This window comes from Bidens hawaiensis, unplaced genomic scaffold (genome assembly GCF_021521415.1).
Source record: "Bidens hawaiensis isolate Kalapana, Puna unplaced genomic scaffold, B.hawaiensis_p1.1 tig00014582_1, whole genome shotgun sequence".
Classification (NCBI taxonomy): domain Eukaryota; kingdom Viridiplantae; phylum Streptophyta; class Magnoliopsida; order Asterales; family Asteraceae; genus Bidens; species Bidens hawaiensis.
Window position 1 is genome coordinate 171118 of NW_027492271.1, and position 72089 is coordinate 243206.

Consider the following 72089-nt stretch of genomic DNA (forward strand, 5'->3'; position numbering starts at 1 on the left):
CTGCGGTATCTTAAGGGCAAGCCGAAGCCGGGGTTGTGGTACCCGAGAGGAGGAGACTTGGAGCTAGTCGCTTACACAGATTCTGATTATGGAGGGTGCAATCAGAGTCGGAAGTCAACTACTGAAGGATGTCAGTTTCTAGGAGGCAGATTAGTGTCCTGGCAATGCAAGAAGCAGAAATCAGTCGCCATTTCAACATGTGAGGCAGAATACATGGCAGCATCGAACTGCTGCTCCCAGGTTCTGTGGATTCAACAACAGTTGCGCGACTATGGTCTGAATTTCTCCCTTACTCCTATTTGCATTGATAACACTGCTGCTATCTCAGTAACTAACAATCCCGTGAAGCACAGTAAAACTAAACATATTGACATACGTCATCATTTTATACGGGATTGTGCTGAGAAGAAACTGATTATGCTTGAAAAGGTGGATACGCTTGATAATTTCGCTGATTTATATACTAAAGCGTTTGAGAAATCAAGATTTCAAAACCTTGTTGAGTTGAATGGGATGATCAATCCCGAGTAACCATGCTTTTTGTGCATATTAAAAAAAAAAAAACGTCACTATCGCTTAGAACAATGTCGGTTACCTCAGTTTGATGGACATGTCTTAGGATATGTTTGGTCCTCATTTTTACTTGTAGAATATGAGGATAGCCATTAATCAGACGACTGAAAGTGACCGGGGCGGTTTATGATGAGTTTTCATTCTTTCGCTTAAAATTAGTCGATCATACTTAGTTAGAAGGACACATACTAGTATGTGGTCGGTCCAGCTGATCCATTGGATCTTCGGGATAGCCGTTGACCTGAAGACTTTGATTTGGTCGGGGCGATAGAAGTTAAATTTTTCTTTAAGGGAAATGAAATTATTTTTCAAGTCTACTACTTCGTAAGAAGTTCGTTTGCTATGTTTAACAGAAAATTGATCCAACCTTGGAAAATGATAGATATACTGATTCTGTGTGCTTAACTAGTGAAGTTATTAGGCTTAAAAGGCTTAAGAACAGTCATTGTATGTCATGGTAGCTTTTTATGGTGCGTAAAAGTAGAAGTGATACTAACTAAATCTACTCGATTTTATGTAGAAACTTCTTAAGAGTTCTGCATGTCTTCATATATATCTTTCCAAATGATAGGCAGAAAAGCGATTACCCAGTCATACACGAGCCCGTAAGTGTTCTGATTCCCGTAAAGATAGTGTGTGAAGAAACTGCAGTGATCCAGATTCGGGAATTGCAGTTGTTTACTACTCTGAAGTCTATGTAAATGTTTATCGTAAAAAAAAAACAAAAAAAAAACAACCTTATGAGTTATTGAAACATTCTAGAGCTGACAATGTCAAGACTTCTCAATCATGGAGTAAGAAAGAGAACGGGAAGTAGATGAAGAGTACTTACAAACTTAATCAGACACTATGGGTCGAAGTCAATTCGAGGTGACTTAGGGAAAGCCAAATACGCTTTGAGAATAGATAGGAGGCATCAAAATCTCTGAGTTGTTGCCCACTTAATTTTTGAGCTTAATTGAACTTAACTCGTATCACAGAAACGATGAAAACCATTTAAGTTATTTACATGCTTACAACCTGTTTCTTTATGTCATAATACAGCTAAACACGGATCTATGTGACAGTCACGTAATTAGTATGATTCCTGTTCGGATCTTTTCTAACACGTAGTAGTCCCTGTCGAGACTGAAATTTGATCCCTTGTACTTTAATTTTTAAAAAAGTTTTTCCTATTTATGTAGTTGTTGATTTTATACTTGGTTACTTAGTCTTGATCGTGTCATTTAACTCTTTAAGGAAGTTTTAAAACTAAATTGCAAATTGTTCAAATTATAGGGGTTGATTTTGTAAAATTTGATATATCGGCGAACTTGTGAATAACTTCGCCCTAGGCGAAGTTATCCACAACTTCGCCTGTATAACTCCGCCCCTATATAAAGGACTCTAAAGGTCAAACTGTTCATTAATTTTCAAAACAAGCGAACTTATTCTCTCCGTATTTTCAGCGAACTTATCCGATTAACCAGCGAACTTGTCTTTCGATTTCATCTTTGTTCTTTTTCTCAGTTTCCGTTATCGATTCAAGGTTCGTAGTGTCGTCATAGCTAATAATCTTTGTCATTGGTGTTTTATCAAAGGTCGTTTAGACCGGTTTCATGACCTCGGTCGGTCGGCCATTATTAACCGTTTTTTTCAAACTTGTTTTTACGTGGTTGTGAACAACCTGAACGTCTAGACCATCATAAAATCGAGTTTTACGGAGTCCACAATCGTTAAATCCACCAACTGCACGTCGTTTCGTAAACCTAACAGTCGCCGTTTCAGATTCAGGCGAACTTAAGGATTAGGCGAAGTTATCCGCAACTTCGCCTGAGGTTTAACTTCGCCTGAGGCGATGTTGTGGTGAGGCGAAGTTATCATTAACTTCGCCTAGACCTTTTTACGTATTAGTTATTAGACGAACTTAAAGATGAAGCGAAGTTGTTCCCAACTTCGCCCCACCTTTAACTTCGCCTATACAGATTTTATCACAACTTCGCTCATGGTAACAAGCGAACTTGTGTTATGCTTTAACGTTTATCTAACTTGGTTCGTTTGTTGCAGATATAGCTGCTATTGCTGGAGTTGGTGGTGCAGGCGGTGATGATGGAGGAGATAATCAAAGGCAGTTCTTCCCGGGTCATAATATGTATATTACGTTAGACCCAAATGCGAGTGGTGTGGAGGATTACCGCGAAATCATCACTTTCCTCCTTCGCTCGCGGATATTCCACGCGATCACAACTACTCTGCCGATATCCTTACCCAATATTGAGGATTTTTGGCATACGGTGGAATACGATTGCCGCGTTGAGCCCCTCGGTTATGCGAGCAACCGTCAACAATCAAGAAGTTCAGTTCTCTTCTGAACAAATCCGGGCGGCTTTACGTTTCGGGAATGAGACCAGGGATGACCCGACGGACTTTGTGGCTCCTTTCCGAGATGGAGCGTTTTTACGAATGGGCTATTCGGGCCCGTTGGGCGATACACATAGAAGGAAGGGTTTCCTACTTGATCAGTGGCGCTTCCTCATGCACGTAATGATTGTCTGCATGTCAGGGAGGAAGGCGGGCACTGACGGGATGGGTGCGACCATGCAGTCGGCGATGACTGCTCTGACTTATAACAAACGTTATAGCTTTAGTCAGATGGTCTTCTATGAGATCGATAGACAAAGACGGGCAGTGGCGCGTGAGAGGTTCATTATGTATCCAAGATTCATCCAGATGATCTTGAACCATGTGGCTCCAAATCTACCTCAGCGCCGCCCGATCAGATACGTGGAGAGTGTGAACAAACGTACTTCGCTCAGTGCAGGACATCGAGCGCGAGGAGCAAACCTGAGCTCCGTCCCAGGCATACTCCACTCTTTGGGTATTTAATCAACCCGGAGTATGTTCCTGCCAATGGGGACGAGTTCAGAGACCCTCAACCACAACAGGCAGGAGCACCTCAACATATACCTGCTGCGCCTGTTGTGTCACTAGAGGAGAACATAGACCTTGATGAAGTGTTTGGAGGTCAAGGCTACTTCGATATGGACCGAGTTGATCCTCAAGAAGATGTACAGGTCTCGGTAGCACAAGTTTCGAGGGTGGATGTTACTAGAGCAGCTACGACGGTGGCTGACTCAGATTTTGATGATGTAATGGATGAGGCAAGACGTATGATGGTAACTCGAGAAAGAATGTATGGGAAGAGAAAGAGGACAGATGACGACAGTGAGTCAGAAGAAGAATAAGACATTCATAAGTTGATTAGACGTTCAAGAAGGGACAGGACAGGTGCAGGTATGGGAGCAGGTGAGAGTTCAAGAGTCGTACGTTTCGCTCCACCCGCACTGTCCGGTATGTCAATTGTCCCTACACCATTACAGGTTACAAGTTCAAGCGCCACGGATGTACCCGTGGTGGCTACATCATCATCTGTTGGCCTCCCATCTATCACTACTTTCCAGCTGACGACTCCGGAGATTGTGTCTTTACCACCTCCAACTCTTACTCCTTCAGAGGTGGTTGCACAATATGTTGAGTCGACAGTCGTTGCAACTGCAGGGTTATCAGGTATGATACCACCTGCGGTTACGCCTGCTTCTGATGTCCCGGTTTCATTCGAAATCCCTCCTCAGTATACCCAAGACATATCTCCCAAGACATATCTCACATGAGGTTCGATTTCGATGCAACCCTATCAGACTCGAAAAGAATAGCTGCACTTGAACGGGTCGTGGCAGAACAATCAAGGGTGAATCTTATCCAGACCCAGGCTATTCAGCGCCTAGTAACAGAGAATCAGCTGCAGTCGTCCCTACTGGTTGAACATGGAAAAATTATAGATGCTATGAAGGAGTTCTTGGCATCTCAGGGGGAGACGAGCTGTAAAGGCGACGAGCTCAGGACAAAGAAGAAGAATGACAGAGACGATGATCCCAATGCATCGAAAGGTGCAGGTGGTGAGTTGCCAAGAACTACTCAAGCTCTTGGGACAACCACAGCTCAGGGGGAGTCTGCAGGTTCAGCTGGCGGTTCTGGTGGTGATGAGGTGGTGATGGTAGATGACGAGGAGATGGGAGATGATGTGATCGATGCCTTGAAGGAGTTGGATGATGATATGTTGGATGATGAATTTATGTGTGAAGATGATGTTCTACCAGTCGAAGAGATTGAAAAGATTGATGCAGAAATTGTGATAGAAGATGATGTTGAAGAAGGTGAAATAGTTGAGGAGAATGTTGAACACGAGATCCCTGAAGTTGAAAAGTCAGATGTATGTCAAGATACAGTAGATGATGATACAGAATGGGAGGAGCAGCCTAGATGGAAGGAAGGCTATGCTCATTGGTTTATCAAAACTAAGAAGCCTGCTGTTCCAACCATGTTCAAGAAAAGTTATAATATCAAAGGCTATGCTGAATCAAAGAAAGGAATTATCTGTTGGCTATATGATGAACAGTTAAAAGTGTTCGTGGTGAAAAGATATGATGGGATCCAATACTTTAAGAGGACGTTGAGATCTCTCAATACATTGCCTGAATGTGAGGTGAAGGATTTGGCTAGATTGGGGTTGATTAATAGAAGCGACGACAACATGGCCAGAGTTATTGGGAAGATCATGTGGAAAGAAAGTATTAAAGAAAAGAAGTTTGAGTTATTAAAGCCACAGAAGGGAAAGCTAGTGGAAGATAAGGAAAGAGGAATGAGAGCAGATGGCAAGCCATGGATGGTAATGAAGTACAAACCGATTCGATGCATGAAAGAGGTTCCAATGAAGACTATGCCTCAAGATGTGTTGAAAGATCTTAAATGGTGGTATGTTGATTGCCAGACTGCTGAAGCCGTGATGGAAGACGAAGACGAACAAGAAGTGCTAAGAGTGTATGATCCAATGCATATTGTTAATTTATCGAAAGCTGATCTGCAGGTGTTAAATGAAAAGAAGATATTTTATATTCCTGCTTGGAAAGACGAAGCGAGGAAATATCAGCGAGTAGTCACGGTATGCGTGAGAAAAGGAGTACATGCATGAAGACCAAGAGATTGAAGATTACAAGACACGTGCTTGAAGATCAAGACATGAAGCTACTGCCAAGGGGGGAGTCTGTTGGTGCATAATGTCAGTAGTTCATAGTCTAGTGTCTGTAATCGAGTCTGTAATGATTAATTATGTTTTATATGTCTTAAGCGAAGTTACTAACAAGTTCGCTGTTTAGGCGAACTTGTTAGTCAAGCTAAGTTATGGACAACTTCGTCTGAACATGCCAGGCGAAGTTGTCGTGTATTTATATAGGTTACGGCTTAGCTTAGAAAAGGAGTTCGTGTGATCATTATCAAAGTTACGAGAGCTGTAACGTGAGGACGAGAGTTCGTGTCTGTAATAGTGATATTGTATCACGTGTTTTGGTTATAATATAACGTGTTTGTTTATTGTATCGTGTTTGATCTATTCGTGTCTTCTACGCTCGTAACGACCTACGCAGGGATTCCGCACCTACGTAGATCGAGATATCTCGTGTTGATCCATCCAGGGAACCTACAGAATCTGATTATGAGGAGGAGTTAGATCGGTTGGTTCGTCGATCGAAACGGGTAAGAACAGGTGAAGAATCGGGAGCTGGTGAAAGCTCGAGGGTGGTACGCTTCTCTCCGCCCGCTTTATCTGGTATGACCATGGTTCCTGCATCGCTGACGGTAACAGGACCGATCACCTCAGGTGCCCCCGTGTTGACAACATCATCTTCTTTTGGCATTCCACCTACCACATTTTAGCTTTCGGCGCCAGAAATTGTTTCCTTGCCACCTCCTACACTTACTCCATCGGAGGTGGTTGCTAGATTCGTTGAGTCGATGCTGGTTGCCACTGTAGGATTATCTGTTACAATACCACCTGCGGTTACTTTTCAACCTGTTTCTGATGTCCCGGCTACTTTGGGAATCCCTTCACCATATTCTCAAGACACCTCTCATATGAGTTTTGATTTTGATGCAACCTTATCTGACTCGGACAGAATAGCAGCTCTTGAAAGGGTCGTGGCAGAACAGTCGAGAATAAATCTGATCCAGACTCACGCTATTCAGCGCCTTGTTGCAGAGAATCAGATTCAGTCGTCCCTCCTGATTGAGCACGGTAAACTTTTTGACGCCTTGAAACAGATCTTGGCATCTCAGGGGGAGACGAGCTGCAAAGGGGATGAGTTGAGGACGAAGAAGAGGAATGATCGAGACGATGATCCCAATGCATCGAAAGGTGCAGGTGGTGAGTTGCCAAGAACTGAACAAGCTCTTGGGACTTCCACATCTCAGGGGCAGTCTACTGGTGCAACTGGTGAATCGGGGGGTGATGATGTAGTGGTAGTGGATGATGTGGAAAGTTTGGATGTTGATATTGCAGGTGACGACGATGTGTTACCGATTGAAGAGATTGAAAAGATAGGGGCTGATATTGTAATTGATAGTGAGATTGAAGAGGGAGAGATTGTGGAAGAAAACGTAGAGCATGAAATTCCCGAAGTTGATAAGTCAGATATGGGCCAAGATATGGGAAGTGATGAGACTGAATGGGAAGAGTAGCCGAGATGGAAAGAAGGCTACGCTCAATGGTTCGTAAAGACAAAGAAACCGGCGGTTCCTACTATGTTCAAGAAGAGTTACAACATTAAAGGATATGTTGAATCGAAGAAGGGGATTATATGCTGGTTATATGATGAGCAGTTGAGGCTGTTTGTGATTAAACGTTTTGACGGAGTTCAGTATTTCAAGAGATTGTTGAGATCGTTGAATACCTTGCCGGAGTGTGAGGTGAAGGACTTAGCCAAGTTGGGGTTGATAAACAGGAGTGATGATAATATGGCTAGGATTATTGGGAAGATCGTTTGGAAAGAAAGTATAAAAGATAAAAAGTTCGAGTTATTAAAGCCGCAGAAAGGAAAGCTCGTTGAAGATAAAGGCAGAGGTATGAGAGCTGATGGCAAACCTTGGATGATAATGAAGTATAAGTCGATCCGGTGTTTAAAAGAAGTGCCGATGAAACCAATGCCCAAGGATGTCTTAAAGGAACTGAAATGGTGGTATGTCGATAGTGAAATAGCTGAAGCGGTAATGGAGGATGAAGATGAATAAGAGTTGCTGAGAGTGTATGATCCTATGCACTTGGTGAATTTGTCTCAAGCTGACTTGCAGGTGCTGAACGAGAAAAAGATATTCTATATTCTGGCATGGAAAGAAGAAGCCAAGAAATATCAGAGAGTAGTTTCCGTTTGTGTCAGAGAAGGAGTTCATGCTTGAAGACGGGTGACTTGAGTTTTGGGATTACAAGACACGTGATTGAAGTTAGAGATACGAAGCTACTGCCAAGGGGGAGTCTGTTGGTACATGATGTCAGTAGTTCAGTATCTAGTGTCTGTAATCGCGTTAGTTTGTTTTGGTTTTGGTTTGTAAAGGTTGTCCCACAAGTTCGCCTGTTATAAGTGAACTTGTGGAACAAGCGAAGTTATTGACAACTTCGCCTAGCATGTTAGGCGAAGTTGTCGTAGGGTATATATGTTTAGGCTACGGCCTGTTTAAAAAAGGAGTGGTTCAGTACGTGTAATTGTGATTTTGCTATCACGTGTTAAAGGAGTTGCAATACAACGTGTCTATTGAGTATTGTAACGTGTCTTTGTACTTGGGTTTAACGTATATCGCGTCTAACACTCGTATCGTCTTACGTAGGGATTCCGAACCTACGTAATACGAGATATTTCCGTGTAGATCCGGCTGGGAACCTACAGTGTTAGCTTCAATGTTTGGTAAGCCGAAACGCATGCAATATTAAAGCTAGCGTCGGTTTTACGATTGCAACCATTAAAAGTTTTTTATTATTCTAAAATGAAGCTTATCAAGACGGATTTGTGCAATCGAATGGGTGATGAGTATTTGAACAATGTTTTAATTTGTGCGATCGAAAGAGGCACGTTTGATAAGTGAAAAGAAGAGGTTGTGATGACTCGATCTCAAGCTTTCAAAATCCCAATATGAAAATTCTGCACCCCATGTGTTTAAATTTATTTATTATTGTGTTTCTTTTTTTGTTTATTCTCAGTCCATCCTCTAAAAATATGTAAGAGAATTTTGCAAATTATAGGTAGGGTTGTGAATTGTTGTATGGAAGAGAGAAAAGTTAGTTGTTTTTTTTTTGAATTTGGGGATGGTTTGTTTGCCCTAATTTATTTTTAAATATTTGTTAAAATTGGTTGTAAGTAGAAGAGAGAGAAACTGTAATGATACTGATACAAAAAAGATCTAAGTAATTGAACATAAGAGAAAAAAATAAGTGATTTTTGCTATAATTATAGAGATGAATATGATAGATGGACTAGAAATACTCTTATATTGTAAGAAAGGCGGTAAAAAATAGCTTTGAATTTAAGCTAAACAACGAACATAAAAGAAATACGGTTAACGGGTCATTGGGTTAGTTGGTTTAGGCTTTGAACTTTGGTTGGGCTTTATTTACTTTAAACTTTTAGTTTGGTTGGACTTTAAACAAGTAGGAGTAACATTATATTTTTCCAGAGGTAGCGAAATACAAAAACCAACAAAATAAAATTCTTTTTTGCACTGCCGACGAAAAGTATAGGGACCTATAGGTTCGCCCTTGAAACTATACTAGAGTTTATTCTCACTAGTACGTGGAATGCATCTATGCAAAAAAAATTATAAATATCTATACTAAATATAAATATAGATACATGAGAGGATGATAAATTTAGATACCTTGATTTTAAAGGATTTACAATCTATACAACACGTGATATAAACAAAAAGTCTCACGTGAATTTTCAATTCTTTGAAAATATTTATAATTTTTCACCCTTAACTTTACTAGACTTTTGTTAAATTAAATAATACTTACAAGCTTAGTTCCTCATCTTTCACTATATATTACTAGTTTTAGAGCATAAGTAACACACGTGATTATCCAGATTATAAAATTACAAGTAAAGAAAATAATTACATAACGTGTATAAAAAATGTATTACATCTATGCTTGTATCTATACTATGTGTATATAAACTGATTTTATTTATATCACAAAATGATTTTTTTAAATGAACTTAATAAAAAATGCACGTGCAAAAACGTACCCGGGAACGCTCATCTTATTGAAACTTTCATTATCACTATCATATATATACTTGAAAGAATTCATGAAGAAGACTTCTCATACAATAGTCATACAATAGTAATTCTGACCACTTAGCCTAAATACTGAATGAGCATTACATTTATTGATGTATTTATCAATTTACAACTCATAGAAGGAAGGGAGAACATTAAATTATAATAACGGATGTTCTTCAAGAACTATATTTTTCTGAGCTAAACCATGAAAAAGATTTTGATAAGTTTGACAACATAAAAAGTAACATGTTAACTCATTAAATTTTGTGAATATTTTGCTTCATTTGAGCATAGTTTTGCATGACATGTTTCCCATACAACGTTCTGATCACCATTAATTGAAAAGTTAACACTGACAAATGTTTCAAATTTGATACAAGTTAGAAGCATTGATAGGCCTGGGGGTGGCATGTCGTAAGTGTTCACTATCTATTCTTAAATTTTAATAGTCGAGGGAAAAATAACCAATTTACCAAATCCCGAACCTTTTTATTTTTTCCAAAAATGTCTTTGAAAATAAATTTGAGACCCAAATCATATTCAAAATTCTAAATTTCATATGTTTGACAATTCAAGTCAACACTTTAAACTCGTAACAAATTTAACGATAAATCTATTTGCATTCTCAAATTTTAAAAAACTAAGATTTCTCATTTTTGATCCATAACAAATTTTGACCCAAATGTAGTTAACTTGTACCAAACAACATATTTACCAATTTTTTACTGTAAAAACCAAATTTAAGTTTCACAAAACCCTGAACAATCATTGAAAAAAAATCTAGAAATTAAATATGATAAAATTTTTGTTATATATGAAAGTGATTGGTATATATATTTACTAAATTAACCGAAAAAATAAATTGATATATTTAAAGTATATATTTATAATTTATAAATTTATATGATAATTTACAAATAATACTAATAGATAAATGGATTTTTTTTAATAAAAATGGATCGACTTTTAAGCATAGATTTTTTATTTAATAATTTAAAAATTACTTTGTAAAATGAAAACATGTTTGAGTTTTGTTTTTCTTTATAATTTTCAACAATATACATAATAAAATATGTTAATGATAACATTTGAAATTATATATTTTTTTCAATCTTTAACAAACATTGTTAGTTGTTGAGTTTTGGATTTCACCAAGTATTTTGAAATATATAGTAAAATAATATGTTAATATTTATTTTTATGAAATTAGAAAAATTTATAAATATAATATAAATAAAATGTAAAAGAAAAGTGAATATGGACATGTGTTAGAGTCAATTATAAACTTAGTTTTAGAGGGAAAAAAGTTGTAAGGTTTACTCATAAACTGACACGTGTCATAATTATTTTACTTTATTGGAATATATGTAGATTTTTTTATTTAAATTTTAATCCACTTCCCTCCACGTATTTTAAACGACCATAACTTTTTCATACGCTAATATTTTTTTTCTAGTGTTACACCATAAAACGAATATTTTATTCTCTTTAATTTAAGTATGTATTGTTGTTTTTTTCAATTAAAAAAAATATATGTTGCGTATGGTTTTTCACAACTCGGTTTTGATGATTTTAAGTTAAACATGTGAGGCAAACCGTTAGTTACAACATTTTGTTGACGAAAATCGAAACTAAACTGTTATAACTATAAATTGAAACCAAAAGTTAAAGAAAAAACGAACCGTGAAACTTAATTGATTGTCGGTTTTTAATAATTTTAAAGTTTTAAACCGAACCATGAAGACATATAATTGTTACGTGATTACTAGAGTTTGTATTCAAATACATGCCGCATCTTGCAATGTCGTATCGCACGGGTTCCCATCTAGATCAATGTATAAAAGTTTTGTAACCTTTATATTGACAAGTATTAGAAGATATATTCACCATATTTGATTGCCTTTCATTAATTAATCTTTGACAATTAGTTACAAGGCATCGATAATTATACATAAGATAATGGCATATTAATATGGAAACAATATAATGCAATGAATGACATCGGTATGCACAAGCTATACAAAAGTTTCTCTCATTTAAAGTGATTTTTTATAACAAAAAGTTTACATTTATATATGTGGATGAGTGGATCATATACAAAACTTTTTTAGGCTAAGAGGTTGAAAGCAATGTGTATCTAACTTACAGTAACTAAAAAGTTACTAATAAAAGTTATTAACTTGCATTAGTTGATAGTTATTAATATACAGAAGTAATAAAAAGGGAGTTTGCCATTGCATTAAATTAAAAATGATTAAATCCTAACTCTACCAATTATTTTAAATTAAATAATTTCCTATATTCATTATTTTTATTAAAAGTTATATCTTAAGATCAAGAATTTTGTTCTCTTTTAATATGAGTAACATATTACTATTTTTTAAAATGACATTTATAAACTTATAATGTATTTGTGATATAATTGCAATTATACCATTTACAAAGTGGAGTTATCTCACATTTTTAAATGCCATAGATGTGTATCTAACAAATTACATGGTTGTGCCTTGTGTGGTTGTGCCTTGGAGACCGGCCAGTGAACATTTATTCAATTTATGCATAGTGACTTGTTTGGTTTGGCAACATATTACTATATTAGCACATGGCGCAAAACATCAAATATATGTTTTCTCTTTAAAGGATGTCTTTGAGCTACACAAGTTCATCCCCATTTTTCAAAACAACATAAAGCGAATTTTTCATTCTATTGTGCTTGTTGCATGTTGGTGCATTTGACAAGCTAGAAACAAGGATATCTTTGAGGAAGAAAAGAAGGTGGATGTGTAAAATATTATGGGTCAAATTAAATCTTTTTGTTTTTTTGGTTTAAGGCGAGGAAGTTATGGATAGACCGGAATAAATTGTTGGAGTTTGATGTATAATTTGTTCTGCTTTAGTTTGTTTTAGCCTTGTTAGTTACTAGTGTGTTTTTAGTTGTGTTAATGAAAGTCACCGTTCAAAAAAGCAAAAACAAATTAACATGGTGGAATGTGCGTGAAGATCAGCAAATAGTTTCCGATTAAGCTTTAACAATGTGCAATTATAGCATATTACACGTGCTATAACATGTCATTACCCAATTACGTAAGCATTCGCAAATACCATCACCGTTAAACTACTCTCATTCACTTGTCGCTTCTCATTGTTTCACGTCTTCTTCCTTAGGCCAAATATATTTTTACAAATACCCTCACATATGTATAAACCTTTAAACCCTACAATATTATAATTCAGTACTAATCATTTTCTCCAGCGAATGGAATGCTGATTCCAGCGAAGTTTAAGGGGGTTGGGGAATCTTTTACTTTTGAGGTTATGATTAATGATGAGTGCATATTCTCTGTCACATCCCCCTTACAACTTTATTTTTTCAACTTTAGACTTTCTTTTTAAACACCATATAATTGAATATTATAGCAAAGTTTAAAGTTGATATTAGTACAATCACTTAAAAACCAGTGTGTATTTGAAAATTATACATATAAAAAAAATCAAATGAATAGTAGGAACTTTTTTGTTGTGTTTTATTTTGACAATTATAAGCTTTTCCATTTTTTAATAGTGAAATATGTTTTTTTTTTCAAATAAACAGTAGGAGCTTAGTCACATGATGTGGCAACAACAATTATTTGTGATCATTCAGACTACTTATATCTATTAGAAATGAATTTAAAATAATAGTAATAACTATAGAAATAACAAGCACCAAATGAATATTGCTATTTTACAGCATTTGTGACATAAGAAGTATAACATTTGTTCAATGGTTCGGGAGCATGAACACATGGATCACGCGTCTACATCGATTCCTTTGATTTTTATTTTAAACTCTTTCAAAGTTTTAGTCATGTTTGTCGCGTCTCCTATTTTCATAATGTTGAGAACAACGTTGGCTTACATGTGTTCATGCTCCCAACCATTAATGGATTTGTGAACGCCGTAATTCGTTGTCAAATGTCATTGCTCGCTTTTTCGCGTGCCTCACTCAATTCAGGTACTGACTCACCGAGTCAAATTAACTCACATTTTTGTGTGTTTTCTCTATTTTGTCTCTATTTTATCATATTTAACAAACTATAAAATTGTAAATATATATGTATTAATTTCGATCTTTCTTGAATTTTCAAACATCTTCATATATATTTAAAACATTTTATAACTATTTTATGCAGCTAGTAATACGCACACATTTTAGTCGAAAAGACACTTTTTTGTCATTAAAATAATAATACTTAATAATTGTAGTTGTACTTTCAATTATATTTTGGATATTAATAATTACAATAACACACTAATTTAGGTAGCGTTTGGTATGCAGGAATGAAAGACGGAATAGAATGACTCATTGTGAGGGAATGGAAAATAGTGTGTTTGGTTAACCAAAGGAACTGAATGACCCATTACCCAGTCCATTCAATTCCCTCTAAAATACCCCAATTTCATTACATCCATACCCCATGTTTTTTTTCATTTCATTCCCTCCTTCATCCTACATCACCTCCACCACCCTCCCGACACCAACACCACCACCACCCAACATCAACACCCACCACCACCACCAACCACCGTGCCACCAGCCACCACCATCGCCGTCCACTGTCGCCACCACCCACCTCCACCAACCATCGTCATCGGTGCCAGCCACCCAGCCCCGCTAGCCGCCCGCCACATATATCAACCATCGCCCCACCATCACACATGCCGCCCACCGTCACCGCTTCCCATCACCGCCGCCACTGCCACCAATCACCACCATCGGCGTCCACTGCCGCCACCACCCACCTCCACAAACCATCGCCATTAGTGTCAGCCACCCACCACCTCCACTGTTACCACCACCACCTCCTCCACCGTTACCACCAACGCTCCCACCACTATCATCACTCACTACCATTTTAATTTTATTTTTTTTATTTTTTTATTTTTTTCTTACCTACCAACAATACAAAGCATGATTCATTTCATTCCCATGTAGTAACCAAACATTTCATTGGAATGGTAATAACTCATTTCATTCATTTGTTCATTCCATTACCACGTCCATTCCATTCCGTTGTTCATTCCATTACCCCCATATTGTTTACACCCCAAGTAGGAGTATGGGATTTGTTTAGAGATGCTATTAGACGACGAATCAGCGATTCGGGTGAGGATCTGACCAAACGATGCTAAACACAGTTATTAAAATAATAAAAAAATGCTAATATTTTAAAAGTACCTATATTTTAATTATATGAATGTAACATATTACAAAGTAACAAAAAGAAATAGAAAATTGAGATAATTATCTTATACTTCTATTTTTATTACTATCATAATAGTATTATTTCCTCAAACAAGTTGACGATTTCACACGTTGCGGCGGTTCAAACTTGATTCATAAGGAACTTTAACGCCTCTGCCGGTTACTTCACTGGAAAACCGTAATGATCCAAGCACTCTCTTTGTAGCCGCTTTAAGCTGGCGTGTTGCATCGAAAACTCGGTCGGTATCGGTTTTCGGTTTGATTCGTTACAGTATCGTCAAAAAATATATTATGACCAAAGTTGAAAGTGAAAAGGTGTTGGATTCATTGAACAATTGCCTATAGCGACTCATTTATTTCTGTAATGTTGAGTTTATTTTTTATAAATTTATTGCATTTTCATATTGGTGATGACTTTTACACATTCAATGCATTTTCATATATTGGTGGTCCAAAGGAGGTGGTGATTGTAGTACACTGGTGGGCAGTAGTGGTTGGTAAAGAATTTAAAACAACATTCTTATTAAAGAGATGTTGTCCGCTATGATAGTAAAGACATAACTGGTTAAGGGTTTTGGTCCCGTTATGAATTATTATAGATTTAGAAGTAGGTTTAGATAGTGTTATACTGTTATGAGTTTTCCATTCTAACATAGATAAAAATTTTTGGGAATTCATTACGACAAGCGTATACACTTTACGCGAGTTAGTGATTTATTAAAAAAAATGAAAAAAAAAAAGAAGATTTAAGAGATATTTTATAGGAAGATTGATATAAATAAGGGAAGTCCATAACAAACCCAATTGAAAAAATTGCAACTGGACTAAATATGATGGATTATATCTACAAGCCCAACGTTGAATATCATAGATTCATCATTCATCATCATTCATAGAACAAAAAATAGTTGAAATATTCAGAAAGGAAAATTAAAAAGAATTTTGATATGGTTCTATTCGAGATGAACCAGGTCTCCAAGAAGTAACACAAAGAAGAAGAGAGTGAGATAACTTTTTCTGATGATTTCATTAACGAAAATAAGAGGTAATTTAAATACATCAACTTGGAAATGGAAATAAGGAAATGGAATAATAGTCACCTGAAGAAGGAATGAGCAAAGCCGGGAACATTCCCGCATAAAGGCTGGAGGGGGAAAACTCCCGCCTAAATAAGCCAGTCCGTATAATAATGGAGGATCTTTTGTGTGATACCTGACGAGGTATGGACAAAAGATCTGACCAACGATACGACAGCTCACTGACAGCAGCATGGCATACAACACACCACAGCACTGTGACCAATAGCCGCCGCCTGCTCACCAACTCCTGCCATACCACTTGCCTAGCCTGTAGTTGGTGGAAAAGGAAAAGTGAACAGCACGCCTGGTCACTATCAGCCGCTACCTATCCACCAATTACCAGCAGAGCACGTGCGTAGGCCACAGTTGGCAGAGTACTAGGCCGGCTAAACCTCCTTTGAAACCCACCTTCGGCTATAAAAGACATCAAATGGTATTATCATTTCATCATCTTACATCATCTAATATCTTGTATAATTTACCTGATAACTGCTCTAGTATTATTAATATACTTTTATAATCAAAGAGTAATATAGACTGATTCTCACGCCGGAGGTTGGTCACAAGGAGGAACCCCCCCCCCCTTTCTTAGTGACGAGCTCACGGTGTCTGTTTTGCAGGTTATCGGAAGAACCATCTTGCCGGAATTAACCCCTCGTGGGAAACGTCTCTTGGACCCTCAGGTTACTCGTAATCTGTCGGGGTTCGACTGGTGTTTCTTCAGAAGTCCATAACAAACCCAATTGAAAAAATTGCAACTGGACTAAATATGATGGATTATATCTACAAGCCCAACGTTGAATATCATAGATTCATCATTCATCATCATTCATAGAACAAAAAATAGTTGAAATATTCAGAAAGGAAAATTAAAAAGAATTTTGATATGGTTCTATTCGAGATGAACCAGGTCTCCAAGAAGTAACACAAAGAAGAAGAGAGTGAGATAACTTTTTCTGATGATTTCATTAACGAAAATAAGAGGTAATTTAAATACATCAACTTGGAAATGGAAATAAGGAAATGGAATAATAGTTTCAAAATAAACAAAGGAAATAAACTGATTTGAAGGAGAGCCACATATAAATTAGGGAAGTCCATTGATTTCTTTGCACAATTCTTGCCATGATTTCGTGTCTTCCATTTTTGAGATTTGACTTTGCATATTATAACTTTCTAATCAGTTGAGAAAACGAGTGGGCCTGTAAACGACACGCTTGGGTCGAGACTGCACCGTTGGGCCAGTGTCACTTACATGGGACGTAACATTATCTCTCCCTTTGAAAACGGCCTTGTCCTCAAGGCCGGAATCATCAGTGGACTGCTCTGTAGCTATAAAATCCGGGGGTAAGGGAGTGAATTCTGACTGCAGTCCCCTTTACAAGCACGTAACAACGAAACATGAAAAACCGGGTGGATACGTGAGCCCGGTGGCAACCCCAAACGATATGCGACCTTCCCGATACGACCGATGATCTTGAAAGGACCATAGTAACGACGACTTAACTTTTCGACAACCCGAGAAGCTACAGATTGCTACCTGTACATGCGTAAACGAAGCAACACGAATTCACCGACCGAAAATTCTTTGTCTTGGCGGTGTTTATTAGCCTGATCTGCCATTCTTTGTCGGGTTATTTGCAGCGTAGATTTTAGCAGGTCAAGTACTCTTTGGTGTTTCAGTAAGGTTTCCTCTACCGTGGTGGCTCGATTTTTATCGAGCGTGTAGTGGGGTAAAGAAGGCGGTGGACGCCCGTAAAGTGCTTGGAACGGTGTCATGTCGATGGCACTATGGTGGATCGTGTTATACCAAAATTCCGCTAGGTATAAGTATTTGGTCCAACGGTTTGGTTCATCACATGCGAAGCATCGTAAGTAACTCTCCAATGTACGGTTAACCACTTCGGTTTGGCCATCCGTTTGAGGATGGTATGCACTGGAATGCAAGAGAGTCGTACCAACCGCGTTAAACAATTCTTTCCGAAACTTGCTTAGAAAGATGGGGTCGCGGTCTGAGAGTTAGGGAGACCATGTAACTTATAAACTTGATCAAGGAATATGGTGGCAAGGGAGGTGGCTGTGTAGTTGGGTCGTAACGGAATGAAATGGGCAAACTTGGTGAGCCGGTCAACGATGACCCAAATGGCGATTTTTCCGTTCGACGGGGGTAAGTTGGTAATGAAGTCCATGGATATTTCCTCCCATACTTGATTAGGAATAGGAAGGGGTTGAAGCAAACCATAAGGTTTTTGTGTAGAGTACTTGGTTTGTTGACACACCTTGCAATTGTTTATATACTGTGTGACCTCATCTCTAAGGTTGGACCAATAAAAGGAACATTTAATCCTTTTGATAGTAGCAGTAATTCCTGAGTGTCCCCCTACTTTGCTAGAGTGGAACTCATGTAGTAGCTTGAGACGTAGGGAAGGAAGGATCGGAATAAAAAACTTATTATCACGGTAAATCAACCCATCATGCAACTATTGATTCGGGTATTGGTTCGGAGATTCCGCAATTTTCCGAAGCATATCTCGACCCTCTAGGGTGGTCGTATAGTAGTCTCTGAGTTCATGTAACCACGGAAAATATGGTGCGGATAGTGTGAGTAGTTGTGGATCGGGTATCTAGCTTAATGCGTCTGCCACATGGTTTTCTTTACCCGGTTTGTAATAGACTTCAAAATCATACCCGATCAATTTGCTTGCCCATTTGTGTTTCTCCGGTGTTTGGATAACTTGCGTCAAGAGATGACGTAAGCTATGTTGATCGGTAAAAACACGAAATCGGCGACCCAATAAATAATGTCGCCATTTCTTGATGGCTTCGGTGATAGCATATAACTCACGAATATAAGCCGAAGCTGCTTTCATTTTTGGACTGAGTTTCTTGCTAAAGAAGGCGATAGGCTTGTCTTCTTGAGATAAAACCGCACCGATGCCATAATCTGATGCATCTGTGGTCACATCAAAAACCAAGGCAAAATTAGGTAATGTTAGTGTAGGTAGTTTTATCATTGCCTGTTTGAGTTTCTCGAATGCAAGTTGAGCTGCTTCAGACCACAAAAACTTTTGATTGCCCTTTAGTAGATTAGTAAGTGGGCCCGCGATATGGGAGTAGCTCTTCACGAACCGTCGATAGTATTCCGTCAAACCAAGGAACCCTCAGAGGGTTGTTTGCGACGTAGGCGTTGGCCATTTTGGAATGGCGATATTTTTTTCGGCGTCGGTGGCTACACCCGATTGGGATATGACATGGCCAAGATAATTAATTTTTGTGACTCCAAACACACATTTAGATAATTTAGCATAGAATTGATGGGTAGAAAGGGTTTGGAAAACCTGATGGAGATGTGCCACATGTTCCGATTGTGATTTGCTATAAACAAGTATGTCGTCAAAAAAGACCAATACAAATCTACGAAGAACATCACTAAAAATATCGTTCATTGCAGCTTGGAACGTGGAAGGAGCGTTCGATAACCCGAATGGCATAACAAGGAACTCGTAGTGACCATCGTGGTGCGAAAAGCCGTTTTTTGCGTATCCTCCGGCGCCACTCGAATCTGGTGATACCCCGCTCTCAAATCCAATTTAGAGAATATTTGAGCACCATGTAATTCATCAAGGAGCTCATCCACAGTTGGTATAGGAAATCGTCCTCGGATGGTGAGGGCATTTAGAGCACGATAGTCAACGCAAAAACGCCAAGTGCCATCTTTTTTGCGGACTAATAATACGGGGGATAAATACCGGCTAGTGCTTGGTTTGATGACTCCTTCCGACAACATATCCTTGATGAGGTTAGACATGATCTCCTTTTGGTAGTGAGGGTAACGGTATGGACGGACGTTAACAGGTTGGCTGTTGGGATGTAGGTGTATGTGATGGTCGTGTTGGCGAGGCGGGGGCAGGGTGGATGGGGTCTGGAATATGTGGGAAAAGGTTTGGAGTAAGGTTTGGATGTTTGGGTTTGGGTGTGGAGGGGTGCTCAATGTGGGTTAGTCAGGTTCATGTTGAAAGATTAGGGTGTGCATGGATGCGATGGCATCCTTGTGAATAAGATGGTGGATAGTAGTGGAACTTGCAGGTGATGACATTGGTTCACCAGTGAGTGTAATACTCTCTCCTTGATGTGTAAAGGAGATCAAAGGAACCGAAAAGTCTGCTGTAATTTTACCCACGGAACTCAGCCACGAGATCCCAAAACGATGTCGGCCTCTTCTATGGGAATGACGAATAAAGGAATTGGGAATGAATGTTGGGCTAAAATCAATGTAACTTCGGGGCAATAACCGGCACAGCGTATTAATTCACCATTCCCTATTATTACTGAAAATGGCTGGATAGGATTCACCTCAAGGTTTAGGAAAGATGCAACACGTGGTTGTATAATATTATGAGTGCTCCCTGAATCAATTAAGATAGTCACCAAATGACCTGCAATAAAACCCGTAACCCGTAGCGCCTTTGGCGATGCCACCCTGAGTAGGGCGGCTGGTGACAACGAAAGGAATTGTTTGTGAATTATAGTTTCTGGTTGAGATTGAGCCGGTTGCTCGTTCTGTGAAAGTATATCCTCACCGAAATCAATCAGTGGCGGTTGCTCGTAAGTTTCATCGTTGTCGACTATGAGATGAAATTGAGGAGGGTTGCATTGATGACCACGATACTACTTCTCCGGACAATGAAAACACAACCCGGCGGCTTTTCGTTGTTGAAGGGCTTCATGAGATAACCTGGTTAACGGCAAGGTTTGGTTGGTAACTATGGGTGTCGGTAGTATTGGTGGTGTGGATGTGTTTGTGGTGGCTGGTTTAGAAGTAGTGGTGGGTGGGATTGGTGATAAGGAAACAGTAGGTGTTGTGCCAAAAGGAGGGTTTAGTTTAGGACGATATTGGATGTCATTAAGCTTGTCTTCAACCAATTTTGCTAACCCAACAGCATGGGCAAGAGATTGGGGCTTATGGATGGCCAATTCTTTTTTAATATCTTTGCAGAGGCCCGACAAGAAACAATTAAGAAATGCGTCTGGTGGAAGGTCGATGACACAATTACTTAGCCGTTCAAACTCGGTAATATAAGCTGTGACTGTTGAGGTTTGGCAAAGCTTGAAAAGAGCGGCTTGATGATTTTCATATGAAGATGGACCGAATCGGATTTCAAGTAAACGGGTGAAATCGTTCCACGTGGTCAAGAGACTATCGTTTTGTAGGTATTTATACCAACTGAGTGCCTCTCCCGACGTGCTAAAAGATGCTATCGTTAATCGTTGTGAGGGGTCGGTCTTGTAAAAGGCGAAGTACTGGTCGGCTTGGAACAACCAATCCAGCGGGTTTGTGCCATCGAATGACGACAAGGTCAATTTGGGGGGGTCTTATTTCAAGGGTATTTTCTGGTAGGGATGGTTTCGAAACTGAAGGCTTAGTATCAGTTTTAGTCAGGGCTGCAATCAAGAGGGTTGTTTGCTCAGCTTGAGCTGCGATTTGGGTTGTGAGAGCGTCAATCTTTAGAGAATTTTCTCTGGAACTGGACGAGAGTGCTTCAGCCAAGGCGGCGATGGACTCTTCCATGGTTGGATTTTCACGGCGTAGAGGCATTGTCGTACGTGAATGAAAGCACCAGTGATATGGTTCTATTCGAGATGAACCAGGTCTCCAAGAAGTAACACAGAGAAGAAGAGAGTGAGATAACTTTTTCTGATGATTTCATTAACGAAAATAAGAGGTAATTTAAATACATCAACTTGGAAATGGAAATAAGGAAATGGAATAATACTTTCAAAATAAACAAAGGAAATAAACTGATTTGAAGGAGAGCCACATATAAATTAGGGAAGTCCACTGATTTCTTTGCACAATTCTTGCCATGATTCGTGTCTTCTATTTTTGAGATTTGACTTTGCATATTATAACTTTCTAATCAGTTGAGAAAACGAGTGGGCCTGTTAACGACACGCTTGGGTCGAGACTGCACCGTTGGGCCAGTGTCACTTACATGGAACGTAACAAATTTTAACTTACAAAATCCATAAGTCTAATGTAGTTTAAGACCATTACTAGCTCAAACGAAAGATTTTATGTTTATAATTATTTGATTGAAGTTGTAAAGCTTGTAATAAGTACAATTTCTTTAAATAAAATTTTTTTAAAAAGAAATCGAGGTTTTGCAAGTAATGGAATCACAATCTTATCAAATCAATATATTAATTTTTGAGGTTCTTTCTTTCACTTGTAGTTCCATTAATTGAACTATTTTGAGTCTTGCAAGATTAACTGTCCTTGAAAATCTCTCTTTGCTTATCAACACTAGGTTTCTTCCACTTAGTTGTGACGGCCAACCCTCAAGAGTAGTTTTTTTATAAAGAATTATAATATTATCTATATAATCTTGATTGCCTATTCTTCTTTGCAATGTTTTAAAAACCGGTATTTTAATTGTATCGGATTGGAGTACAAAATGGTATAACCGGTTGAACCGGGTTGTATCGGGAGGTTCAACCGGGTTATGTAGTTTACCTTATAATTTCTTATAAATGCAACTTAAACACAAAAAAAAACCCAAAAAAATACATGTTTACATAATAAAATATCATTAAAAAGTTAATCCATATTCAAAAAACAATACAAGAGCACTTGACTTTAATATAAAGTTCTTTTAAAATAAAGGTGCACAATAGTTATATGCTATCGGAGTGTCATACGCATCGAGTTCATGATCACTTAAAAGATTAAATTTACTATCATCACCATCCTTATCAACAAGAGTATAAGTACTTTTATTTCTTACAATAATAAATAAGAAGTTTTAGTTACCTATAATCATAATATACAAAAATCACATGAAATAAGTAACATATACAAAAAAAATGGGCATGAAACATAAAAAAACTGGTGAGATTTAAAACCGGTTTACCGGTATAAACCGGTTTTCTATGAAAACCTGCCGGTTTGATGTTCTATAAAACTGCTCAAATATACCGGGTACAAAATACCGGGTTGCTCACCGAAATCCGGTTCAACCGGTTTAACCGGCCGGTTTAAACCGGTTTTTAAAACACTGCTTCTTTGTAAGTTGTAAATCAAAGGTCTTTGATTCCATATATCCATTCTGAAAGAACGTTAGCTTAAATAGGACAGTTCTATACAAATTTGACTTCTTAAAAAAATTGCGTCATCTTCGATGAGAGCCAAAAATGCGGCAAGGTTGTTCAAGTTCTTATGTTAAACAAACACGAACTAAACGACTAACTCTTGTTTATATTGATCAGAAATATAACTCAAAAAACTAATTACAAACTCTCAAACCCCAACTTAGTTATTAAGCAACTCATTAATAACCCCTTTTAATTCTTTGGTTGGGTCATATTATCGGGCCAAACAACAATTGAGCCAATAATCACCCCTTCAATTGTTGTACCCGACTCACCCCTTAATTTCCTACTCGAAATAGGCGGGTCTCTAACTTCATGCTTGTCATCATTCTCTTCTTTAGCTTCATGATTGTCATCATTCTCTTGATTCTCCCCATGTTTTTCTTGATCTCTTACAATGTTCTTTGGGCTCCACTTAGCTTAAAGTAATACTTGTTTAATTTGATCATTACACGTCTTCCCTTGGGCTTGAGTATCTTTCTTTGCCTTGCATTTAGTTTCTTAAACACTCTTCTTTGGACTTCGAATTTTGAAATTTGGATCTTTTATTGGAATCCGAATCGTACTCGGCTTGTCTTCTTTCAGTCCAATTCTTTGAAGATCTCGACCTACAAAATTCTTCATTCCAATGGTAAATTGTTTACCGGGACTTGCTATATTGAGGCCAATCTTATACAATCGGTTCTTGGACCTTGTCACATTCATCAAAAGCTTATTTATATCATCCTTAATAGTTAGCAAATCGTGCCGGGCCATATTAAGCAACCTCTTAATAACCTCTTTAAATTTTTGGGATGTGCCATATTATTAGGCCAAACAACAATTAAGCCAACAGTTGTTTGCGTCAATTATTCCTTATCATCCTGATCATGTATGAGGTGCACAAAAAACCTGAACCCATAATCGGGCCCTAAAAAATACTCGGAGCCGGTTTTCATTATACCCTGGTTTTTAAAACCCGTACTCGAACCTACCCGTAAGGTACAGATAGGGTATGCATTTAAGTACCAAAACTCGTACCCGGAACCGGACACGATTCATACCCGATAATACCCGAAAACTGGAACCGGGGTTTTCCAATACCCAAAACCGGGTTTTTCAAATACCCAATCTATACCCGAAATTACCCGAAAAATACCTGAAAATACCCGAAAATACCCCTAAAAAGTGCAACCCCTTAAAAAATCCAATCTATACCCGAAAAAACTCAGGAAAACTCGAAAATAGGGTTTTTTCAATACCTGAAAATAGGGTTTTAGAATACTGGTTTTATACTTGACCCAAACCCGATGCATGGTGTATGGTTTTTATAGACAATACCCGGACCTAGGGGCGAACCCACATAGATCCGATTGGGGTCCCGGGACACCAATGTTTTTTAAAAAGTACTTAGAGGCGGCATATTAAATTTTGTAAGGACCCCATAAAAATTAATACTTGAAACCCATACTATTAAGGCTGAACTGATCTAGTAGAAAGTCTCTTGTTTTTCTTTTGAGAGGTTGCAGGTTCAAGCCTTACCATACTCTTTTTTTTATTGTTTTTTTTTGTTTTTTAGATCCTAGTTAATATTAGTTATATAGTTAGGGTATTTATGTTTTTCGTTAGTTTCTCCTATATAGCCATTATCACCATGCAACATATATATTGCCAACATGGGTTTTGCATATTCTTTTATTATTTATATTCTGTATGTATATTATAATTAATCATTTATTTGTGTTAGAGTTAGTTTTTTATATTTTTGTATGTATGTAAGACCATATATACAGCTTACGTTATGTTTTTCGGGGTTGAATAAAAATGAATTAAAAGTCTATGTGCTATCTAGTTTCTAATCTAGATTCTTTCTACTTACTCGTTTCCAATGACACCATAATTCCGTGTTTCATTATGTTCCTCGCCTCGACCCGACCCGGATAACGAACGACGGGAAAATTTTGTAAACCGAAAAAATTGGGACCCCATTGGCAAAAAAATCCTGGGTCCGCCACTGCCCGGACCCGACCCCGACCCGGATTTTACCAATACCCGATTTTCTTTTACCCGATCATACCCGGAACGAGGTATTTGAAAAACCCGATGTGTACATCTCTAATCGTGTATGATAATTTTAAAAAATATTGATACATTTTACTTGTGTATACCATTTTAGTATAAGTTTTAACAAAATTATCAAAAGTAGACCATTAAAAATAAATGAAATAATTATTTGATAAAATTAGCAATAAAGATAAGAACTAGACTTTCTTTGAATGTTGTCAGTTTGAATCCGAGTCAAAATTACGTTAAAGGGTTTCGACTTTTGTGGCGGTGCAAATTGTCAGGTGGCATCGGTGAGAAGGTTTCGCCAAAAATATGGGGAGGACCTCGAAACCAAAGGTTATGTCATTCGAAAGAAACTCTCTAAGAGTTTATAACAGAAGTCGGCCGCAAACCAACATGTGACCACCCAGAAGTAGTGAAGATTGTGGTCGTTCATAAAAAAATAATTAAGAAAATATAACTTTTAAGCTATTTTCTGAGCCAATTAAAATGGTTTAGATTTGAAATTAGGTTTACAAAGAAAAGCAAAGGGGAAAGAAGAGAAATTGAAATCCATCCAAGAATGGCTGAAACGACGACCAAAGAGATTCCTGCTGATTACGATCTCAATGCCAAGTGGGATGCGTATCTCGATCTGGGTGTTCGTCGATTCGTCTACTCCTCCGCTACCGGTGTTCTTGCTGGCCTCCTCTTGTTCCGTCAGTTCTCAAACCATAATTTGTTTCATTGTTCACTTACTCATACTATACCTTAGCTTAGGTTGGTTATTATTTCTATAGCTGCATTAGGGTGGTTATTGCTTTGAATTTAAGGAATTCAAGATTAGGGTTTTATTGCTAGACATTTGTTTTAGTATTATTCAAGTTTTCTTTGCATGCTTAATCATCATCTTTCAAGGGAAATGAAATGAGACAGAATCAAGAAACATTGTTCTAGTAGGGGTGTTCATGGGATTGGTTTGGTTATGGGCTCGACCCGAACCCAAAAATCGAAATGTTGGTTTTTGAGATTTGGAAAACCTTTCAGTTTCTTTAGTGATTTAGTTTGGATTTGATTTGGTTTGGTTTGGTTTGGTTTGGTTTCGGTTTATCCATTTGTTCTTGAATATTTTGGATTGGCCAAAACTAATGATTTTGGGCTTACATTCTTTTGTTAGTCAATAATTACCTGATTATTATACATTTGGGTTGCATTATATATTAAATTATTATAAATTACTTAAAATTTTGAATTACATGAAAATTTATATGTTTGCTTGGGTTCGGTTTTGTTTTTTCGGTTTTAATTACTTGCAAAACCGAACCTGAACCAAATTTCGGCTTTTACGTATACATACAACCAAATCGGCATCGTTATTATGCACACCCCTAAAACTAAGGATTACATTTGGGTAATTGGGTTAATTTATAAGTATAAATTTTACAGGAGATTGTACTTGTATGGTGTAGTTGTAGAATGTGTGCATACTTGTTTTTTTGATTTTTTATTTAATATGTTCTTTAAGCATTTGGTTTTATTTTTGGGGTTCAACTCTTTTTTTACGTTTCAAGGCTTTCGAGTTAGAAATAAAAATGTCAAATAAAAGAAATTGATTTGGCGTTTGTTTTTTGCAGGTTCGCCTGTGACACGCTGGGCATCAGTTGCTTTTGGCGCAGGAGTCGGTATCGGGTCTGCATACTCGGAGTGCTCTCAGAAGTTTAATGCTGTAGAGACACATGTTTCCAAGGTAGATGATTCATGTTAAGTCATATAGTTTTATAAAAATGGGTTAAACAAGGCAATCCAAGCATGACCTGTTTATCAAACGGGTTAGAAATGAATTGACAAACCAATACCTGATTATTGTTGTTTAACGTTTTGGGTCGCGTCAAGAATTGATACCGCTAGTAGCAGTTATTCTAATGCTCCCATTTTTCTTTAACCAGGATTGATGATACTCGCTGCAATCAGAATCCGACTTTCGACAGATTAATCATATGGTAATCAGACTGGATTGTGATGATAAAAACAAAAAATTAATGTTCAAGATTTTCTGTCTTTTAATTTTGCAACTGAATATGAATTGCAAGAGTAATAATATCCTTACATGCAGCAACTTCATCTGCGATAACTTTTCTGTTCACTTTGTTATATTTGAAAAATATTGTTCTCGCTTTGCACGTCTTTCTTTGGGCTTCTATTAGTATTACTGTATGTATCAACTTATGAGTAAGATGACACTGAGTCACTTTTGAGATAGGTCTTGGTAATTCCGGTTTCATATCCGATTGTAAGACCATTCCCCATATCGACTTGGGCACCCGAGGTTGGCTAGTGAAAGACTGTCGTATTCAGTGCAGCAAGAATATATGTTTATGTTGCTAAACGTTACCTATCGAGGTTTTAATTACTCGAAACTCACATCAAACTAATCTCGAAAACTAACTTGAAATATCAAATACTTACCTATGCTTACAAGTTCTACAATACTATATTTATATAAAAACTAAGCATTTAAACTATAAAAACACCATGTGTATTACATTTTCTAACGTTAAAAAAGACATTAATACATTCAGGTTTGATGCGCCTATACGAGTAAACATAAAGCTCACTATTGTGGGCGACCTGGAGGGCTTTGCCGTCCCCAACACCGTTCCAAGTGGTTTTGGGGGGTGGTAAAGCTGGATCCGACTTTGAGGGGCGGTAAAGCTGAATCCGGAAACCACATATCGGGGCGGCATATTGAGGCCACGGCTGCTTTTCACTCACACACGTATATAATGGGGGCGGTAAGGTGGTTTTAAACCACAACGGAGCTTTATGAAGAGGGGCTTTAAAACCCCGCTAACTACGTGACGATAACATGGAGGGACATATTTGGGCAAAATCAATTTGGTACTCGTCTTTGCTAAACAAGTTTGTTTTTATATAGATATCGAGTACCATGGTATTTATAAATTTTTAATGGGACGACTCGTCTCCGCAAAACAAGTTTTTTTTATATAGATATCAAGTACCATGGTATAATCTATTACAATGCCCGTCCCGTTTAAAATTTTTAAATACCATGGTACTCGATGTCTATATAAAATAAACTTGTTTAGCAGAGAAGAGTACCAAATTGATTTTTCCCAAACCGATTCATTTTCGTTTGGAAACAATTCCGATTTGAATCGGCAAAAGTCAAAAGCGTTTGACTTGGAACCTGTACGGTTTTGAAAACGGTTTTTTTTACACTTCTAAATGTAGAGTCTAGTGAAAAGGTTGAAAAAAGAAACCCACCAAATTACTAGAAACAAAATATGATGTTTATAAACACTTGAATTCTAAATGTATGATTTTAGTGAATTTCCTTGAATTCCTCCACATTTTGAAAGGATTTGAAATCTTTGTATTTAAATGAATTTGAAGGAATTGAATTCCAATTCCAATTCCAATTCCAATTCTTTGAACCAAACACACCAAAATGGAATTAAGATTCCAATTCTAACGAAACAAACACACCATGCCATGGGATTTTAATTCCAATTCCTTTGAATTCTCACGAATTATGTGAAACGAACACGCCCTAATTGTCATAATTTCACCAGTCATCAAAACAAATCCATAATCTTTTATAAAAAGCGGTATTAGTTTAATCACCGGAGCACCAAGTTCAACTACTGATTCAAACCAACCGGCCGAATCTGGGGTCCACCATGTCCAAACCGGTCCGATTTTCTGCCCACTCCTAACTGCAGTTGTGTATTGACTAACTTCACCTTTTCAAACACTTGCCACATAAAGCAACTTGTGTATGAGCATGCACAAAAAGACAACTGTAAGAATCTAAATCTATCTACAAAACATAAAACAGTTACATAACTACCAAACTTCACCATCTTCAGCTACCCTCTGATCATCACGCCTATGATCTCGTTTGTGTCTCTTATGTCGGCTCTCATGTTCACCCGAGGCAGATGATTGTTGCTCACCCTATAACACAACAAATAACTTCATTATGTTAAACAAACTAAAAACCACTAAGTTCAAACAAAATTATAATAAACTAGTATTTCATCCGGCGCAACTAGTATTTCATCCAGCGCGTTGCGCCAGGATAGGTCGGTAAAACTCGAGCGGTGGTAAAACCCAAGAGTTGTCGGTCCCCAGACATTGAGGCGGTAAGTTGACACGAATTCGGTCGGTTTCGGTTACATGCGTTATGATATCGGAACTAAAACTCGGGCGTCGGTAAAACTTGAACGTTGTCAATCCTGGGTGTTGAGACGGTGAGTCTACGCAAATTCGGTCGGCCACATTTACATGTTACGGTATCAGAACTAAAACAAAATAAATACAAAAACAAATTTGGCATTCGATTGGTTTTTGTTACATTCGTTAAGGTACCATAACTAAAACAAAATGCAGTGTGTTAAGTGAATTCAGTCGGTTTCCTTCACATTCGGTATGGTACCGGAACTAAAACAAAAAAGAAAAACAAAATTGGCATTTGATCGATTTACGTTATGTTCATTATGGTGCCAAAACTAAAAACAAAAGGTGACGTCGACCACCAAGGTGCCGTCAAGTGGCCCAATCGGGGACTTGCGGCACCAAAGTTTTATTTTGTTATATATATAATAATACCTGTTTTGTCCTTTTGTGTTCGGTACTATGTCTGTGAGAATCCCTACCCTCGTCCCTTCGTCGCTTATCACTTTTACCTTTACCATCTTTGTCCCTTCTTGATTTTTCTGTTCTCCTATCTCTATCTTTAGCCTGTATATTTCTCTCACATTAAGAAAACAATAACAACAACAACAATAATAATAATAATACAACAAATATTTGATATTGTACTTATTTTGTACCTTATCTTCCCTGTGCTTACGCTCATCTCTTGCTTTCTTTAGTTCTGTTATGTGTTTGTCAAACATATCCTTAAAGAAGCTTTCATCCACACAAAACCTATATAACAACCAATGATTAAGCTATAGAATATATATATATCAACAAAAATAATATTAATGTATAGAAACGAAATAAAGAAAATACCAGTTTTCTAGCCTGTTTTCAAAGAGAGGCTTAACGTCCTCCCACCGAGAAGATGAAGTTATCTCCTGCAACAAGACGATACTTGACTAAATAAAAAAAAGCACATATTTTATATAAGTAGTTAAAGATGTAGTCAAACCTTAGAAGTGGTCAAAGACGTATAAAAGTCGTCCGCAACACGTTTACGCTTTTTGGCTTCTTTCTCCTCCCTCTCTCGAACTCTCTCTAGCAACTCATCAAATACAAGCTGCAAAATAGTAAAATATGTTTTATATTTTTTTATAGAAAGAATATAGTCTGAAATAATATATAATTATATATGTCAAAGCTTGCCTTTAAATTAACATCTGAAACAGGGTGTGAGTTCAGATCTTCAGCAACTGCATTTTTGAAGTCTTCAAGTGTCCATGTAGATAAAATGGAAACCTTTTTCATCTTCACTATTTCTTTTATATGATCCCTGTCTTCAGTATACTGCGATATACAACATAATACAGATTGAAATTGTAAATAATAAAAAACTATATATGATCGGGCAAGGTTTACCTGTTTCTCTAGCTCCTCTATTACATCTTCAAACAAATCTTTTGGGGTGGCGCCAGAACTGTTTGATGAGACAGCTAAATATGCAGGCAAATCTTTAACCTATAATGCAAAACAATATATATACAAGTAAGATGTGTTTCCATTAGAGGTGGCAAATGGGTTGGGTTGGGTTGAACAAGTTATGGGTTGAAATGAGTCATGGGTCAAAACGAGTTTGGGTCATAATGAGTTTGAGTCAGAACGGGTCAATTAAAAAAAAGATTGTTTTGGTTTGGGTCGGAATAGGTTAGGGTCGGACCGTGGTTTTTTTTTTTTTTTTTTTTTTTTGTGAACGAGAATAACGGCAGAAACATTTTAGTTTTTTTAGATTTTTTGATTTTTATTTATATTTTAAGTTATGATTTTTTTATTATTTTTTTAGGGGTTTTCTATTAAGATAAAAAAACCCTCAAAAAAATATTCAAAAATAATAAAAAAAATTATAATTCAAAATATAAATCATAAACAAAAAAAATGAAAACACTAAAATGTTTCCTACGTTGTCCTCGTTCCATAAAAAAGAACCACCGAGAATTGAACCGAAACGGAAAAAATCGACGAAAATGAAACAAAAAGCCAAAACCGGACCACATCAATCGAAATCGAAAAAATCAATCAAAACGAAACTAAAAGAATTCATACTGAACAAAAACGAAATTAGAAAAACGGACAAAAACGGGTCCGGAATAGACCAAAAAGAAACAAAAGAAACCAAAACCCAACCCGTCACGGGTGAAAACTCGTGTTGGCTTGAAACCTGAACCGAACCCGTTCCAATCTGAAACCCGTTTCGTGCCGAAACCTACCTAGTACGAAAACCCGTTCTGATTCTAAACCTGTCACATTTCCTTAGGACACTAACCCACATCGACCCATTTCTTTGAACTTGTCGACCCATTTTGACCCGAAAATAAAAGGATATAATTTCAAATGACTCATTTTGACCCATTTAGTTAGAACCTTTTACCCAAACCAACTCATTTAATTTTTAAAACAACTTAAATTGACCCATTTGAAAGGGTTTGGGTCAAGATTGCCACCCCTAGTTTCCATGTTCTAATATGAGAATTGGGTAATTACAAGATGAAAACTATATTTGCTTACTTTAATGCAATAGTCACGCCAGTGACTTTTTGAAGTAAGCGTCCCAGAAGCAATATGTCCATCCATTAATTTGCGGAATTCGTCCCGATTTTTACGCTCTGTTTTTCTTAACTCTTCCTGTATAAACGAAATATAAATAAGAGTAAAAGTAAATTACAACTGTCAATTTAATTTATATATTTAAGGTACCGTCCGTAGTTTCCTCTGCTCTTCCTCATCCTTCTCTAAATCACGTATGTATTCCTGAGACAAAACGTTATTTAGTTGACAAATAAAATTAGAAATTAATGCAAATTTAACATACAACACAAACATATAATAGGGTTTGGATCTCTTCTGAACTCCATATTTGAGGGTATTTTTGTCATTTTTTTGTGTAGTAACCAGACTACATATATGTGTAATAACCAATTTACATATAATGAATTGACAAAACTACCCTCAAAAGTATATTAAATAGATAAAAAGTTCGGTTGTTCAGATTTCTTAAAATATTTGGGAGGTCCAAAACGGCCATGATCCTATATTTGTATACACACACACACAATTAAAATTCAAAAAAAACTTGAATGAAAGTACTTGGAAAATTTCTAAGCGATCAATTTTTTCAAGGCGAAGGCAACGTTCATCAGCTTCTAAGCGATCTTGCACTTTCCGCCACTGACTGCTTGCCTGTATATAGATGTTAATTTGTCAAATAGATGGAAATAAACTGACATTGGAAATAATAAAATAAGTGAAAAACATTAACTATTTTTCCTTAAAAGTGCTAGAGATAGGTACCGTAAGAAAGTCGCAAGATTTTAAAAACTCAATGTACTCCTTTTTGTTTTTCTTTTGCTCCTCTAAATACTTGGACCGCTCCTGATAACAATTTAACCAAATAATAATAAGGTCACATATAACTTTCAAAAGATCTCTAGGAAACAATGAGCACTTATATAACCCATAATAAATAAATCTTCAAGGAATTGACCTTTTTCTCACGTTCCATTATATAATCGTCATAAATATCCTCACGGTCTTTAAGCCGCTCAACAGCTTTGAAACGATCATCATCTTCAAATATAGCAACCGCTTTGCTATATACAATAATATTATACAAATATACTTATTATTAACAGTTAAGTAAACAAATATATACAAGAAAATAATAACTTTCCAAAGTACAGACAGACCTCCATTTAGTGGACACTGTGAGCTCCTTCGACTCCTGTGAAGAAAGTCAAATACGATAAAAAAACAGTTGCATCAAATTAGGTGTGAAGAAAATGAAAATTAGAACTTACTTCCAGCATTTTCTTGAACTCTTCTCGTGCCTTTTTTTGTTTAGCCCGCCTCTGTTCGGCTTCATGTTTTTTCTTTTGTACTAGAAACTAAGACATAAGAATACAAATATACAGTTTAGTATATATGTATGCATGTTATAAATGGTCACACATAAATCATAAAGTGGCAAACATTCAGTTAATGATTACCTCATTGAAAGCTTGCTTCCGTTCTGCCATTGTTCTAAGAGCACCATATCTTCGGTCATTAATAATTACTTGCATTGTCTGATTCAGAGAATTACAGATGTCAAGATATCTAAATGCTAAATCAACTTATAAAATAACAGTCTGCAAATAATTACTCTCATTGCATGATAAAACTATAGATGTCAAAATATCTGAATGCCAGATCTACTTATAAAAAACAGTCTGCAAATTACCTGATCCCAAGTCCAATCAGAAGCAACATTTACACTTTCTAAAAGAGCCTTAAATGCATTTTTAGCCTCCTGAATCATATGGCAAATAAATATATAATTAGAAGATTAAAGTAAATGAATAAATGTAAAATAGTATTTACGTATAAGATTTGATAAATACCTGTTTAGTCTCATAAACTACGGTTTCATGATCAACCGTTTTTTCTTCTAAAGCAGCAGCATTGGTGTTATCATTAGTTACAGTGCCTCTATTGGATTCCTATACTTCGGGTAATTAGATTTAAAATATGCTTACAGCTTAAATGCAACAATTGTGAAAAAAGAAAGAGAGGGTGGGATGGGGGGTTACCTCAATGTTACCATTTTCTGAACGTACAGCATTTATTGCTGAAACATTCTCCAATGTTTCAAGCATTGGTGTATTTTCAGCAGCATTTGTTGTGACTTTAGAACACTCAATGGAAGCTTTTGACTCAGAAGTCAGCACAGATCCTGATGGCACAAGCGGAATAAGGTTAGCCACTGTGGCAGGGCTCGAACCTGGTTCATGAGGCTGAGAAGACGGGCTATCTGAACCAGGAGTCACTGATGGAACCACGGTTTCATTATCAGGATCCTTTGCTGACTGCTGTTCATTGGTGTTACATTTGGTTATCCATTGTTCACGAGCCAACTGCATATATTTGTTCATAAATTGAATTAGTTTAAAAGCTAAGTAAATGCAGAATTAACGGACTGATGTTAAAAAAAGACCTTGAGTTCATCCGGTATTTTCCACTTTGATTGCTTAGCAACCTTGTTATAGTAATACCTAAACAGAAGTTAGTACTTATTATGCATTTGTGAAAGTTAAACATAAGATAGCATAGAATGTTTTAGAATACACACTTTCTTCCATCAGGAGCAGGGCATTCCTTCCAGTTTGTAGATGCATCAGCCCTCTGTTTAATGGACATTGATTTACAAACTTAAACATTTAACTTAATGACAGTAATTAACTTTTAAATACACACCTCAGTTAGGCTCATCAACTCGAGAGGCTTCTCCCAGCTGGATATTTTTGTCTTTTTGTTGTAATAGTACCTGAAACAATGATAGAGTACCGTTTATAAAATGCAAAGCACAACAGAAGGAATTATGTTATTATGATATGAATTAAAAAATCTGGTGTTTTAGATGCCTAACAACAGACATGAACTCTAGAGTGACATTAAAAAAAATGATACGGTGAATCAAATGGTTAATTTCACCAAAATCAATAACATTTATTCACCAGTTGATACGTAAAGCACGCTCTAAAGTAAATTTAATAATATGATAGGTATAAAGTTACACTCAAATTAAGTATAAACAAAAAACAAAGAACACAAAAACTTCTATTCCTCTTCTCCGTCCTCAATTTTGTAACAAATATAATCATCACTTGAACATTCTTATTCCACATGTTGTGGGGCACATAGCGTACTAATGCCCTCGCTACAACTACCTTAATTATATCGTGGTAAACATATGTATTAGATTACCAGGTCTTTACTTCAAACTAGTTATAATAGGTCCCAATTAACAAATGTTTACTTCATTCCAGTTTCCACTTGCATATTTTGTTATTTTTAGGTATGACATTTAGAACAAATAATAAAGCACATGCTTTGTATGTCAATTGAGAAAAATGCTGCATATAAAATTTTAAAGCATAACATCTTAAGAGAAAATAGATAACAGATAAAAAAAGTGAGGCATGCACACATACATAAACAAACACATTGCATACATGCATATATGTCTATATAAACAAAGAAATAAATACATACATGTCTATATACACACACAGACAAATATACATGTATATGCATAACATATGTATGCAAGAATACATGCGTAACATAAAGTGCACACATGTATCCTTGACAATAAATACAGAGCATACACATCAGAACACAATAATAGAAGATACAAGAATAAGGTAAAAAAACATGCCTTTTTCCTTTGTGAGAAGTATGTTCAATCCAATCCGATGCAGCCTTTTCCACAGCTTTTGGTAGGTCAGCTGTTACCTAATAATTCAATGTCATGTGTGATGTCATATATACCATTTCATATATGGTAAATTATTAAACAACTGTAAAACTTGAAACAAATGTGCATCACAACAAATAAGAAAAGAATCATTGATCCTTACTTGACCGGAAGATGCAACTAATGTCTGTTCAGTAGGCTGCAAAATAGTAGGTCCACCTTGAGGAAAACTTGGCAAATTTATTGATGATATTGGCTGGTATTGACTGGTTGCTTCTGCATTCACATGTACTTGTGCGGCAGCTGCTGTTGGTAACTGCTAAAACAAATTTAACATAAATAAAAAATGCAATTGATTAAATTGCACACAGTTTAAATCCACTTAGTAACTTACATTGTACGTTAAAGATAGACCAGGCCCATAGTTATTAGGTACCGGAACCGCTTGTTGGGCCTGCGGTTGAACATCAGGCACTAAAAAATCTTGGGCGGCAGGCAGCGGTGGTGGAGGCGGCGGCACCATGCCATGTGTTAGTGGTGGACCTGGTAGTCCAGGTCTAGGAGGTAAATGTTGCATTGGCTGAGACACCATATTTGGCCTCCCGACAGCTAGAAACTGTTGAGATACAATAGGCATATATGGTGTTGGCGGCCGTAGTGGTCCAGCGGGACGGAACTAAATAATTTCCAATATTAGAACAGTTGCTTCAGATTCAAAATGATTAGAATTACAGAAAAAAAGTTAGAAAAAAATAAAAAGCTTACTTGAATTGCCACTGGTGGATAACTGTTTGGAGGTGGTCCCATGGCGGCACCATGCGGTCGAGGCGGCGGTTGTATGCCAGGATACTGAGAATTATTGGCCATTGAAGAAATAGAGAATATCTGACAGCGCATTATAGTAGCACATTAATGGTAGGAAAATGAAATAGAGTATTAAATGTGATACAGTAAACGAAGGAAATCAAAATAGAGTTAAAAACAATCCCTAATGCCAAAATTATAACTTTGTGGCGTTGGTGAAAACTATAACTTAATGAATATACTCACTTGCGAATGTTTGAATCAACAGCTTTAACTTCAACAATTATGTAAAAAGTGTATCTTTACGCATTCTAGAAAATTCTGCAAGCTGTAAATATAGAAGTTTGAAGCAAAAGTATATGCTAAGCTCTTTCTTAAACACATAATTACATAGTCTCATTTAAACAAGCAGCATCAATGGCTTCAAGAAACAAAAGATGTTGTTTTTTAGTATAGAAACAACGCTAATACGGAAAGTGGCAATTATATAGCGGTATAAGCATGCCGTACCAGATTCAAAATATATACATTATAAACGCATGTGTGGAGCGGATACGCAGCAACAACAATCATCACAAATAAAATCTAATTCAGAAGCATAACTAACAGATAAAAGACAGACTTACAACCGGTATAAATATATAACAAATCAACCATTTTGTAAAACCCAAGAAAAGTAATCCGATCATTTAGATGTCTCATTTTCTCTTAAATTAAAACTATACATACATAATTAAACCTGCAATTAGCAAATTATAACTCAAAATTGAAGCTAAAACCCTATGATCGGACGCCAAACCTTAAATTTCAGACATCGTGAATGATAGCATTGATAATCAAACAGCAATTTCAACAGAATTTGAAAATTGAAGAAGATTGGCGATACGTTCAACCGATGAATGCAGGATTAATTAAACCTAACTAACGAATTGTAATATAGAGAGATCGAACCGGTGAATTGGAAGTGTGTAGCAGAAAGAAGACTGACTCCAGCAAGCAAACAGAAGCAGCAAAAGGTGTTTATGTCGGGCAACGGGGCGAAGAAAAGGGTAAAGGACCGTCTGCTTTTCTTGTTTCTGCCCTATTTATTATTTCTTATTATTCAATTATTATTTATTTCACTTCGGTAGATATTTTTTATTACTGTCTTTCTAAAGCAAAAGATATTTTTCTTATTATTACATTAATTATTTTTCTTATTATCATTGGGATAATTAATGTCTCACGGGCGGAAATGAATGGATTCCAAGTTATGACGGGTCATGTGTTGTTCGGGTGCTCGGTTGTTGTAATTGTGTAGGACTTTGTAAATCTATAGTGTAAGGTTCGGTAGATATACACTTATTTGGTTAGAGATTTGCTGGAATCAAGCCATTTTGTGGGGTTGGTAGGGCGACGGAAGGAGGTGTTTGATGGTATGTTGCTAGTTGTTTGTTGGAGATCTTTCAAAACCAGAAATGAGAAGATATTTGAAGGAAAAAAAAAGCCAAGATTGAAGACAATTTCGACGATATAAAGTCTTTGGAGTTTCTTTGGCTTAAAAACATGTCGAAATGTAAATCGATAGATTGGTCGGATTTGTGTAATGTAAATTTAAAGTGTAGTTTGTTTTTTGGGGCGTCTCTCCTTCGAGTTGTGGAGGGGCTGCTTGTGGTTTTGGTTTATCTATAAACTTTTACAATTCAAAAAAAAAAAGATAAACTTTTTCTTTAGCAGTAATATGTGCCACTTCAACGGAATAGGTTGTGTTTTGTTATTATCTTGTCAGGTATTAATTAGGTTTGTAAGGTTTACAATTCAAGGTAACAAATTAAGATTTTAATGGTTATATAAGAATCGAAAGAAAGAGATTGATAAAAATCTTAAGTAAGACTATATCGTCTCATTAGGAATTTTGAATTGAAAATTTGAAATTATGGTAATATCACGTAATTGTTTCTGATATCAAGATAGCAAATGGTTCATAACGTAGTGGTTGGAATTTTTGAACTCAAGTATTTGGCATTCTTAATATAATTCAAGTCTTAGCCGCTCTTAATGTAGTTAAAGTCGTAGAGCATTCACATCTAACTCCACTCCATGTCTCTAAATCCAAAATTACACTAAAAATCACTATATTTTCTATATCTTTTCAATTAAATAATACTTTTTAATACCTTTATCATAACATTTCTCTTTCCTTTACTAACACCTACTTTTAAAATATATTAAAAAATTATATGGTATGAACTGTAATTTTTAAAAGATAAATCTGCAATGTGCCTCCCTGGAAAATATCGTCGCGAGATGGATTACCACTGAAAAAGAATTTGCGCATGTTGTACCATTGGATTTCTCAGGCGGGTTTTTTTGACTCCTACCGTCAGTTGACTGACGGATGCCAAGGGCATTTTGGTCTTCATCTCTTAACAATAATAATAATAACAATAATAATAATAATAATAACAATAATAATCTCTTTCATCATCATCATCATCTTTCACCTTGTTCTCAATCTCTTTCTCTATTTGTGCATACATATATGTGCGACTGTGTGTTAGTTTGTGAATGCAAATATTATAATAATAACAATAATAATAACCCCACCACCCACCTTGTTCTCAAACCCCCTCTCTCTCTCTCTCTCTCTCTCTCTCTTTCTCTCTACGTACATATATGTATGAATGTGTGTTTGTTTATGAATTCAAATGTTACAAATAATAATAATAATAATCCCACCCACATTGTTCTCAATCTCTCTCTCTATACATACATATATGTGTGACTGTGTGTTTGTTTATGAATGCAAATGTTATGATGATGATGATTGGAGATGGCGATGATATAAATATCTGTCTGATCTTCATATTACAGATCTGAGCCATGGCGGTGACCGTACCCAGACTTTTTGGTCCCGGACTTTTTCGTCGGTGCCAGAGCCATTGGGTGGGTCGTCGGAACTTCCGGCGATGGTGGTTGATATGTGGTTTGTTGATTTGGGGTTTCGTGAAAAAATGGGTTGTCAGAAGTCGGCGGCAGCGGTGTGGTTGAGTTTGTCGAAAAATGGGTGGTGGAGGATTCTCCGGTACGTGGTGGGTGTGACGGATAGGGCGAGTATGGTGAAGGTGACTAAGAAAGACTACATGATGCTTGTTTGATGATTAATTGTTGTAATCCATGATATTGGAAAACCTGTAACTTTTTAGGGTTCTTTGGGTTTTTGGGTTGTTGATTAGAGTTGTGTTTTAGGTTGTTGATTGAAGACGATGAAGAAGTTCATCATTTTCTGGGTTAAATGATGAAGATGAAGAAAGGAGTTCATCAATTTCTGGGTTACATGAAAGTCAACTGACGGTAGGAGTTAAAAAACCCCGCCCGAGAAATCCAATGATACAACATGCGTAAATTCTTTTTTAGTGGCCAATCCAGCTCCCGCCGATATTACCCAGGGAGGCAAAATGCAGATATCTCTTTTTAAAATATACAGAAAAATCACTGCATTTTCTAAAATAAAAAAACTCTACAGTGATAACACCCTAAATCACTCTCTAAATTATAAAAACTCATCCCCACATAAAATAGGGGGTTGGATGAGAATGCTCTTAGGGGTTGTTTGATAGTCTTTTAATGGTTATTAAGAGACTGCCTCTTAATGGTTCATAACCTTTTAATGGTTAAAAGGTAGTCTTAAGTCTGAATGGTTGTCCTAATGAATGTTAAAGCCTAAATGCCACTAAGACAACCTAATTTACCAAAACCTTGAATTGTCATGATCGCACAAAGGGGTGAGACGTAGCGATCTAAATCAAGGTTTTCAGCTTCTAGGGTTTTAATCCAATCAATCGACTAATTCCAGTCGTGACACTATTAAATAACACCCGAAATATAAAGACAGCGAGTGCACAAGTTTTTTTGTCTCAAATAAACAAAAAGTTTACACATTGACGATGTAATTAAATAAACCCACAACCAAAACTAACAAGTAACAAATGTGTGACGACCATAAAAATAGGGCTGAGAAAATAATAACACATCACAAGAGATAGATAATCAATCGCATTAGACACGCAATCACTTATGGAACAAGTTAGACATTATTAACGGGTTTAACACGTAAAACCATGTGGAGATCGGCTCATTTGTTTCTTATAAACTCGATGGGTTAGACCAAATACACTAAATCCGAATTAGAATAATACTAGTTGTTTGACCCGCCGCGATGAGGCGAAGTATGGTGTATTTTTTTAATATTTCTTTGTGTATTAAGGTTCGCAACACAAATTAAACCACCATAAGCACTTGGGACATTGGAGACTATAGACAACAATTTTTATTATTAAGCAGCCTACATCAATTCTAATTTGTTGTTTCTCCTCGTTCAATAAACTCAAACGTTTGTCAAATTAAATGGTCAAAGAAATGCAATAAAAGATTAAGATATAATTGAGCCATGAATCAAAGAGAAAAGAACTATATATACTCAAATAATGGCTAACTTTAGGACCATCAACCACAAAAGCTAACCATCCTTTCCAACTTATTTAAACCTTTGTTTTCTTAGTCTTTGCAATTCTTTGACCATTTGCCACTGTTCTTGTCCTAGCTCACCCCATTAGCCTCCCCATAGCAAGACATCTACAAATCACAATCATATCATCACTTAAATATGCTAGACTGCTAGTACACCTATAAATTCATATATATTAAATACAAACCAGTTTAAACCTAGTGTACGTGTTCGTGTTCGTTAAAAGTTAAATGAGTGAACAGGAACATGCCCTTGTTCATGTTAGTCCAGTTCATTTATAGGAAAAAGGTCATGAATGATAGAGAACGGAGTACCAATAAGTTATTTGTCAATCACTCTTCACTCTACATGTTAGGTAATAGAGATTTTTGCAGTATTATGAATAACGGGTGTGGTTGGTTCATGTTTTGGGTACATCGGTCATAATAAGCCAACACATTTTAGGTATATCAGTCATAAAAATGCAAATGGTCCAATGTTATTATTGTTATTTATGGAAGTAATAAAAGGTTATATGTAACAATAAATTCAAAAACTTTGTGACTCCTTGTAAAACAGAAAATGGGCCGTTTGGGTGTTTCGGTTTAGTTTTATGTCGGGACCAACAAAACCCCTTTCTACCCGGTAGAGAACAAAAAATTCGTATAGGCTAAAACAAAAACGTTGATTCATTCTGAAAACGCAGACGGGTTGATTCAGGTTCAGTTTTATTCCTGAACCGACTACATCCGTTTTGATCTCGTAAAAACACGAAGGTGTTCATCTAAACCAAAACCAAAACCATTTTCACCCATTACAAAAAAATAGAACATATCACTTTCGATTAAATTTATGACCAGACAAAAAAACGCTTTGATCCATTATGAGATAACATACGGGTCAAAATGCATCAACCCGTTCTTAATAAGCAAACATATTGATTTGGGTTCAGTTTGTTAGGTTCGGAGTCACACACAAACACGAATACAATAGTAAAACCGAAAGAATAAACGAAAGAGACACAAGGATTTAAGTGGTTCGGTCACGGTGTATGACCTACGTCCACTGTCGATAACTAGGGTTTTCTTATTATTGAGTGATACAAACTTACAAGTACAGGAGAGAATATATAGACTAGACAATTAGGGTTTAACCCTTTAACTAAACTGGGCCTGATTAGAGCTTTTGGGCTTGGCCAAAACTCAAACAGCTTAAACTCCTAATTCTGTCTATTCGTCTAAACCGGACCCGACCCATGATGGATCGGAGACCACAACATAACAATCTCCCACTTGGGCTTCGAGACATCTTCTCTAAACCACCACTTGGATGCATCAAACATTTCAACCTACTCCCATTTGGAGACGTAAAATGTCTTCACCTGCATTGCCTTGTACATGTAAAATAAAACCCATCTGGTTTTGCACCTCCTAGTTACCATTCGCCTTCTCAACGTTATTCCTGAAGGCCTGCTGAAGCTCTGCACAGCTTCAGCTTATCCAGTATCGCTGGCTTGGTGAACATATCTGCTGGATTCTTAGCACCTGAGATATTTTTCAAACTGAAAACACCATCACTGATCAAATCTCTGACAAAGTGATATCTCCTCCCAATGTGCTTAGTCTTCGAATGATAGACTGGATTCTTCGCAAGTTTCACTGCACTCTCATTGTCACAATATAAGAAGAACTCTGCCTGTTTCTTTCCCAACTCTTCAAGAAAAGTTCTCAACCATACTAATTCTTTACTTGCTTCGGCTGCTGCCATATATTCTGCCTCAGTGGTTGATAAAGCAACACTTTTCTGAAGTCTGGACATCCAACATACTGCTGTTCCCCCAACTGTGAAAACATAACCAGTAGTGCTTTTAAACGTCTTCTTACATCCACCCAGATCAGCATCTGAATAACCCCTGAGAATTGTATCCTTCCCCTTAAAACATAACCCCAAACTGGAAGTACCCTTTAAGTATCTGAGTAACCATTTCACCGCTTCCCAATGTTCCTTTCTAGGATCCGACATAAAACGACTAACTACCCCGACAGCATGAGCAATGTCTGGCCGTGTACAAACCATGGCGTACATGAGACTGCCAACAGCAGATGCATACGGAACTTTAGCCATCTCTGTTCTTTCTTCCTCTGTTCTGGGAGACTGGTCTTTGGTAAGTTTGAAATAACTTCCCAAAGGTGTGTTTCTCGGTTTAGTCTTCTCATCATTCATCCTGAATCTTTCTAACACTTTCCCTATGTATTTCTCTTGGGATAGTGTTATGGAGCCATCTTTCTTTCTGGATATACTCATCCCCAAAATCTGTTTGGCTGGACCAAGATCTTTCATCTCAAATTCATCAAACAACTGTTTCTTCAACTTGCGAATCTCCTTCATATCAGATCCTGCAATTAACATATCATCTACATAAAGAAGTAGAATGATATATGAGCCTTTAAACTTCTTTAAGTAGCAGCAATGGTCGGCCTCGCATTTCTTGTACCCAGTTCTCACCATAAAATCATCAAACTTTAGGTACCATTGCCTAGGTGCCTGCTTCAGACCATACAAGCTTTTCTTCAATTTGCAGACCCATTTTTCTTTCCCGGCAACCTGAAATCCCTCAGGTTGTGCCATATAGATCTCCTCGTCAAGATCACCATGTAAAAATGATGTCTTAACATCTAATTGCTCTAGATGTAAATTTTCTGCAGCAACAATACTTAAGATCAATCCGATGGTGGTCATCTTCACAACTGGAGAGAATATTTCATTATAATCAATTCCCTTCTTTTGCTGGAAACCCTTGACCACTAAACGAGCTTTGTATCGTTTAGACCCATCATGTTCTTCCTTGACTCTATAGACCCATTTATTCTGTAGAACTCTTTTATCTGGTGGAAACTTGGTTAAAACCCATGTCTGGTTTTTACTCAAAGAGTTCATCTCCTCCTTCATAGCATGCTCCCACTGGAGCGAATCTTTCAACTTAAGTGCTTCATAATAACTCTCTGGCTCACCATTTTCAGTTAAAAGGAGATAATTAACTGAAGGTTTGTAACGTACCGGCTGTTTAGAAACTCTGGTGGACCTCCTAACCCAGTGCTGAGGCGGGTCAGGTTCTTGTGGAGACTGTTCATCCTCAGACTCTGAACTCCCACTGTCAGAGACTCCCTCTGACTCTTCATTTCCACCAATATCATCATCTTCAAATTCAGGAACTGTGGTTTTTTCAGTTTCTGTCTCGGGTTCGGTAGCTGACTCAACTGTCTTTTTCTGAGCATCAATTTCATATTCAACCTGCTTTTTCTGATTCCTTGATTTTGAAGTGTTTCTATCTTTGTATAACTCAGCCTCATTAAAAGTTGCATGCTTGCTTCTGACTACTTTTCTGCTTTCTAAATCCCAAAGCCTGTAGCCCATTTCGTTTGACCCATATCCAATGAAAACATATTTTTTAGCTTTAGCATCAAGCTTGTCATTTTTCACTAGATCATAAGCGCTACACCCAAAGACTTTCAAATGCTTATAATCTGCAGCTTTACCTTTCCACTCTTCTTCTGGTGTCTTGAAACCCAGCGGTACTGACAATCCCCGGTTAATTAAATAAGCTGCAGTGTTAACTGCATCTGCCCAGAACGTCTTTGGAAGCCCGGCATTAAGTCTCATGCTTCTTGCCCTTTCATTTAACGTCCTGTTCATTCGTTCTGCCACTCCATTTTGTTGAGGAGTGCCAGGGACTGTAAAGATCATCCGAATACCGTACTCTTCACAATAATCATGGAATTCTTTGCTAACGTATTCACCACCGTTATCCGACTTCAAGCATTTCACCTTCAAATCAGTTTCCAATTCAACAGCAGTTTTCCATTTCTTAAAAGTATCAAAAACATCAGATTTATTTTTAAGAAAGTAAACCCATACCTTGCGTGTCGAATCATCAATGAAGGTGACATAATAGTGCGATCCTCCCAAAGAAGAGACTGAAGTTGGTCCATAGACATCAGAGTGAATAAGCTCCAATTTCTGAGCTTTCGGTTGTTTTCCGGTCTTCACAAAAGATACTTTCTTCTTTTTACCGAAAACACATGGTTCACAAAATTCAGATTCAACCTTCTTCAGTTCTGGAATTTTTCCTCTAGCAACGAGCATTTTCATCCCTTTTTCACTCATGTGGCCGAGTCGTTGGTGCCACAAACTAGACTGACTCGGTCCACTGGTCACTGCATTTACCCCATCAACTGGAATTTCAACCATGTATAAAGTGCCCTTCTTTTTACCTCTGGCGATCACAAGATTCCCTTTTACAACTTTCCATTGACCCCCACCAAACATAACATCATATCCTTGGTCATCTAACTGCCCAACAGAAATTAGCTTTCTTCTAAGGCTAGGAACGACCCGAACATCCTTTAGAGTCCATGAGGTGCCCAATGAAGTTTTTAGTTCAATATCCCCCATCCCCGTGATATCAACAGCATAATTATTAGCCAAACGAACTTTACCAAAATTACCTGTTCGGAGATTCTTCATCTTCTTCGTGCTATAAGTGGCATGAAAAGATGCACCAGAATCCATAATCCATGAATCTGTTGATTCTTCAACACAGCAGATAAGAGTCTCTTCTGAACCTTCTGAATCATCTGAACCGGTGGCCAGATTAACTTCCTTCTTAGATTCTTTCTTTTCTTTTGAAATTGAGGGGTTAGGGCATTGGTTTCTGAAATGCCCCATTTCTTTGCAATTCCAACACTCAATGTCTTTTCTGGGCTTTGACTGACTTCTTCTTCTAGACTTTGACCTACCCCTGCCATTACATTTCTCTCTTCTCCTACCTCTCCCTTCGGTGCTCAATATAGAACTAGACGTCTCACCAGAATTCCTTCTTCTTATGTCCTCCCCTAAAATCAAATCCCGGACTCCTTCAAAAGTAAGCTTAGTATTCCCAGAAGAACTACTAACTGCAGTAACAGTCCCTGACCAACTTTCGGGTAACGAGGATAACAAGAGTAACGCTTGAACTTCATCATCAAACTTGATATCAACAGAAGACAAACGAGAAATAATAGTGTTGAAGTCATTAACATGAGAGGTAACAGATGCCCCTTCCTTCATTCTGGTGTTAACTAGCTGTCTAATCAGAAATACCTTGTTTGATGCAGAAGGCTTTTCATACATATTTGACAAGGCTTTCATAAGACCATATGTGGTAGTTTCATTTACAATATTGAATGCCACATTCTTAGCTAGTGAGAGTCTAATAACAGCTATGGCTTTTCTGTCAAGTACCTTCCACTCATCATCTTTCATACTTTCCGGTTTCCTCTCTTCTAGTGCTTCCATTAAGTCTTTCTGACATAGCAAATCCTCAATTTGCATTTTCCACCATCCAAAATCCTGACCATCAAACTTCTCAATCTTGATCTTTCCGTCCTCAGCCATTATCCAAACTGAGTTTTGATTACAGCAAACAACCAAACTACCCAAGGAATAAAAGGACTGGAAACTGATCAGAAAAAACGAACCAGCAGTTGCGGAACCCTAATCAGCGGCGGCGGAATTGTAGCAGCGGCGGCGGTACTGTAGCGGCGGCGCGATACTGTAGCGGCGGCGGCGGTACTGTAGCGGCGGCGGCGGTACTGTAGCAGCAGCGGCGGTACTGTAGCAGCGGAGCAGCGGCGGCGGAACTGTGTGTATAATCGAGAACCAGGCTCTGATGCCAATTGTTAGGTTCGGAGTCACACACAAACACGAATACAATAGTAAAACCGAAAGAATAAACGAAAGAGACACAAGGATTTAAGTGGTTCGGTCACGGTGTATGACCTACGTCCACTGTCGATAACTAGGGTTTTCTTATTATTGAGTGATACAAACTTACAAGTACAGGAGAGAATATATAGACTAGACAATTAGGGTTTAACCCTTTAACTAAACTGGGCCTGATTAGAGCTTTTGGGCTTGGCCAAAACTAAAACAGCTTAAACTCCTAATTCTGTCTATTCGTCTAAACCGGACCCGACCCATGATGGATCGGAGACCACAACATAACACAGTTTTACTCTTAAACCAACCACACCCATATCCACCTGATAGTTATTCAAGTATGTGAAGTGCCTAGCCCATAGCTAAAACACATGTAAACATAAAAACAAATCTAGAATGCAATAGACCAAATAAAGCAATAAAGAACAGAAGGTATCTAACCTCAACATCAGCTCTTAGCAAATTAAGTTGCCCTAGATGTCATGAAATAAAGAAGGAAAATATAAACAGTCAAATTAACGAAGCAAATAAAAATGTGCAGCAAAAAAATGAAGAATAATGTATATCTAGTTGTTTGTTTTCATAAGAAGGTATTTTGAACTGCTTTTATGCTTCCAAGAAGTAATGTAGGCTAATGTAACGGATCATACGTCTATTGTAAATTAAAAAATCTTGTTTGTTTAAGGGTTTTCTTTGGATGCAAATTAAGTGAGCAGTTAAGTATTTTATTGACGGCTACATGATTTATAATTTCAATTTGGGGATTTTAAAATTCATCAGGAGTATGCAGATTTTATTAAATATAACTGTTTTTCAGTTTGGGAGTACGCATCTAAGAGAGCCCTATTCTTATCAGCAAAAGGCTATTTCAAAGCACGAAATAAAGTTGGAAATCACAAATTTTATAAGTCTACCTTTCGAATTGTTTCAATGTCAACATATTCTTCTTTAAATTCCTTCTCAGAGTACTCGAATCCATAATTGTCCATACTTGAGTCAGAATGATAAAAGGGAAATCAGTGCTAACATTAAATAACCAATGCAATTATCAAGAAGTAATATTATGGTGTGGTATAGAGCTGCTAACATTACATTATACTAAACAGAAACCTAAAAAATAGCCCTAATTTCAAACTAAGACATTGACAGGTGGTGGTAGCTTACCACTCGTTGGAGCTTTGTGAATTCGGAGGGTTGATGCATTCTGGATGAAGGTGTTATCTGGTTATAATATTAACACCTCCACTCCACAAATCCCATGCTAACTCTGACCAAAAAATGAGAAATATTAACAAATTCCATCATAATCACTCACATTAACAGATATCAATTACGAACATAACTCAAATAAACATAAAAAAATCAAACCGTTGAATACAAAATTGATACAACTGAGTGTAAGAACCTTACATAATGAGCACGTGAAACCTATTTTTAGCCGCTATGGTCTCCGTGGTGGTAGACAATAGGTGCGGCGTATCGTGGTCGACGTTGATGAATTCTTAATGTCGTATTACGGCGCCGATGTCTTGGGTATAACGCTCATCCTTTGAGCAATTGACCAAGGGGGGGAAATTGTAGATGAAGAGGACGAGCCACATGCAGGGAAACTTATGATGTCGCCATTGATGTTTTATGACGGTGGCTGGATGTTAAACCAGAATAGAAAACAATAATCTGGAGCAGATCATACGTGGAAGGCTAGACAGATGTGTGTAAGAAAGCAATTGGAAGGTGAAGCGATGAGTGGATTACAGTTTTAACTGCATAATGTACCTCTCATGATGCAGAAAGTCACTTGAAATTGTAATATTATAAATTTTCCCAATACACGAAGCCCAATTAGTTTAACTTAGCCCTAATCACGCTTAGGTATAATTAATTGGGTTTGACCCGACTGCTGGTAACCCGATATATATATATATATTTAGGGGGTGTTTAGCCTAGCCTTTTTAGCAAAGCTTATAGTTTTTTTAGCTTTGTTTATAAAATAAGCTTCATTTGGTGTTTGGTTTAGCTTTTTTAGCTTAGGCTTATAAGCTTATATAAGCTAATTTGTAGAAGCTTATTTGAATATGGTTATTTTAACTTATTTGAAGAAGCTTATTTGTTTAAGGGGGTAAATTACTCATTTGCCTTCAAATGGTGATGGATTAATAATATTGAAGTAACTTATTACCATAACAAATTAAAAAGGATGGATTTAACAACTTATTAAGATGTATAATCAACTAGTAGAATATAAACTAATCCAAACACTTAAAAAGGGTTTATTAAATGATATAAAATAAGCTATAAGCTTCAAAAAGATATAAGCATAAGCACAAAAATATAAGCTAGGCCAAACACCCCCTTAGACTCGACCTAATAATTACCAAACTTAGATTTATAGACCTGGCCAAATTTTGTTAACAAAGCCCACTACAAAAATTTGTAACACGGCCTGTGAAATTCGTCGTTTTTCGGTTTTGATTTTGTATTCTTTTTATCTTAACCTGAACCTGGTTTTTTAACCAAAATATTCCGAGATTAATAAAAGTTGGAGTTTTATGTTATTCAATGTTTATATGTAGTTATATATTCAACCTGCATTTTATCTCGCTTGAAATCGACTCGAAAGAACCTTAAAAAACCATAGTGACCATTATTGCCAAAATTGAAACTAGCTGCTCAAACCCTAGCGTCGCGCGGTGTGACGTGAGTCTTTTCAAGCTGGTCGCGTAGCGTACAAGTGCAGACTGTTTGCTGGTTTTGTTCGTTTAAGCTCATTTAAGGCTTGAACCAAGTTTTGGATCAAAACCAAGTAAAATCGAACACTCGTCTTAACGAGCTAGTCAGCGTTCAACCTATCTTTTTAGTTATGTTTTACTGTATATTACTCATATTACTTAGAAATGTGGAAGTGTTGGAACAGATCTTGGCTTGAACCAAGTTTCGGATAAAAACCGAGTACAAATAGAACTTCTCGTTTTAAAGAGCTAGTCACAGTCCAAACTACCAAAAATCATCCTAACTTCTTAGCTTATGTTTCATTTTATATTATTAATTTATATTTCTTATGATTATGGTGTGTTGGAACCAAACTTGGTCTTATACCAATATCTGGCCGATTTACACCAAACACTAGCTTAAACCCGAGTTTGGGACTTTAATTGATAAAAATTCTCAAACTTGTTTAAGTTACTGATTTTATTGAAGTAATTCATATATTTTAATATTATGGTAAGTTGGATTTGTATTTGGTACTTTATCAAGTCCCGAACCGACTAAACTAAACAAACCATTAAAAGTCGGATCTTAATGCGTAAATTAGTGGGATCGTGCACACTTGCACTAAACCAACTCACCTATGTAAAACTTAACAAAAGTTGAGTAAAACTAAACATTAAAGACCCGGTTTCCTGTAAATCTCATTTCATTTTATCTTTACTTTGTTTAACCATGTTTTGTAAAATATAACTTAAAATCTCGAAAACGTACCCAATCCTTGTTATTATGAACCATTATACCATATATATTTCGTACTCAAAGACTCAATATTAACTCAAGGACTTACTTTCAATCTAGGACACACGCGTTAAGCCGAACCGTCAGGCTTGCTTACTTGAGGATTTATTCTATGATTTTTTCTTCATCAACGTCACCTTTTCCAAGTGAGCAATTCATTTTCGTTTTCTCTTCTATACTTTGGGGGTAGCTGCATACTTATTCAAACAGAAACAATTGAAGACCTAGATCCTCAAACCACAAACTCTAGGTTATGTGTTGCTTAGAATAATTGCCCAATTGTGTGTTATACGCCTCATATGATTAATTGCTAAATGTTTATTGCTTTTGTTGGTTAACCTCATCCTCATCCTCAATAAGTATGATATTACCCTCCTCCTTGTAATTTGGTAGTTTTACTTAATAGACGGAGCCTCATTTACTTATGATTAATATACCTTAATTGTCATTTTTATATATAGTTTCACATATGAATTGTGGATTTTTGCGTCATATTATATATACAAATTTGTGGAATTGCTCACTAACATACGCGTTGAAAAAATATATCCTATGCAATGCTACAAATTTGATAATTGGTTGATGTTATCTTATTTTGAACCGTTTAGGTTATTAGTTAAATTAACTATTTATTTTCCTTGTACTTTGTTTCATTTGTATGAACAAGTTGTGTTGTTATATGATGTTGAATGAAATCATTGAGTTATTTAAATATTGTCACATTAATAGTGTCATGTGCATTTGAACAATCTTATTAGTGCCCCGGCATGTTCCGCCGCTTTGGTCAGGGTGTGACACAAGCAGAGGAGGACCGAGGCTTTGATGATGGTGGGCATCCGACCCCCTTAAATTTTTTTCTTTAGTGTAATAGCTATGTGACAATCTCGAGCGCCCCAATGATATTTTGTAATCACCTTCCTTAAGCTTTGAAAGCCAACCCCATAAAATGAGCTGCAACTAAAAATAAAAGTAAAGAAGAAACATGAAGCACTAAAGAGTTTTTAGATCATGGTAACTCTTTTATACAAATTGAGTGAAGAAGGAGACTAAAGTGACAATAATAAAAGAAATAATAATAAAGGCAAGTGATTGGACCTATGTAAAAACGTACTATTTATCCTAAATCTAATATTCTATTATATTATATGTTTACTTTTCTCCAAAAACATGTAAATTATTTGACAATACACTTTCTTTTTTAATTTTAGTTGTTTTTTTTTTGTTTAGTAAGTGTGATACTATGATAGCATGAGAGAGTGCTTGTACTTGTACCAAGTTGTTTTTGATTTATTATTACTAAATATAGCATTTATTATCTTTTGTTTATATGATCTGAAGCACATTAAATGTTATTATATGGCCAAAAACAAATGACTCCAATAAACTTTCGCCCCCATGAAAACTTTTTTTTGGGTCCGTCACTGGACACAAGTTCATATTAATATAGATTAAACAAGCAATCATATTAAAGCCCGCGTATTACATTATGAACGTAATGCAGTCATATACTGAATTATTATAAATCACCTTTATTAGTAACACATTACATTATTGGTTTTTAAAAATATAGCAATATATAAACATAATCAAAATATTAACCTTTTTAACAAAAACAAAACCCCACCCACAACACCTCAAACCGAATTTTATCACAAACACACACACAAGCGTTTATCTATCTCATGTCCAAGTGTAGCACACATACCTAAAGATTTGTTGCATTTAATATCATTGGCTCTCAGATGATCAAAAAGTAGCCTTGCCTCCTTCTTTCACTCTAACTGAAAACCTCCACCTCCATCTCTCATTCTCCATCAAACATAAAACCTCCCCCTCCCTCCATTTGGTCATTTCCATCCTCCAACCGAAAGACATGCAACATGCCTCAACATATAAGAATCCAACAATATGTTCATCCTATTTTCATCAAAAAGTCGATTCCCATTCAATTCTTCATCATTTTCGGTTTTGATAAAGTAGAAGTGAAGAACACCAAGCTTTTTCCATCCAAATCCTTGTTTGCAACTAAATTCATTTCATTTCTTAAGGTAAAACCCGATTCCTATTTTCTTAACAGGTAACCCTTATTTTCATTACACTAACCTTCGGTTATTCTTCAAGAAACATGTGAGCATCATCCATCAACTTTCCTAGCACATGTCACATCCAAGGTACAAGAAGGCTAGAAGAATTGTTATCAATTCGGCTCTACACCCACATACACGCGCATGAAACCTTTATGTTTCTCACTTAAAGTATATCTGCTACACTTGAATAATCATGATTCTTAAGTGATAAACATATTAAAAATCGATTTTATACATGTGTAACTAATTGAGCTTCAAAGATTTTGATTTCTAAACAAACATAAAAGAGTAAAGTTTCATGATAGATATCTTTATAAACTAATATGTTTTCAACATATAAAATGGGATAAAACCCGTGGGTAATTCATACACGTAGGGTGAAGCCATAGCTGTTTTTATTATGAAAGTTATTTTCAAAAACCCAATCTTAAAAATGAAAAACAACTTATTTCCCTTGTAATGTTTTCATAACTGGATCGTTCATCGAACCGGCCGCCCTATGGTTCACTAGTCGGACCGGTCAGGCCGGATTCAAGAACTAGATGACATCACAATTAATTAAAAAAATAAAAAAAATATAATAACTTTTAAAACAATTTTAAGTTTATGTTTTAATGCTTTAAGGTTAAAAGTAAAAAAGAATATATGATAAGGAATATTTATAAGTTTTACAGTTTACTAATCTTTTAATTATATCTCGTGAATTATAATATATAATGATCATCAAAACAACACAAAAATTAGGTAGGTGGAGTTGCTGAGTTCCATTGTTCAAATTTTTGGAGCACACACAAGTTCGAAACTCATATCATCATTTTATATTCTTAATGATTTTCATTTGAATTTTGTTTTTCCTACCAGTTCAACCGAACCGAACGGTTCACTGGTTCAACCGAAAATCATCATAATAGGCTGGTTTGAGTTTTGTTTTGCCTACTCGTTCAACCGAACCGAACCAAACTGTTCACTGGTTCAGCCAAAAATCATTATAATTCGCCTGGTTTGAGTTTTATTTTGTCTATCGGTTCAACCGAACCGAACGGTTCAATGGTTAAGTGGGAAATCGTTATAACCTGCCGGTTAAATTGAGAACGTTTTGAAGGTAGTAAATCGGACTGTTGTTATGGTTGATTCCTGGTTCGACCCATTAGACTGCCGGTCTGGTTCGAGTTTAAAAACATTGCATGTACTTCACTAAATCTCATCAACGTACGATCTCCCAGTCAACACCGCGTTGATCAGAAAGAGAAGTTGTTGTACTTGTCACACTTTCTTCGTTTGATCTTTTGTTATGTGTAACATCTTACTTTTGATAATAATAAATAAAAGGAATTGTTTACTTAAGGGTGTGTTAATATTTAGTTAAGTTAATAAAATAATTGAGTGAAGCTTGGTCCATAAAAGATGGAAAATGGGATGGTGATGAGCCTTAGGTCCATGGGCTTAAGGGCATATAAACCCCTTAAACCTCCCTAAAACCCTAAAACCCTAATTTCTATCTTCTAGCCTCCCTACACACTAAAAAACACACACAAACACTCCTCTTCATTTCGGATTAGATTTGAATCCGAACCAAGAAGGGTTTTTGCTAGATCTTCATCATACAAACAAGGAAAAGTCCATAATAACGTATCGAGCCAAACCGTAGCTAGAAGTAAACCCATAAAGGTACGTTTTAGATTAAATGTTACGTTTTTAAGGTCGGTTTGCCTTAAAATTTGATACTAAGGCAAATCGGGCATTTTTATGCAAGAAAAATATGAACTTGGATGTTAACGAGGTGTTTTAGAATGAAACGGGACAAACGGGTAACGTTTGGACCGATTTATTGGAAGAAAATGATGTCATTGGATACCAAGGCCCGTTTCTTATGCAAGATGGATAAAACGAGTCGAATTTAAAGGTTGGAAAGTGTTAGAGAATGGAAATCATAAATAAATCGAGTCCTTAAGAAACCTTATTCAATAAGAAAGCGAATCGAGTTGATAAGTAATCGAATCGAATGGGTCAAAAAGTAATCGAATTGACAGAAAAGTAATCGAATTGAATAGTAAAGTAATCGAATCGAATGGGCCAAAAAGTAATTGAATCAAATGACAAAGTAATCGAATTGAATGGTCATTCGATTAGAATTTCCATTCGATTAGATTAGTCCATACTTAAGTTTTCTGATGAATTTTAGTAAAGGACTGTAAATGAAAATAAAATTTTCCAAGCTAACCTGGCAACTCGACCCCAGCCAGGGGCTCTTCTCCTTGGACCATGCTAGGGTTTGTTGCCCCTAGACTCCACTTCCAGGGGCGCTGCCCTCGGACCCCCGTTAGCTAGGGGTTACACTAACTTAGAAGTGTTATAATATCCGAGGATGGAGGGCACCAAACCCTAATAATATCCGAGGATGAAGGGCACCAGACCCTAATAATATCAGAGGATGAAGGGTGCCGAACCCTAATAATATCCGAGGTATATAGGGCGAAATGTTCTTAATAATGTAAGGATAGTTATGAATGTACTGTGTATGTTAAAGAAAGAAAACATGAAAGAATGAAAGTATGCATATATGGAAGAATGATAAATATGTTAAGTATGTAATATGTACATCGGGTACGTATATGTGAATGTAAAGTATGTTACGTGATTAACTAGAACTCACTCAGCGTAACGCAGGTAAATAGACTAAGGTAGCTAGCTTGAATGAAGACACATGATATTGGACTGAAGAGGCTGACATCTTTAGAAGAATGTTATGATGTTTTAGTATGACTTTTTTTATTATGTTTAAAGACAAAATGTATGATTAAATCAAAAAGTCACGAATCGATCTTAATTTAATTTCTTTAAATGTATTATTTGTATACAAATCATTGCATAATCTCTATAGTATTGCATTTGTTGATCTGCGCTGGTAGCCTGTATTGCATTTGTTGATCTGCGCTGGTAGCCTGTATGCAAAAGACTTTGAGTTATTGCTTATTGTTTTCTCAAATTTTCGAAGTTTTCTTGATTAAATTGATCATGTAAATGTATACTTTAAAAGGAAGAAGATACATATCATAAAAATAATAATAAAAAAAATAATCAGCAAATGGGTATGGTTTGTTGAATTTTATGGCTATCTACAAGGCCAATATATTATAAATGAGTGTAAAATATCCCATTCCCAATTAAAAAGAATACACTCTCTGTAAGGATCGGTGGTAAAAACAAAGAGACGGTGGTAGAGAGACAAAAAAAGAATATGGCGAGTTTGTGGTGACGTCACCATGTTATTCAATTAAACTTTTTATTTCAGTTAACATTATTTTCCTAATTTTTCTACTCATGCGTTGCTCTTTTTCGTTATAATTGTTCAATTGTTCTTCTCAAATTTACATCCTAACATGTTAAATAACATTATACTATATATAAATAGGAAAAAAGGTTCAAATAAAAAACCATTGTTTTGTGAGAAGTGTGAGAAGACTTTAAAATCAAGCACACCACTAAAATAGGACACTATACCATGTAAATAGAAAACTATACAGTATTTAAAAACTACTAATCTCAACCACTAGATCCTAGATCCAAGGGCTAATATCTATTCTTATTCTTCTCACAAAAATATGGTTTTTTACGTTAACCCTACCCTATAAAGAGAAACCTAATGTTACAATGTTTTTAGTGAAGGTCCAACACCTGGCTGCCATATGTTAGCCAATGAATTTTTTTATATTTTCGATATTACTTTTTTATTTATTGATTTGAGACTATAGCTTAACACAAAATGAAAGCTGGTCTTGTGGTTTAATTGTGGTGTTTTAATCCATAGGTCTTGAGTTTGAACCTTTCCTTGGTCGAGTTTTAGGACCTTTTGTTTTAAAGGTCTACGTATTTTTGTAATCCGATTTTTAGGACTTTTTTTCTTTTAAAGGTCGTTGTATTCAAGATATTCATGAAAAACTACAATCAAGAGTTATTAGTTGTTTAAACACTTATATACTTATATACTAATATTTGACTAGTTGATAAAAAAATTGTTAATCATAAAACTTCAACTTTTTGTATATATATTTTTTTTCAACAAATCTTAGGAATTAAATACTAAAGCATTGGTAATATAATATTACTTTTCAATTGATAATATTATACATTATATCAATTTGAATCACACAATTTAAATCACAATTCCTAACAGAGAATGCATAGTTGATTCACAATTTCTAACAGAAAATGCGTAATAGATGAGGTTGACTAATCAACAATTTTAGAGTATATCTAAAAAATGAAGATCAACTTTATTGGGATATAATATCACTTTTTCGGTGTTGTTTTTTATTAAAATATTAGATATTGATAACTATAATAATATATAGTTAACAAAAATATTATATTCCATGATATTTTAACAGTTTTGAATAAAGTTGGGAAAAAGCATATTTAAAAAAGGAATATTAGATTTTAATAATCTCTATTAAATGGTATTGGCCGATAATAATCCCTATTCGTTTTATCATCGGTGGCGGTCCCAAATTCAAAAAAGTTGCCCCCCCCAATGGTCCCCCGTTAAAAATGACTTAACGACGTTATAGTTTTTTCTGAATTTCAAACCAATTTTTTAGGGCTTTTGATCGTTAGGAGGATACGAGTCGATTGGTGTAAAACTTAGTTCGAAATAGTGCTTCAAAGTGACGAAACAATGCTTCAATTCGGGTGTTTGAACTTACAATTAACCAAAATCAAGTCTTTTGGATCATTGTTTCGAGCTAAGTTTTACACCAATCGACTCGTATCTTCCTAACGATCAAAAGCCCTAAAACGTTGGTTTGAAATTCAGAAAAAACTATAACGTCGTTAAGTCATTTTTAACGGAGGACCATTTGGAGCCAACTTTTTTGAATTTGGGACCACCTCCAGCGATAAAACGAATAGGGATTATTATCGGCCAATACCATTTAGTAGGGATTATTAAAATCCAATATTCCTTTAAAAAATGACTTTACCATAATTATTCAAGATAACTATGGAAAGCTACGATCAAGGATTATTAGTTTAAATACTTATTTAGTAAATCAATTTTTTTAAATTGTAACAACTTACTAAAATTTTGACTAATCACACGGGATTATAATTCAAATTTTAAACATTCCATATATACTATTGGATTCAACTATTACATATAATCATAGTTGTCAAAAGCGATTGTAGCGGGCGCTATACCGCGCTACGTAGCGATGCGGATATGGTCTGCTAGATATCGACATAATAGCGGTGGGTAGCGGATGTACGGATTTTGTTTTTTTTTAATTCAAGTTTTTATAAAGAGTACTTTTAGACTTTTTAGGGTTTTTTATTCAAAACCTTCTCTCTCCCTATTTCACCTACCGTCGCACCGTATACTCCCCCAACGTTCACAATTGGTCTTCAATATCAGGTTTTCTTCTTCAATTTAAGGTTTTATTCTTCTTAAATCTCCATCAATTAAGTATTCAACACCTCAATTTCAAGTTTTTTGTTTCTTTAATAAACTATTTGAGGGTCGTTGCTGATCAGTCATCTTTGGGTTGGTTGGGTGTTTATTTAAGACCATATCAAATTATCATCAGTTTGTTTAAGAGGATATTATTATAAGAATAGTTATTATAACAATCAAATTGTTTAAGAGGAAGTTATTATAAGAATAGTAATTATAACAAGTAAAAATAGGTAATTATTTGAGTGTTTATTTGCTGAACTATTTAGTGAACTATTTAATGAACCAGCTGCTAATCAGTCATCGTCATCAGAATGAGAGATCCTGATCCCGAGTGGAATTACGGGACTAAGGCAGACGGATCAAAAAAGTCAGTTAGATGCAATTTTTGTCATTCTGTTTCAAGTTGTGGGATTACAAGGCACAAACATCACCTTGCATGCGACTCCCCGGACGTGGCAAAATATACCAAAGTTTACGCCGAAGTGAAAAACTTATTTAAAGAGATGTTTGAGAAGAAGAAACAAGCAAAAGAAGCAATGAGTGAAATACCACATTTTGATGATGTGGTTGATTTAGAAGAAGATGAAGATGAAGATGAAATTGAACTCCTTAGTAAATCAAAGGGAAAGAGGCTCGCTTCATCAACCGATGCGACCAATACTTCTAATAAAAAAGCAAAAGGCCCGTTATATTCGGTGTTCAAGCCATCTACCACAACAGGGAAGAAAGGGGAGGGGGGGGGGGGGGGAACTTAGTTGGAAGTGTAGAATATAAAAATGCCCAAAAGAAGCTTAGGCTTGATGCGGTGCAAAGGTTTTGTCGTTGGATGTATGAGGCGTCTATTTCTTACAATGCGTTGAAGTATGATAGTCTAGGGCCCGCAATTGATGCATTAGGCTAATACGGTGGTGGTATGAAACCCCCTATCTATCATGAGGTACACGTTACGATGTTGAAGCTAGAGAAAGAGCATACGAAAAAACTTATGCTAGAAAATGAGGCAGAGAAGTCAACTTATGGGTGCTCGTTGATGGCCGATGGATGGAGGGACCGAAGAGGAAGGTCGTTAATAAACTTTCTAGTTAACACTCCTCGCGGTAGTAGTTTATTGAGTCGGTCGATGCCTCTAGCTATTCTCACACGGGTGAGAACATGTTCAAATTGTTTGACCGATTTATCAAGAAGATTGGGCCGGAAAATGTTATTCAAGTTGTGACGGATAGCGCAAGTAATAATGTTAGTGCCGGTAAGTTTATAACAAAATACTTTTTATTTTAAAATTCTTGTGTCACCCAAAGTCCTAAGTCTAACACTTTTTTCCCATATTTAGGCAAACTTATTAAAGAAAAATATAAGCACATGTATTGGACTCCTTGCGCGGCCCATTGCATTGACTTGATGTTTGAAGACATATTTAAATTGCCCCATTTAAAAAGAACTATTGAAAGGGCAATTGCAGTGAACACATATATATACAACCGCACATTGCTACTAAACATGATGAGAGAGTTCACGGGGCAAAAAGACATGGTTAGGTTCGCAAAGACTCGATTTGCCACTGCTTTTATCACCCTTAATTGTTTCAAAGCAAACAAAAGGAAGTTAAGAGAAATGTTCACTTCTTCGGCGTGTTCCAAAAGCAAGTTTGCAAAGGAGGCGGGAGGTAGGCCAATCGCCACTACTATTTTATTACCTAGCTTTTGGAACAATGTAAATCTTACTGTGAAAGTTGGTTATCCTGTTAGGAGTGCTTCGTTTAGTTGATGGAGAGAGAAAGCCTCTGATGGGTTATATTTATGAGGCTATGGATAGGGAAAAGGATATTATTGCCGCCTCTTTTAAGAACAAAGAAGAAAAATATAAAGAAATTTTCAAAATAATTGATAAAAGGTGGAATAATCAGTTACATCGACCATTGCGTGTAGCGGGTTATTACTTGAATCCAAGTTTGTACTACAACAATCTATAAGTGGAAATGATAGTGAGGTTGTAGGTGGATTATATTCATGCATTGATAAGTTGGCATTGACCGAAGAAGTAAAGTAAAAAATTCACCTTGAGATCCCGTTATATTGACACGTTGAAGGGATTTTTGGAACTCCATTTACCAAGAAAATGAGAGAAACTCTTGCGCTGGGTATGCTTTTTATATATATAGTTATATATATGTATATATTAAATATAAAAAGTTATAAGTTTTAACTCATTTTTTTTGTAAAATATTATTAAATTAGCGGAGTGGCGGATGCAATACGGAGCATCGGCACCGACACATAAAAGGTTTGCCATAAGAGTTCTTAGTTTAACGTGTAGTTCGTCAGGGTGCGAACACAATTGGAGCATATTTGAACATGTAAGAAGCTCTTTGTTTGATATTAAATATATATAAATTTACTTATTAACTAATTATATTTTCATTTATATAGCTCCATTCCAAAAAAAAGAAGTCGACTTGATCAACAAAAACTTAGTGATCTTGTGTACATTAAGTATAATCGGGTGCTAAAAAGAAGGTATGATATGCGTGATACGATTGACCCGATTATCTTAGATGATGGAAATTTAGAAGATCCGTATGAGTGGTTGATGGAAGCTTTAGAGGAGTTAGAGGAGAATGAAGAAAATGCTCCAATGTTCGAGGGTGAAGATTTGACATATGGTCATGTTGCAACGGCTATCGGGGCGGATGAGGCAACTTATGAGACAAGAAGAAGTAAAAGGACCAAGACTTCCACATCGAGCTCAAGGCCTAGAGAAAGAGGTTTAGTAGATGAACCCGATTATGATTTTGATGTGGTTGATGATGAAGAAGAAATTGATGTTGAGGCTTTTAAATATTTTGAAGATGATGTGGATCGCTATGATGATGATGATGATGACGACGGCGAGGAGGAGGGTCCGGAATATGAAGATTTAAGTGATTAGTGATTTTGGTTATTAGCTATTTTGGTGAAAACTGCAAACCGTGAAGGTTTTTTGGGTTGATTACTTGATCATAATTTGCTAACTAGTAGTAGGGCTGTTCAAAAATCGTGGCTCGCTCGAAAATAGCTCGACTCAAAAAAGCTCGACTTTAAATGAGCTCGGCTCGACTTGGCTCGATTTCTAAACGAGCCGAGCTCGAGCCAGGGTCAGCTCGACTCGTGGCTCGGTTTTGGCTCGACTCGTTAGCTCGGCCCGTTGGCTCGTTTAGATTAAACCCTAAATTTTAATATCTATATATAATAATATCATACTTATACATATATTATGTCACTTGATACCTTAAACCTTATAAAAAAATAACGAAAATAAAACATATAAAGTTATAAATTCTCTAATTTATGTTAAATTATAATTTTTGTCTTTTATATATCAAAATTTGTAAAATAAAAATAAAAAAAATAAAAATCTAAAATTTTAAAAATTTTAAAAAATTAAAGGAGACTGGCTCGACGAGCTCGAGCCGACGAGCCGAGCTCGAGCTCGATTTTTTAGCTCGATAAAGAAAACGAGCCGAGCTCGATTAAGTTCGAGCTCGAGCTCGAGCACACTCTGGATCGGCTCGACTCGGCTCGTTTACAGCCCTAACTAGTAGGTATTGTAGCTATTTTGGTGGATTGGATGTTTTTTTGTTGATTGTAATTGCCAAAATAGTTGACTTGATGTATTTCTAAATTTTTATAAAAAGTTATACTACTTTATTGCTAAACACGAAATAGCGTTCGCTATTTACCGCTATTTGCTACGTAGCATATAGGTGACCCTTCGCTATTTACCGCTATTCACTATTGACAACTGTGCATATAATACACTATGTTCTTAGAATTATCCACTGCCACTTCTGGTATCTTAGGAACTCAGAGTTTATCACTACTACTCTAAGCAATGACAAGCATGTTAGTATGTGTTTTTCGTGTTCCTGGCAATTACATTAATATGTTATTAAACAAATCATTCTACCTTCTTTGATTTGACGGTTTTATATTTTGCTTGCTAATAAACAGATCGGTTGGTGACAACAAATTTATAATGCTCAATCAACTTCCAAATTCTAAGGACTCGAATGATGACTCTATCATCAAAGTTCTTGTAATCCGGTTTTGGGATAATCATTTTGGGATAATCCTGAGCAAATAATCTCAAAGAATATGATATTAATTGATCGAAAGGTATGATATGTTATGTGTGTTTATAAATATATTAATTTCATTTTATCTTCATTTATATAGCCTTTTTTAAACATTTTTATTCTTTTTATATGCCAGGGAAACATGGTTCATGAGAGCATATTACAAAAATATATATACATTTTTGAGAGATATATTTGAAATAGTGTTACATTATAAAGAATGTTTCTGTTGGTGACTACAATACTTCAACAAATATGTGGATAAGAACAAAAAAGTAAATCTATTTATGAATTCAAATGTTACACCCTATGAGGATTTTGGTGGTGATCTACACGGATTCAAGTTTCACAACATTGATGCGTATATTGACAAGATTACTAAAACAAACACCATTTTTGGTAAGTATTATATTACATCAATAATAAAATTACTTGACTGATTGATAAAAAAATTTATCAATCATAAAATTTCAAGTTTTTATTTATATATTTTTTCAACAACTTTTAGGATTTAAATACTAAAATATCGGGATTTAAAGTATACAATTTTATTGAAATTCAATAACAAAATAAAAATATATCTTTTTACGATATAAGTATGATGAAATCAGTGTTTATGTTATATCATTGTTTATTTAGTTATTTCGTAATAAGCCGGATCGGATCGTTTGAGCTACTTGAAAAATTCCCTTCCATACCCTTACACTTAGCCCCGTTACAACTCGTTTTAAGTCCTCTTGATTTGCACTCGTGCCAAAGTATTTATGTGGGTGGAGATTTGACTTGCTTCCAAGCTTATTACTTCGTGTTCATACTTGGTATAGAGGGAAGAGAGATACTAGCACATTTTTTGTTGGTCCAGATACTAAACAGAGATGAGAGTTATTATATTATGAGGGGTATGAGAATGCGTGCCTTAACCGGAAACAAAGTATACTCGTCTGGGTGGCTCTATTGTTTTTATTATATCATTTAACCTTATTTGTGGGATGTCAATCTAGAAAGTGTCAGTCTGGGAAACTGGGTATGACCTTAAACCTTACTAGTATTAATGGTGATAATTTACATACATATGATGAAGATTGATGTTTGCTTTAGAGTTTGCTTGAGGGCAAGCAAAAGATAAGTGTGGGGATGTGATGGTTGGTTAATTTGTTTGCGTTTTAGTTCGTTTATTTAATAGTTTTAATCGTTTATTGTAGGAACTTCGATACTTCATACGTGTCTGTTGTATTTCAGGTCATTTGCGTTAAAGCAGCTAATTTGGACCTGTTGAGACACGGGATGAAGACCCGGGACGTCCAACACGCAAAACGAGAAAGATTAAAGAATTGCTGGTGACAAGCCCCATCGCGATACGAGATGGGCATGCTTGAAGACCCATCGCGTATCGCGATGGGTAGATTATTGAAGTTTGACTTTGGGTCCATCTAGACACGCGATGGACCAGTGAGGAACCCATCGCGTATCGCGATGGGTGGCTCAGACGGGAAAACTAGGGTTTTATATCAATTTCACTTTGGACGACCCTATCTCATCATACTTCGAACGAGGCGATTTCCAGAGCTCAAGGAGGCCGATTCCACTATACCAGATCATACCGAGACCACGTACATGCTCTATTTGATCATTATTGAAGATCCCACGATGCCGAGATGCGGCTAAACTCATTGAATCTCACCCGGGAATGTAAAGTTTATAACGATTTCAGTTTTCTCATGTAACTAAGAGCGTAAAAGTATCCAATTCAATAAAAAAATAACCAACATACATGTTTATATATTGTTGTAGTGGTCACTTACAGTGTACATTCTTTAAAAATTTCTGAAGCACGATTACTATTCGGGTCCAAATCCAAAAATTCGGATATCCAGATTTGGATCGATTCAGATTCATATTTTTTGAACACCCCTACACATGACGCCTCTTTCTTTTTCGATCTTCACACCCATGAGATTCAATGGATCCGAGCTAATATATTAGTTACAAGTTACAACTTACAATTATAACGTAAGGGTAAATATATGAATCTGATATCTATTAGTTACAAATTATAACTTACAATAGTTACAAGCAGGTGTGGACTAAAGATTCTGATTCTTAATAAACAAGGTAATCTGACTCATACAACCACAAATGTAGTATACAATGAAATTTTTTCTTATTTGTAAAATACTCGCGTAATGTTTCTTTTGTAATTGCTGTAATTTTAATGTAAGTTGTAGTTATATTAACATTATATGATAATTGTGTTATTGATTGTATTTTGCTTAATGTTTAAGTATTATATTTTTTTATTAATTCCCCGTGTAATACACGGGTCTCAAACTAGTCATATATAAAAACATACATCTTCCGAATGATTAGAAGCTGAAAATCTTCATGCATCTTTCATGATCGCCGGTCATAGTATAATGGGTATCCCAGACAATCCAAAACCCAAAGAGACGACCCTTCTTTCATCCCAATTCCCAACACTCTACTCTCAAAGTTACGGGTCATCTACATGTCTAGTGATGGGCTTAATGTCATCATATGTATATTTATGTGTATTAAACTAGACGGACATAAATGATAACAAAAATGAGAAGTGTGAGAAGTCATAAGAAATTGACACGTGTCAAGTAAAGAGCAAATGAAAAAGGGTATAAAAGTAACCGGTACACATTTTCTCTCTCCATATGCAAGTCACATGTTAATTACCCAATCATTTTTAAACGTCTATAACGTTTTCATATGTTATTTTTTTTTAAAAAAGTTAACCATAATAACAAGCGCTTTTTTATCTTTAATATGAGTATGATTATGTTATATAAGAATAAAAAAATTATGCCATTGTGTCTTTTTGCTTACCATTGTTTCTTTTTTCGTTATTGTGTTTTTTCGCCCTTGTGTCTTTTAACTCATCATTATGTTTTTTAAATACTAATAACACCGTTGTGTAATAATAATAATAATAATATGTAAATGTAATGAAAAATACTAACAAATTATCTAATACTAAACACAATTACACGTTAACCTAAAACGTAAAACACAATAATGAATACATATAACACAATGACCTGAAACGTAAGACACAATGGTAAAATACATATAACATAATGACCTTAAACGTAAAACACAATGGAAACTACATATTACACAATGAGTTGAACGTAATACACATTGCACATAACACTATTTTTCTCAAATTAAGTGAATGTTGAAGACAACGACTAAAACACAATGATAAGTAGAAAGACAAATGTTGAGCACAAAGACACAATGACGTAATCGTTGTTTTGATTTTTATCTTTAATATGAGTAACAATTGAAAAACACAATGACCAAAATCTATAACACAATGCATATAGACTCAATTAAAAAACACAATGGACAACCAACTAACACAATACAAAAAAACCCACCATTTTTTTATATAACAATATGATATTCATATTAAAGATAAAAAAACGTTTGTTATTATGATAAAAAAAATTTCTAAAAAAAATGACGCATGAAAAAGTTATAGACGTTTTAAAATCATAGAGGAATTGACATGTGCTTTGCATGTAGAGAGAGTAATCATAAGTGAGTTATAACCTTCATACCCTTTTTCATCAATTTTTATTAATAAATAATCTCAACTGTTAGGGCATGAATTTTATGCTGAGGATCCATTATCCTTAACTATCTTGTGGATAGATTATTCTTAAGATATGTATTAGGTTATGAAGGATCCATGATCCTCGGTACTATTTGTTTACTAATGATTGCATTTTTAATGGTGATGTGTTAGCCAGGTATAACAACTTTATGATCAAGTCTACCGTCTATCTCACTACAAGGCACCTGTAGCACATGGTCATGATTGAAGACTAAGCTAAAAAGAGAAGTAGCAGAATAATAAGACCAATTACTGAGTACTAAGGACAAGATATGTTATTCTTGAAGACGTGCTTGGATCAATTATCCTCATGGAGAATTCTCTAGCTGAAGTCTGGATCCAAGATCCTTAGTCAACATAGCTATTAATGGATGATTTTCGTATGAAGACTGATGTTTAAATAACAACAACGGCTCTTAGACTTAGTCTACCACTTATTTCGTCACTAAACGTTTATTAGCACGTGGTCAAAGAGCACGATGAAGAAGAGTGGAAGACTAGCGAGTTTATATGACTTATTTGTTAGTTAGTTATTTTTTCTTTTCTTTATATATATTGAGTTGTGATCGACATTAGGGACACACACATACTCTAGCTGCTAAGTTATCTGTAATCACACACATAGCATTCATTGTATCTGTTGATCAACAACTCCACCCATTGTAACCCATTTTTTGATTAATAAATTGGCGATCGACGAGTTGCCATCACCCGGGGTTTTTTTCTTTTGATCTGAACAAGATCAAAGGGTTTTCCTCGCAACAAATCACGGTGTTCACTCCATTTTCATTCATATAATCGTTGTTATTAGCATAGCACTAGACTCACATTTACGGATTTGGATACATTATCCTTAGCTGATTTTTATTCAAAACAATTTGGCGCCCACCGTGGGGCAATTGGTGCTATAATCCATATTACTCCTATCAATTTTCGATTTTTCCATACCCATATCACTATCAAGGGCCTCTCAATCAACCTCTGCTTCATCAACCATGCCCTCATCGGTTCCTCTCTCATCAAGGACTTTGCCACCGATGCCTCCCCCAATCACGGGAGCACAACGGCCTGCTGCTGCTGGAAGCAAGACGCAACTACCAGTCTTCCAGAGCTCAAAAGCCGATGGTTAATACTAACAATGATGTTTCATATATGTTTTCGCAGGTTAAAGCATATATGGAGCAGCGGAACAAGACCAATCAGAGGATCCTTCGTGAGAAAGAAGATCTCAAGAAGACTAAGAGGCTAGCAGAGGATCACACTCCTCTGATGCCAGGATGCTGGATTTCACCAGTCCAGGATCCATGGCTCAGTTCTTGCAAGGATCATCTATCCTTCAATAGGGGTCCATGGGTCCACAGGCTCAAGGATCCTCACTATCTCAGTCAGGATCATCTATCCTTCAACAAGGGTCCTTGGGTCAACAAACTCAAGGATCCTCACATTTCCAACAAGGATCACCCATCCTTCAGCCAGGATCCTCTGGGTTATATCTTCAAGGATCCTATAATTCCCAACCTCAAGGATCATTCTATCAGAATCAAGGATCCTCAGGAGTCCAACATCAACAATCCTCCAAAGTCCATGAAGGAGACTTCATTCCAATGCAGACTATCACGTCGGGTTGTCCAACTCCTATCGCGGATTCTTCTTATCCCAGATACTCATCCGAGATGCCAACCTTCGCCCAACAAAGAGGTAATTTGTATGATCCTTTATTGTTAGTGCACGGTTTTGCGTCTCGAGTCTTTGTAATTATCATTAATGTTTATTTTATATTTAAATGTAATATTTAAATGTTTATTTATCTAATTCGTTATGTTTGAGTCTAGTTCGCTAAGAATGTTAGCGAATTAAGACTAGTTCGTTAAGGTTAAGTCTAGTTCGCTAGGGATGTTAGCGAACTAGGACATTATAATGTATTCCCTCCTGATTCGTTAGGGGATGTTAATGAATCAGGGGGAGGTTCGTTAAGTTAACGAAGGGGATGCTAGTTCGCTAGGGGATGTTAGCGAACCAGATCATCTTCTATAAATAGTGAACCACTGTTCACTTGTAAGGGTTGAAGTTTTGAGAGAATTAATATTATTCAGAAAGATTTAAAGTATTCTCTCTCTATCTCTCAAGCTTCACAATAAACATACTGATAATATATACTACATACTAATAGCAATCAAACTAACGTATTAGAGAGCTAGATCCGGATAATTAATATTAACATATAGATCTGGATTAGATTTAAGTTATTATATATATTGATTAGAACGATTTTAAAAGGGATCAAACAAGTGGTATCAGAGCTTTCGGGGCTCAATTCGCTTGGTTTGATTGTTATTGTTATAGTTTTTGTGTTTATTTTCTGTTTGGATTGAGTTTGAATCTATTTGAGTTGATTTGGATTGAATCTGGATGGATTAGAGTGAATCTGGTTTAGTTAAGGTATTATTGATGTTCAATTGAGTGGAATTGGATTGTGGATTGGATTTGTGATGTTTATTGTGTTTTCGGTTTGAGTCCGTAAACAGGGGATTAGTTTTGGTTGAAATTGATTCGTGTATTGTGATAATCGGTTACGAGATGTGTTGGGTTGAATTCGCGTTGTGATTACGAAGATTTTGGTATATTATTTGTTAAGTTTGGTTAAGAATTGAGTGAGTATTACGAATCTGGAATTGATAAGTTTCTGGGTTTGATCTTCATATTTCTGGAAAATTGTTCTTGAATGTTTGAAGATTTGAAGATGAATGCGATTCGTTATAAAGTTTCAAACGATTCGCTATGTCTTTAACTTGATTCGCTATTAGTTCTTGCCATTCGCTAATCAGTTCGCTAACTGATTTTTGTGAGTTAATCAATTCGTGCCATCTAGTTCGTTAACTAGATAACTGATTCGTTTGACACGTGTTTGTCTTGGAATTTGTGCTCTAACAACTTTTTGCCACGTGGCAGAAAGGAATCAAGTTTGTTACAAACGGTTGTTACAACCTGATTCGTTATAGTATAATTCGCTATAGTGTTGATTCGCTATCAACTGTAGCTGATTCGTTATTTTAATTCGCTAAGCACTTCTTAGTAATTCGTTAAGTTGACTTGGTCAATTCGTGTGATCAATTCGTTAAGTTGACTTGGTCAATTCGTGTGATCAATTCGTTAAGTTGACTTGGTCAATTCGTTTGGTTGACTTGTGATTCGTTAAACTTTCATCACATTCGTTATCTGTTTCGCCTTTTGGGTGATTCGTTAACTTTATTTGTGATTCGTTAAGTTGACTCGCTAGGTTGACTTTTGATTCGCTAACACACTCACCTCATTCGTTAAGACTTGATTCGTTAAGACTCAATTCGCTACACAATTCACAGTTCGCTCAACCTTGTTCATTGATTCGTTAAACACAGTGTGTAGTTCGCTATAACTGTACACTTGTTTATTTTCAAATATGGCTGGTATGTATGCATTGGCGTCTCAAAATATGTTGATGCAACAGATGTTGCAACTTGATACCGAGATAGGATCACATTCTAAATGTCCAAGATTGATGAAGTTCAGTGACTTTGCCAAATGAGAACCTCGGTTTCGTGCACATTTGGGATCTGTTCATCGTGACTGCTCATATTGTCTTGATGAGGTTTATGTTGCACCAATGATTGGTGATGATACTATTGGGTATACTCCTAAAGCTGTTTCTCAATACTCACAAGAAGAGAAGAAAGCTTTAGAAATCGAGATAAAAGCAAGTTCTACTTTGACTATGGCTTTACCAGAGAATATTTTTCATCAAGTTGGAAGTATCAAGAGATGTGCATCTTTGTTTCAACATCTTCGGATGAGAAGCATGGGTAACACAGCTGAGAGTAAGAAAGTGATGCTCAAGTTTCAATTTCGAAACTTTAATTTATTGAAAGAAGAAACAGTTGAAGAGATGACTACAAGATTTAGTCACTTAATTGCTAAAATGGACAATATGAAAATGGAAATTTCTGAAAGAGATAAAATTGACACTATCAAGAGTGTGCTTCCTAGTTCCTATTCAACATTTCTCATGGTTTTGAAAGAAAATGATTATTTTCTGAATGAAGATTTGACAGCACTTGAATTTCTACAAAAGATCGAAGCTAGAGAATATGATCTTAAGTGTCAAAAATCTTCCAAAAAAAATCAAGATCCGGCTTTCTACGGTGAAATTATGCCTCTCAGTTCAACAATCTCACCAATCACTGCTTTTCTAACTCATGCCGCAAGTGAAAAAGAATCTGCTATATTTAATGATCCAAAAGTTTGTTTCTAATCTGCTGGTAATTCAGGTGGTTCTGGAAGTTCTACTAGTACCAATCCATTTGCTGCACCACCTAGTATGAATAAGAAGGAAGCTGAGCAAAACTTTGCTTTTCTGACGGCATTTATGTCTTCATATGAAAACTTGGTGAGTAGTAAAATTGCCACATGTGAGTTAACTGATGAGGATTATGATCAGATAGATCCGGATGATCTAGAGATCATGGATTTGAAATGGAATATGGCCATGATTGTTTGTAAAGTTAAAAGATTCATGCAGAGAACTGGAAAAGATCTTCCAGCGTTAAACAAGAAGTTGGGTTTTGACAAATTAAAGGTGAAGTGTTATAATTGTCAAGAATTCGGGCATTTCGCAAAGGAATGTGACAAACCAAGAAAAGAATACACTGGACCTCGTGGTCAAAGTCAAAATGCTTCTTCACCACGAGGAAGTGATGCTGAAAAGAAACCATCTTCTTCTACAACACAAGCAATGTTAGCAGACGAAACTGATTGGTCACAACGGCTACTTTGCAATGATGTTAAAGCAAATTTAGCTATGTTTGGGTTACATGAAGATTGTCAAGATGCTACTGGTAGTGTGATGTCTTCAGATAATGATTCTGGATCTGATTCTGACGATTCTTTCGACAAGACTTCTAAATCAATGTTTGCTTGCATGGCTAAGATCAATGAGGGTTCATCCAAGACCATTTCTGGTGAAAACTGGATCATGGATAGCGGATGTTCTCGTCATATTACCGGAAATCTCGACCTATTAACCAACGTAAGAAATATTCAAGGGCGTTATGTAGCGTTTGCTGGGAATTCTGGGGGCATGATCACACAAGAGGGTGATGTTTCAAATGGTCATATTACATTTGAAAAAGTAAATTATTGTGACAAGGTTGATCATAACTTATTGAGTGTATCGCAGATTTGTGATAAAAAGTACACTACAATATTTACTGACAAAGAGTGTCTTATCTTGAAACCGGGTTTTATTATTCCCGAGGATATGGTTGTCATGCGATCACCACGATCAAATGATATTTATGTCTTAAACATGAGTTCTAAGATATCAACATCGATCGAAACATGTTTTGTCTCGAAAGCAACTGAGAAAGACTCGATTCTATAGCATCGAAGAATGGGTCACATTCATGTTAGAAAGATGAATTATTTAATGGCAAATAATTTAGTTGAGGGTGTTTCGTTAAAGAACTTTAAGTTATCTGATCATTGTGTTGCATGCAAAAAGGGCAAGCAGAAGAAGAAGACATATCCTTCTAAGTTATTGAATTCCATTAATACTCCTCTAGAACGACTTCATATGGATTTGTTTGGTCCAGTGAATCGTGCGAGTATTTCTGGAGACTGGTATTGTCTGGTTGTGACAGATGATTATTAAAGATATTCATGGGTGTTATTTATGAGTTCAAAAGATCAAACACCTGTTTTGGTACAAAACCTTATTACTAAGATAGAATCACTGTATAAACAAAAGGTGAGGAGAATCCGAAGTGATAATGGTACTGATTCAAAAACACTATTTTGGATTTCTTTTGTATTCAAAAGGGAATTCACCGAGAATATATTGCACCTTATGTACCACAACAAAATGGTGTTGCTGAAAGAAAAAATAGAACTCTGATTGAAGCTGCACGTACAATGCTTGCTGATTCAAAGCTTCCTATTCAATTTTGGAATGAAGCAGTGAACACAGCTTGTTATACACTTAATCGGGTTCTAACAATAAAGCGACTCAAGAAGACAAGCTATGAAATATTAAATAATAGAAAACCTAATTTAAAGTACCTGGAACCATTTGGGTGTCCGTGTACAATGTTGAAGAAGGAATCGGGTAAATTTGATGAAAAGGCTATCGAAGGATATTTCTTGGGATATGCGTCTCTAAAGAAAAGAGTATTTAATTTTACATCTGGCTGTGTTGAAGAATGGTACCATGTGGACTGTCAAAAGTACACAACTCCTCCTCAAGGGAAAGGTCCAGACTGGATGTTTGATTACGATAGTTTATTTAATTCCTTTATTCCTTCGACTGAACACATCGATGAAGATCTGGTTAGAGCATACTTTGAAGAACATTTGAACATTCCAAGCTCTTCAAGTTCTAATGTAGTTGAAGTTCAACCAGATGCTACTACTGAAGAATCTCAAGTTGTTCCTCCAGTTGTTATTGATAGTGCTTCTACTTCTTCCGATGATGATCAAGTTGAGATTCAAGTTATTGATCTTGATAGTGATAATGCTTCATCTCCCGAGTTGGGTGAAC

The 72089-nt window shown here is 36.1% G+C and overlaps 2 protein-coding genes across 6 annotated transcripts; one reads left to right on the forward strand and one right to left on the reverse strand.

The window, feature by feature from the left end:
* The first annotated feature begins 25749 nt into the window (after positions 1–25749).
* Positions 25750–27397, forward strand: LOC143547041 (MICOS complex subunit MIC10-like). The gene is made up of 3 exons (XM_077038557.1): positions 25750–25931; positions 26847–26959; positions 27159–27397. Exons 1-3 carry the CDS (start codon positions 25796–25798, stop codon positions 27162–27164), a joined length of 255 nt encoding a protein of 84 aa, XP_076894672.1. The 5' UTR covers positions 25750–25795; the 3' UTR covers positions 27165–27397.
* A 1405-nt stretch (positions 27398–28802) lies between these two features.
* LOC143547046 (pre-mRNA-processing protein 40A-like) lies at positions 28803–37491 on the reverse strand. Of its 5 annotated transcripts, none has more exons than XM_077038563.1 (26): positions 37424–37491; positions 36434–36553; positions 36063–36344; positions 35832–35987; positions 35630–35706; positions 34666–34735; positions 34541–34593; positions 34406–34463; positions 34002–34325; positions 33813–33911; positions 33653–33721; positions 33420–33497; positions 33231–33317; positions 33120–33154; positions 32918–33023; positions 32725–32805; positions 32521–32613; positions 32131–32184; positions 31942–32058; positions 30799–30897; positions 30586–30726; positions 30392–30499; positions 30253–30317; positions 30069–30165; positions 29845–29976; positions 28803–29190 (listed from the first exon to the last, which is right to left on the reverse strand). In XM_077038563.1, the coding sequence occupies exons 2-26, from the start codon at positions 36533–36535 to the stop codon at positions 29080–29082; spliced, it is 2694 nt and encodes an 897-aa protein (XP_076894678.1). In that variant the 5' UTR covers positions 36536–36553; positions 37424–37491; the 3' UTR covers positions 28803–29079. The 5 variants fall into 5 exon arrangements, with proteins under 5 accessions (XP_076894678.1, XP_076894679.1, XP_076894676.1 ...); XM_077038564.1 differs by lacking the exon at positions 37424–37491 and adding an exon at positions 36719–36845; XM_077038561.1 differs by lacking the exon at positions 37424–37491 and having other exon boundaries at positions 35832–35984; positions 36434–36696.
* Positions 37492–72089: the final 34598 nt, after the last annotated feature.

Bases quoted from the DNA above. Each gene is read 5' to 3' on its own strand.
- LOC143547041 (XM_077038557.1), top strand. From the start codon at position 25,796: ATGGCTGAAACGACGACCAAAGAGATTCCTGCTGATTACGATCTCAAT. The intron at 25,932-26,846 runs GTCAGTTCTCAA...TGTTTTTTGCAG, and splicing joins TGCTGGCCTCCTCTTGTTCC to GTTCGCCTGTGACACGCTGG.
- LOC143547046 (XM_077038560.1), bottom strand. From the start codon at position 36,565: ATGCGCTGTCAGATATTCTCTATTTCTTCAATGGCCAATAATTCTCAG. The intron at 34,736-35,629 runs GCATGTTTTTTT...TCATTGTTTCAG, and splicing joins ACTTCTCACAAAGGAAAAAG to GTACTATTACAACAAAAAGA. The intron at 33,318-33,419 runs GTAATCATTAAC...CTTATGTCTTAG, and splicing joins GGAAGCAAGCTTTCAATGAG to TTTCTAGTACAAAAGAAAAA.